A 72089-nucleotide genomic window follows, 5' to 3' on the forward strand; every position below is an offset into this window, starting at 1 on the left:
GTCAAATACTAAATCCTTTTGCAACAAGTTGGAAAGAGGGTTGGCTATCTTGCTGAAGTCCTTGATAAACCTCTTGTAAAATTCTGCATGTCCAAGAAAAGATCGAACCTCTTTCACAGAAGAGGGGTAAGGCAATTGTGAAATAATATCAATTTTAGCAGGATCTACAGATATACCATTCTTGGAAATAACGTGACCTAAAACTATACCTTGTTCCACCATAAAATGACATTTTTCAAAATTTAGAACAAGGTTAGTTTCTTCACATCTCTCCAAGACTCTAGCAAGATTAGATAAGCAGTGGTCAAAAGATGAACCATATACACTAAAATCATCCATAAAAACCTCAATACAATGCTCCAACAAATCTGTAAAAATACTCATCATACATCGTTGAAATGTTCCAGGAGCATTGTAAAGGCCAAATGGCATTTTCCTATAAGCATATGTACCGAATGGACAAGTAAAGGTAGTCTTATGTTGATCCTCTAGGGCAATACAAATCTGAAAATACCTAGAGAATCCATCAAGAAAACAGTAATGAGACTTACCTGCCAATCGATCTAACATCTGGTCCATGAATGGTAAAGGAAAGTGGTCCTTCCTGGTGGCCTGGTTTAGTCTTTTATAATCAATACAGACCCTCCAGCTATTCTGAATACGAGTAGGAATCAACTCGTTCTTCTCATTCTTGACCACGGTGATCCCAGATTTCTTGGTGACCACATGTATAGGACTCACCCAAGTGTTGTCAGAAATGGGATATATAATACCTGCTTGTAGCAACTTGGTGACCTCTTTCTTCACAACCTCCATCAGCTGAGGATTCAGTCTCCTCTGAGGTTTCCTTACTGGCTTAGCATCCTCCTCCAAGAGTATTTTGTGCATGCAGAAAGAAAGACTAATACCAGGAATATCTGTAAAAGTCCAGCCTATTGCTCGCTTGTGATCTTTGATAACCTGCAATAGCTTTTGTTCCTACTCGTCAGTAAGCAAGGCAGATATAATAACAGGGAGTTTCCCATCCCTCTCAAGATAAACATATTTCAAATGAGATGGTAAAGGTTTTAACTCCAAAATGGGTGGTTGTTCCACAAATGGCAACATTTTACTGCCTAAGGTAATTTCAGCCACCTCAGCATCACACTTGGATGCCACAGAGGTATCAAATAGTGACACCGCGTCCTCAATATCACCTGTTTTACAATTTTCTCTTTCGTCTAAAATTGAGCCCGAAATATTCGAAAGAGAGAAATCCAAAGAAGAAGAAAAACCAGATAAAACGTCTAAAAGTCCAAAAGCATAATTGTTCACTACATTACTCAATAAATCAATACAAAACAAAGAATGGTCTTCAATTGGGTGTTTCATGGCTTCTAGCACGTTGAACTGCACCTTCTCATCTCCTATCTCCATAGTCAAGGATCCTGCATGCACATCTATCTTGGTACGTGCTGTCATCATGAATGGTCTTCCCAAGATAATTGTGGTTGAACTCATTCCTTCATCATCCTTCATGTCCAAGATGTAGAAATCTGCAGGGAAAATTAACTTGTCCACACGGACAAGCACATCTTCTAGCACACCTGCAGGGTTAACTGTGCTACGGTTGGCCAATTGAATGACCACACCAGTAGACTTAAGAGGTCCAAGATGAAGTGAAGTAAAAACTGATAAAGGCATTACATTAATGGAAGCTCCTAAATCTAACATAGCATTATCAAACTTAGTACTTCCTATAATGCAGGGAATAGAAAACATACCTGGATCCTTACACTTTTGTGGCATTCTGACTGCAGGCTTCTTAATTAAGCTAGAAACATTTCTTCCCATGTTCACTACCTCTTTGTCCATAATACGCCTTTTATGTGTACATAATTCTTTGAGAAACTTGGCGTATTTAGGAATTTGTCTTACAGCATCCAACAAAGGGATGTTTATCTCCACTTTCTTGAAAGTATTCAAGATTTCTTTTTCTAACTCCTCCATCTTTTTAGTTTTTGGTTTCAAATGGTTTGGATAGGGAGGAGGAGGAGAATAAGGAGAAGGATTTTCAAAGGAAGTATTAGGGGATACCAACTTGGAGTTATCACTGGGTGCAGGCATTTCAAATGTTGCTTGTGTTGCTTCATCTGATCTTCCTCTTTCATCATTAGGTACAACTTCATTGTCCTTATCTTCATCTTCTTGGGCATCCCCAAGACCTTGTATTTGCTTACCCGATCTTAAAGTAATAGCACTTACATTTTGCGAGTTGATTACAGTTTGTGCAGGCAAATTGCTCGAGCCTTGTTGAGATTTCATCTGATTTAACTCATTTGCCATTTGTCCAATCTGGTTCTGCAAGTTTTGATTAGTTGCTTCCATCGTCTATTTCAACTCATTGATTTGTCCCTTCATCATGTCAGCCATCATTTTCATCATTGCTTCCATGCTTGAATCACCAGAGGTTGCAGCTGGTTGTGGTTGTTGCCTCTGTTGAGGTGGAACATAGACTTGTTGGTGTTGAGGTTGTTGATTTCCCCATTTCTGGCTGGGATATTCCTTCCAATATGGGTTGTACTTGTTGGAGGACAAATCATGGTTGTATTGCTGCCGAGGTGGTCTATTATTGCCATAGATGTTTGCAGCATATGCTTGAGGTTGTTCATTGTCTAACGTCCCTGTCTCTTTTAACATAGAATAAGCCTCTGTAGGATGATTAGTAGAAGCACAAATTCCACATAAAGTAGAAGGGATAGGCTTTTTCTGTAAGTCTGTCAAGGTCCTTACCATGGTCACTAAGTCATCCAACTTCCCTTCTATTTTCTTGTGATCTGCAACATATGAAGCTTCTACTCCATGGGTTCCTTTCAATAGTTATAGAATTACTCCTGGTGGAAAATTGTTGATGGTTCGACGCAATATTTTCAATAAATTGTCTTGGATTTGTTGGCGTTTTGTCCACCAATGACCCTCCACTTGCAGCATCTATCATTTGTCTGTCCATGATACTCAATCCCTCATAAAAGTATTGAATGAGGAGATGCTCGTTTATTTGGTGATGAGGATAGGAAGCACATACCTTTTTGAATCTTTCCCAATACTCGTGAAGATTTTCTCTTTCTTGTTGCCTTATCCCATAAATATTTTTACGAATAGCAGCAACTCTAGATGCTGGAAAAAACTTTTCCAGAAATAATCTTTTCAGAGTCTCCCAAGTATTGATGGATCCTAGAGGAAGGCAGTATAACCAATTCTTAGCGGCATCTTGCAATGAGAATGGAAAAGCCTTAAGCTTGATATGTTCCTCTGTCACTGTTGTAGGTCTCATGGATGAACAAACAACATGAAATTCCTTCAAATGATGGTACGGGTCTTCTCTTGCTAATCCATGAAATTTGGGTAGAAGATGGATTAACCCAGACTTAAGCTCACATTCTCCATCTGGATATTGGATGCACATGTTTTGTGTAATTGCTGCATCCGGTGAAGCCAACTCTCTTATTATTCTTTCTTCCATTCTATGTTCTTGAATTTCTGGTTCAAGTGATGGATCAGAAGATATGTTAATCACCGGAGGTGATTCTAGCGGTACACTTTCAGTGGTAGGTTCAGATGATGACGGTGCTCCTTCAGTAGAACACCTGAGTTCAAGTCTCCTGCGTGATTTACGCAAGTTTCTTTCAAGTTCTGAATCAAGTTGATAAAATTGACCCAGATTGGCCCGAGTCATACACTATGCAGACAACTTAAATACCAAGTCTTTCCTAGACAGAGTTTTCCAAACTAGTCTCAAAAAATTTCTTAAAAGAAATTCTTAATCAAAACAAAAATAGAACTTTGCTTGGAATATATTAAAAGAAAACTAAAGACTACAAAATAACAAACTCTATTAAACGTATATGCGTAAAATAAATAAGTAAATAAGTAAATAAATAAAAATAAATAAATAAATAAAATAAAATAAATAAATAAAAACAGAATCAAAATAAAAGAAATACTAACCGTATTCCCCGGCAGCGGCGCCAAATTTGATATCGCTGTCGTTAGGCGATCAAATTACCACAACTTTAGCAACTTCAGCATTGCCAGTTAGTAGTGAACAAAATAGTTAGGGTTAAGATAACCCTGAGTCGTCTCACAACGAATATGGAATTAATCTCAAATATTTGATTCTTAAAAATGCAATTAAAACTAGAAACTATAAAAATAGGGGGGTTTTGATATGCAAAGAAAATGACACGGAAGATTGTAAACACAGTAATAGTAAATAGGTCAATTCCACTGCTTTTTCTAAATAAGATTCTTCATTGTTTATCTAGAGATTATTGTTAAATTAATTATTGTTGTTGATTTACAAATCAATCAATGTAAAGACTCAATTCATTTGTTGGCATCCTCACTTTTAATCAAAGTACAATCTCAATTAAAAGTGAGAATTGTTAGATTGTCCATAATAAATTCAATCAAAGTACAGTCTCAATTAATTTTACTATGCCTAATCATGTCTATTCCTTTGTTTCTTCACCAAATAGAAAACTTAATTAATCAAAGTAAAGTCTTGACTAATTTTAGTTAAAGTAATTACCACTAATCAAAGTAAAGTCTTAATTATTGGCAAAAACTTATTTAATCAAATGAAAGTTTCTAAATAAAATCAAAGTAAAGTCTCAATTTAATTTAAAAACCTTTTAACTCATATGATTAGCATGCATGTAGATTTAAAATCATTATTTTCTATTCGATTAAGAAGCAAAGGACATAGATAAACAAAAACCACAACAATAATCAAAATAACAAACACATAAATTCATCTAACCTCAGAATCCAGTTAAGAAATTATAGTGGAATCAACCCTAAAAGCTTAGCCCTCCATGGCTTTGATGGAATACATGATGATATGAAGGAAAGAAAATAAAAGAAAGAATGAGAGATGTGGTGGAGACGGTATCTGCCAAAACCAGAGAGTTCTAAGTGTCAAAGTTGTCCGTTCTACCGCTTCTGCTCCCTTAAGTCTCTTTATATATGCTTCTACTGGACTTTGGGCTTTATCTATCAGTTGCTAAAATCTTATATTTTTATTTAATTAATTAGCAACTTAATACCTGTTCAATTTCCAATTATGCCCCTCTTATTTAACCATTTTTGCAGTTTTGACCAGAGTTGACTACTGACTTTGACCAGTTGACCAGAGTTGACCAGTTGATTGTCCAGTAGCAGCCTGACACGTGGCGTAGAGTGCACTTTCTCTCTCCAGACTAAGGTTTGCTGCGTTTAGGGTTTCATAGAGGCCTGTGGCTGCTGCAATGGCGCGGCTGACGGCGTGGTGGTGCGAAGGCGTTGTTCCGGCGATTGGCGTGGTGGCTCATGGTGGTCCGACAGGTCTGGATGGTGGTCGCTGGTGCGGACGGCGCTTCGCGTTATGGCTCGCAGGTGCGAATCTGCTGGTGCGTGTTGCTGCCAACGAGCTAATGAAGATTGAAGATGGTGGTTGTCATGGTGAGGCAGATGGTGGCGCCGCTGGATGCGCATTGCAGGTGCAGTGGTGGTGCGGAAGTTGCTGCCATGGTTGTGCGCGAGGAAGAAGAACTCGCGGTGGCCGTGAATCTAAAGGTGTTCGCTCCATCAGCATTTTCTAGCGTGGTGGCTTGCGCAGAATGGTTCGAAGTTGCATGGATGTTGCTACGAAGATGGTGGTCGGCTGCGTTGCTGCATTTGGATGGAGTTGTGGTGGTTGCCATGGCTGCTGCAGAGATGGTGCGAACGTGGTGTTGATGGTGGCTGCCGATTTCCGCAAGGTGCAGGCGCGCGTCGCGATTTGATGGAGGAAGATGGTGGCGCCGCCGCTGCTGCAGATTGGTGGTGGCTGGCGAGGAGATGGCGGCGACAGCTGCCATGGTGATGGAAGGAGAGGAGAAAATTAGGGTTAGGGTTTCATTTTGGGAGATGGTGACGTGGCAAGATTTGATTGGTCAATTTGGAGAGTGAAGGATTATGACACGTGTCAGGTTATGGTTGGCCTGATTTGAAAGGTGGGGATTGCCACATGGCATAATCTAATTGAGTGGAGTTTAGTGGTAGGAGGGGTGCAACTTAGTGAAAACTGGGGGTGCAGAACAAGGTTTTTGGTGGTCCACTTTTGAAGGAGTGTGCAAATAAAATCTAGGGGTGCATTTAGCTGCTGATTTATTCTTTTCCAGAATTTCTTGATTTTGGACTTATTTTGTAACTTTGAATATTTCAAAATCACACTATTAATAACCAAAAATAAAATCCAGCTGATTAACAAACGTTAGAATATCCAATAATATTTAATGCAACTAAAATCAATTTTTACGCCACTTTTACCAAACTTACTCAATAAATCCAATAATCACAAATCCTAATTAAATCAATCTTTAAGTGCAAAAAATTCAATTAAATCTCGAAATTTAAATATTAAATGAGGGCAAAAATTTGAACTCATCAGCCCAAGAGTGACATGTTTGTAATTTTGAGTGGCAAAATGGCATTTTTGTAAATACTGTTGCAAGGGGTGATGGAACCACGAGAATTAGGTCTCTATTAATAATTGCAAACTGTTCATAATTGTACGATATAAATCTGCCAAACCCCTCCCTCCTCTCTGTTATTGTATTGTGTTTGAATCTAGAAATTGAAGCTTTGAACAAGAACATTGGTCGTTGAGAGACGACTAGGTTCAACTGTCATATACTGCATTTTAAGTGTTTTAATTTGGTGGGGTACGATGTCTATCATCATTTCCACGTCATCTGAGTGAATGGGCCAACATTAGAGGCCCAAGAGTGGTACTTTTGTAATTCTGAGTGGTAGAATGGCATTTTTGTTAATACTATGGCATGGGGTGATGGGTCCACGAGAATTAGGTGATGAAGGATAATCTTGTCCCCTTTTAAGATTATTGAATATGGTGTGAGTTGATTAAGAAAGCTAAGTGAAATTCCCACTGGACATTAAGATAGCAAGCTATCTAGAAGTGAAGATTCCTTTCACAAAGCTCAAGAGAAGAAGATGATGGATTGATTCAAAACAAAAAGGAAATGGAAAGCACATAAACCATAGAAAACCAAGAACAATTAAAGGAATACGAAAACATAAAATGGAAAGGAATAAAATGGTAAAAATGTGAGAAGCACGCCACTACAAGGCTAGGCTAGAAGCCATGGCAACCTTGAAGATGAGTGGATGTGTGCCGCCACTTGCTATGCAAGATAAGGCTTAAAAGTATTCACTCCCAAGGGAGGAAACTCTCACAAATGGTTGAGACACAAGAGTGTTTTTACTTCAAAATGTTCAACCCTTGTACAAATGATAGAGCACCCCTTAAATAGAAGAGTTTCGGGGCCTCTAAGAAAATAAAAGATACTTAAGGATGTCTCTACAAAAACCTAACCCTAGCTTCTAGAAACTAGGTCAAATAAGGTTACAAAATGAGAGACAAAAGAGCTAACTATGGTGTGTGCAAGGCTAATTTCGTTCTAGCACTAAAGGAGACCAAGAAGGTGTCTCATATGTCTCCAAAAGAGGTCAAATTGTGCTAAAAACAAAGGAGACCAAAGGTACATAGGTACACTTGCTTTATGCCTTTTACTTTATGTTTTATGTCTTTGTTTTACTCTCTCCTCCACATCATTTATGCTCCTTAATCACCATGTGCCACCTAGCATTGTTTTCTTACTCCTAATTAACCTACAAAGCAAATAAACATAGATTAGCATGTTGGCTTAAGTCAACTCAACTATGGTCAACAAGTCAAACCTAGTCAAAGGTCAACAAGTCAACTAAAGTTGATTCAACTAAGTCAACTTAGAGAATCAAAAATAACAAACACAAATGAAAGGGATGAAAGATTAGTGAACTTCCTTTCTAAACATGCTTAGTCTTCTTAAGCATGTGCCTCCATCCTTGGTTGGGGTCAATCCTTCATCATTAGGTCTCTTTTCCATCCACCAGCCGCACACTTCTTCTTCTCCATTCTCTCCAACCTCCATTTTCGTTCTCCAAGCTTTGGTGTGTGTCCATGGAGGTGTTCCCCTCGTTTTTGATGTTTTTGCATTAGTTTTTGCCTTTTCTATGCACATTTAAAAGAATTCATTGTAGGAATTACGTTTTCAATGCATTTGGTAGATTGGGCAGCTCATTTTGTGGATTTTTTTGACTTGGAACAACACCCATTGATGGGGTTTTCGGTTTTTATATGATAACAACGATTTTGGTTCATTTAAAGCTTTCAAAACCTGTTTTGTTCTTGAGTTTTCGTTTAAGAATTCGTAAGTTAGGGTTTATGATGTTCTGTTTAATTGAATTCAGATTTAAAGTGTTTAATTGCCCCATTTCCATGTCTAGCTAAATTCGTGTATTGACTCCTTGAAGGAGATGCATTTGAACTTTGAGGTTCTATTTTGAATTCGTGTTTTGTCTCTCTTCATCTTGAATTTGTGGTGAATGGTTACTTTTAATCTGCTAATGCTTACCTTTAGATTGGGTTGGCTGTTCATATTGATTTCGTTCATGCTTAATGAATTGGATTAACTGTCACAGATGAATGGATGTATGCATTGCTTAATTGTATATTGAAACACGTTTTTCACCTTCACTTAGTGGGTCTGGACGAGTGGATTAGGTGAGACCAAAACCTTAACTACTCATGAGGCATGAACTTGCCAAGATGGAGAGGAACATGCTAAGGTGATCTAAGACTTGCATGCTTAAGTTAAGGATAATATAGAAAGGAGGGTTGGACAATACCAAAGGTTTGCCAATAAAGGAAGGAAAGAAGTCACCTTCAAGGAGGGTCATTGGGTATGACTTCACTTGAGAAAGAAGAGGTTCATACTCAAAGGAAGTCCAAGCTCCACCCTAGGGGGATTGCCCAAGTATTGAGGAAAATAAATAACAATGCATGAGTTAGATTTCCCCCTAGCTATAACATCATGAGTCACATTCTCTCTAGGAAGGGGAAGATTATGAGTTCATGAGTCATCATGAAAGCTTAGAAGACCTTCCTAGAAGGATCATAACAAGCATTTACTAGATAGGAGGCCTCTAACCATCTTCTTTGTCTTTATTTTTCATTTCTTTATGCTGACTTTTCCTGTATTATCTTAAGTTGAGTTGACTTGTTGACCTTTGACTCTGGTTATTTGTTTTGTAAATCAAGCTATTGTCAACTTGGAGGATAATAACACTACTTGAAATGGAGAAGATAAATGGACTTAAAGCCAAATTGGAGACATTTTGGAGAGTGGAAAAGCTTGGAGTTGATCTTCATTCTAAAAGGTCAAAGGCACCACATATGAAGGCTTGGAAGCTAGCATTGCCTCATTTTCAAGACACCATCTTTTTTACCAAGCGTCTAGAAACTTAGTTTGTGATTTTGCTTATACATCCTTAAGCTTTGTTTTTTTTACTAAGAGACCCCTCATCATCAAATATAAAAGGAGTTCTTCTATACTGATGTGAAGGTTGAATATTTTAAGTAAAATTACCATATACTTGACCATTTGTGAGAATGCTCTTTGAAGGTGCGCATTCTCTAGTCTTACCTTGAGTCTAGAGCTCATGTGGCATGGCATCCCCAATTATCTTAGGTTGGTGAGCTTTAGAGTCCCCCTCAAGTGGCGTGCTTCCCTTTGTTTCCTCTTCCCCTTTCATGTCTTCCATCATTTCGTTATATTTCTTCTCTTTGACTATTTACTTGTCCATTTCTATTCGACTATTGTGCTTCATTTTGTATTTCTTCTTTTAGTTTCCATAAATTAAACTTCTCTTCTTTTTTATAGTATTCGAAATGAACCTTTACATCTAGATAACGTTGATTATCTTGATGTCTAATGGAAATTTTCCTTGAACTTGCTTAATTACCATCATATAAGCTTAAAATGAAGATGGATTTTTATCACACAAGCCTTCTTATTAGGACAAAGTAGTAATTTCAAGATTTATGGAGTGCATAAGGAAAGGAAAGGGTGTGAAAAGAAATTTCCAAAAAAAATAAACTTCGATTCCAAAAACGAAAATATCGATGAGTCCACACCCTACCACCTTGATAACCAAAACCATAACCCATGCCTTCATTAAAATTTTATGTCAAGAAGTTAAAATATGCAATTCATCAAATCAAAAGATCCCAGATTGGAGTCATTTCCATCTTAGTACTTCTCAGAAACGTTAAATCCCATAAAAATGAAATAAAGTATGGAAGAATGGCCTTTAATTGAGATAAAAGTTGCAAGCTTGAAAGACACGTAATCAAAGTTAGGGTTGTCTAATCTTAAAACAATGTTGTTCAGAACAATGTTAGATTGATTATATGATGCAACCAGAACTCCCTTCAAAGAAACCCTCATCAGAATTGGTTCAAAGTAGTAACAAAAGATCGAGTTCCAAAGCACTACTTAGATTCTATATACAAGGCAGCCACACAATCATATCACAGTGCATCTCATAAAGTAGTCTGATTCTGCCCCTATGAAAATAGTTCAACGTGATTCCATGTTCCCATGCTTCTTATATCTTTCACAGTACTATAACAGTTACTATCCCCTAGCCTTTTCCAAGTCTGGAAGATCTGCAAATGATAATTATTCATGTCAGGAGGGGTAGAGCACAATAAATATGGAAAATAATTACAAATAATTAAATATTCAATAAATAAATTGTCAATTTTGAGGAAATATAGACATTCATTTTACGGACTGATAGAGAGATATAGAGCTCGTGCCATGCATGGCACACTAACAGTAACCACAAGAGAAGAGAATGAGATAAAATGAATTATGGAGGGTTAGCCTAATTAAGATGTCATAGTTCATAATAATGCATAACATTTTAATAAAACAAAATGTTGTATGCACTTCAACTTCTGCAGAAATCTTGTCATCTACTTTCCCTTTAAGTTGAAGTATACATGTTGATTTATCTCTCCTACAAGTGTTTATTGAGAAGCTTTTCTAAAATCTAAAGGATCTCATTGTCACTAAGCAATTGAAAGAATCACTGTAATTTAATTAGAGGTACAACGGGATCACTCACACAACATTCCATCATCATCACTGCTTCCCTCATCTTGACCAACAAACTGCAAAAGAACAAGATGCCATTGATTGAGATTAGGTACTGAGTTACTAAATTTTGTAACCCATGTGGCAAGTGAAAAGAACTATTTTACCCGAGAATCATCATCAGACACCAAATCAGCTGCAAAAGTCCCAACAAAAGCTTTAATCAGATTAGAGCAATACTCACAAAAAGTAATAAATTCTATCATAATCCTCAAGCAACTTAAAAAAAATCAGGATGCTACAAATGGAATTAAGAATAATGACAATGGTGAGAAATGTGAATTGAGAATTGAGAATAAAAAATGATTTTATAGAACTAGGTAAATCAGCAAAGAAGAACAAGTGAATGAGATAGGCAACAGTTAATCAGGATGCCTGAAAGCAGTAGTGCCAATCACAACAGCTTACTGGTTCCCCCCAAACATGGTGGTTGGGGAAAGGGGAAGACCAGACGAAGATACTGGAAAAGTATAATATGTAAAATACTGATGAAACAGAAGAGGGAGGTATAGGTAAGTTGTCATCATCATACTTGTGGCCAAGGGAGTAGAATGATGTATAATACTGATCTTATACTCAAACATCTATCAATATACCAAGTTGAATAGAATTAATACAAACTCATCTAACAGTGCTATCATAATTAGATTCGAAACAAAAATAAAATGCTAATATTCTAACCACCCTCCCCTGCTGTTCAAGCAGAATTTCATTAAGCTCTCAACTAGTTACAAATAATGCAATAACATGAAAACAACATACAAATACTGTTAAACTATATAAAAAAAAAAAGAGAGAGAGACATTAAGCTCAAACCATGTATTTCTGAAACACAAAAGTACTTCATTTATATTGAGAAAATGAAATCAATAAAATAAATAAAGGAGATTTTACATCTAATAATAAAGATATGATTCGGGAATAAAAACAACAACATTCGTAATAATACATATATAATTTAGATATTCTTAGTTAAAAAGGATCTAAGCCTTATTTCTATAATTATAATACTTCTCTTGCACTTGAAATAATAATAGAGAGATGACGTGAATATGAGAGAGTGTGTAAACCCCTCTCAAGACTTTCATATTTATAATATCTTCAGATACATCAAATACAATGAACATAAGAAAATTCTAGAAGACATTTCCAGGAACTAAGATCAACAAAGTACAAAACACATAATAATAAACCATATTGAAGGTCATTTATTCTAAAACTCCCACTCAAGCTAGGGCATACAAATTATATGTACCAAACTTGGAGCAAATAAATTCAATCCGGGGACTTCTCAATGATTTGGTTAATACATCTACAAGTTGATCATTTGATCCAACAAACTCTGTACAAATATCTTTGGACAACAATTTTTCTCTAATGGAACACTGGATTGGAAGCAATGTCGAGAGCAGCTTGATTATCAAAATACATCTTCATCAGCTGAATATTACAAAAGTATAATTCTTGTAAGAATTGTTTTACCCATATAAGTTCATAAGCAAAAGATGCCATTATTCTATACTCAGCTTCAACACATGATCGAGTGACAACACTTTGCTTCTTACTTTTCCAAGAGACAATATTTCCTCCAAGAAAAACACAATATCATGTAATAGAACATCTATCCATAGTAGAACAAACCCAATCAACATCACAGTATCCAATAATTTGAGTATTCCTTTATCATCAAAAAGTAAACCTTATCCTAGAGCAATTTTGAGATATCTTAGAATACGAATGATGACATTCCATTCCAATGATCAATACATGGTTTTTGCATAAATTGACTCACAATACCAACTACATAGCACAAGTCTGGTTTAGTAATAGTGAGATAAATAAGTTTTCCAACTAGTCTTCTATATCTTTCTAGTACGTACAAATCATATGTACCAATGTGGTATGAACTTCTTCCACAACAATTACAATAGCCCAAGTCTTTCGAGAGGACCCACTCTCCTAAACACCTTTTTTTCCCATTAACAATCTTCCTACCTTCCCCAACACAACCCCTCCCTGACTATATATAATAGTCTTCTAAAAACCCTTTACAACCACCGGAGGTTATAACTACCTCCTAATGTCTATTCTTCCTAGTATACACCTTACCACTGAATCTATCAATTTGGGATTAATCTCCCTTGTGTAGAAAATACACATAGGGCATTGTATTTATAGTAAAGGAAGTATGGGCTAAGCCTAAAATACACATAAAGAATAATAACAAATAAACTAAAAGATAAAAATAGAGATAAGATATTTAATTATATATTTAACACTCCCCCTCAAGTTGGTACATACAAATCGTATGTACTAAGCTTGTTACAAATATAATTAATTCTCGATCCCCGTCAAGACTTAGTGAAAATATCTGCTAACTGTTAGAATTTGTTTTATTATTTGTATTAATTCTGTCATGATTTGTGTTTTATTATTTCCTTATTTAGCAGATTATAATTGCAGTGTATGATGGTATCCCTGAATCATAGGGATTTGATTGTCTAGGTGCTATTATTATACTTCCTAAAATAGGTTTCTAGCCTTATATATAGGAATTGTATTCTCATAATAATACATTGAACAATTCTACCCTAAATTATGAGACTAACTAATTATTTGAGTTAACGAACTCAGTTTTGATGTCTCTATATACAATCTTTTCTCAAATGAAATGATAGTTAATCTCAATGTGTTTAGTCCTCTTATGAAAAACAAGATTAGAACTAATATGAAAAGCAACTTGATTGTCACATATAAGTGTAATTTGAGTAACATCTCCAAATTGTAACTCTCTAAGTAATTGCTTAAGCTAGATAAGCTCACAAGTAGCTTAGGTCATAGCTCTATATTCTGCTTCTGCTTTAGAGCTTGCCACAAAACTTTGTTTCTTGCTTTTCCAAGAGATCAAGTTACCACCAATAGAGACACAATATCCAGATGTAGATCTTCTATCAAAAGGAGACCTTATCCAATCAGCATCTGAATAACAAAAAACTCTTGTATGGTTATTAGAACCATGTAACAATCCTTTTCCAGGAGATCCTTTAATGTACTTTAGTATACAAATGACTGCATTCCAATTACCTTGATATGGGAAATTAAGAAATTGACTTATCACGATGACAACAAAAGAAATGTCAGGACGAGTAACTATAAGATAATTCAATTTCACATCTAATATTCTATATTGTTACATATCTGACATAAGCTCTCCCTGATTTGGTAGAAGTTTAGTATTAGGATCTATGGATGTGTCAACAAATTTTGAATTCATCCTAATTTCCTCAAAAAATATCTAATGCATACTTTCTTTAAGAAATAACAATACCATAGTTGTTGGATTGTGCCACTTGAATACCCAAGAAAGATCTGAGTTTTCCAAGATTTTTGAATTGAAAATGATCACAAAGATGTTATTTAATCTAGGAGATGTCATGGTTGTCACTCAAAACAATATCATCAACACATACTATCAAGTAGACACATCCAACATTTGAGTGATGATAAAAGACTGAATGACATGCCTTACACCAAGTCATATCAAATTGTTGAACAACATTGCTAAATTTTTCAAACTAGGCGCTAAAAGACTAGTTTAGGCCATAAAAGGATTTGTGAAGACGACGTACCAACCTAGACTCCCCCCTAAGAAACAAATTCAGGAGGTTGCTCCATATAAATCTCTTCTTGCAAATCTCCATTGAGAAACACGTTTTTAACATCCAGTTGATAAAGAGGCCACTTTTGAATAGAAACCATGGCTATAAACAAACAAACAAACATAACTCATCTTTGCCACATGAGAAAAAGTATCACCATAATTCAACCCAAATATTTGTGTATAACCTTTGGCAACAAGACATGCTTTGAGACAATCAATAGTACCATGAGGACAAACTTTAATAGCAAAGACCCAACTGCAACCAACAACAGATCTACCAGACAGTAATGGGACAAACCCCCAAGTTCCACTATTATGAAGGGCACTTAGTTCATCTAGCATGGCCAAACACCAACCAAGATGGGCTAAGGCATCACAAGCAGACTTTGGAATAGTCACAAAAGAAATAAACGAAAGTAAAAAGACTCATTGAAGGTGACATCTGCAGAAACAAAATAGCGGTTAAGAGAATGAGAAAAATACTAGTATCCTTTTTGTGATATGGTAAACCCTAAAAAAACACATGTGTGAGCGAGGGGACATCTTATCAAGACCATGTAGACCAAAAACTTTTAGAAGGGATGAAGAGGGTCATGAGGAAATAAAATGGAATCAGGTATTTTATTATATAAAATCGAAGAAGGCAATTGATTAATGAGATAACAAACAGTAAGAACTACATCACCACAAAATATTGAGGAACCTCATCATGGATTAAAAGAGTGCGAGTTGTTTCAATAAGATGTCTAATTTTGCGCTCAACCACTCCATTTTGTTGAGATATATACGCACAGGAAGTTTGATGTAGAATGTCATGAGAAACCATAAATTGTTTAAAAGAATGAGAAAAATATTCACGGTCGTTATCATTATGCAAAATTCTAATAGAAACACCAAACTAAATTTTAATTTCATGAAAAAAAGATTGGAATATATGAAATTATTCATAATGATTTTTCATTAAAAATAACTAAGTACACCTTGAATAATCATCAATAAAAGTAACAAAGTATTGAAAACCTAAAGTAGACGTAACGCGACTAGGTCCTCAAATGTCAGCATGAACTAAGGCAAAAGGAGACAAAGCACCGTGTGTGACACTACGAGGAAAGGAACTAGGATTATGCATTGCCTAATTGACACAAATCATACACTAAATTTAACAACTTGGATATGGCAAGAACAGGCTACTACAATTTGGCAAGACCATGATGACTTAACTGAGCATTAAGAAGAGATGGAGAGTCCATAATTGTACCAACATGTGAAGAAGGGCGGAGATGATAAAGACCATGAAACTCACAGTTCCAATCACCTATCTCGAACTACGGTCCTGTAAACAAACAAAAGTTTGGGTAAAGGAAATAACACAATCAAAAGAACGGGTTAGACGACTAATGGATAATAAGTTAAAAGGAGGCCAAGGACATAAAGAACATTATCAATGGATAAAAAAGGAAAAAGATTAACAATCCCAACACCAAGAGCTAAAACACTAGACCCATTAGCCATTGTAACAGAAGGTAACATGACCAGTGACTCCTAAGTCAAGCACCCAAGGACCAATAGATGAAGATTAAGTAGACCAGCAAAAAATGTACCTTGGCATGCAATAGAAGCATTGAAACTAGAGGGCTTATGATCCTTACACCATTTTAGAAACTCATTGATGATAGCAGATTTGTCAACAGGAGCATATGAAGGAGAATCCAAAGTAGATGGCTATGAGAGAATATCAGTTTGAGCAATAGCATTAGATCGAGGAGGACGACTAAGTAATGCATAACACTTGTCAATTTTGTGGCCAAACATGCCACAATGGTCACAGTTGTGACGCAATTTTTCTGGCTTGCGAGAGTAGTTACGATCATCATGATGAGATGCCAAAGCAGAGGAATCATCGGAAAAAATAGGTGTATCAATGGAAGGTTTACACGCACACACAAAAGGGTGGAACAAGTAGAAATGAAATTGGGTATAACAAGAGAACCTTAAATCTGATCACGGACATGGGAGTATTTATCAACAAGTCCATGTAAAGTCAAAACCATGAAGAAGTTTGATCGTTGCTCAATTTCTTCTGCAAGAGTAGAGGCAGGAGGTAATACTTCATTAAATTCATGAAAAAGAACATTCATCTTACCCAAATAATCAACCATAGGGTCCTGAGTACGAGGAGCAACGTCAAAAAGGTCGTGACAAATACCATAGAGACGTTGAGTATCATTGGTGTACAATAATTTGGCATGTTTCCAAACTTCATAACATGTATCATAGGCATGCAACATTTGTTTGATAGAAGATTGCATGGTATTCTTGAGAACCATGCATAAGTGAGCATCAATCATCTTCCAATGGGGAAAATCACCGGAAGCAATATCAGTCCCTTTGAGAGTAAGATGATCAACATACCCCTGACTCTCAAGCCAAAGTTTAAGTTTGTTGCTCAAGTCACATAATTCTTGCTACCTAACTTATCAATGGGCAAGTGCACATTTTCCTGGGTACAAAAGACCAATGGGTCAAACATAGCGGAGGTAAAGGTAGAAGAAACAGTAGAAGTGGAAGAAGCAGTGGAAGACGCCATGAAGGGAGAGGAAACCTTAAAAATCCACAGTGCTCCAATGAAGGAACCAAGCATAAATCCTAAAAGACAAGACTGAGGTGAGTCCAATGAAGGGAATCGCTGCTAGAGAGAAGCCCTGAACGTGTGGGAACTCCATTGAAGACGTCATTGACAGCACGATGGTCGCCTGGCCAAGACGATCAAAACCGTGAGGTTGATGGTTGGAACTCCAACAATGGTGACGACAATGAGAGTTGCGGCGGTGGAGCAGTGACAGAGGCAACGAAATTTTTTTCTATACGAACCTGGGCTCTAGATACCTTATTAAATATACTGAAGATAGGTTTGAGATTAATCTCCCTTGTGTAAAAAATACACATAGGGCACTATATTTATAATAAAAGAAGTATGGGCTAAGCCCAAAATACATGTAAAAAATAATATATAAAGTGAAGATAAAGATAGAGATAAGATATCTAATGATAAATCTAACACCATATAAGTCTACAAGCAAGAGATGTCATTGCTCTATACTCAGCTTCAACACATGATCGATCGACAACATTTTGCTTCTTACTTTTCTAAAAGACAATTATTTCCTCCAGGCAAAACACAATATCTTGTAGTATAGCGTCTACCCTTAGTAGAACCAACCCAATCAGCATCACAATATTCAATAATTTGGGTATTCCCTTTATCTTAGAATATGAATGACAGCATTCCAGTGATCAATACATGGTTTTTGCATAAATTGACTCCACCAACTACATAGGACAAGTCGGGTCTTGTAATAGTGAGATAAATAATTGTTCCAACTAGTCTTTTATATCTTTCTGGATTAGAGAAAGTTTCTACCTGTTCTGCCATTAAATTTAGATTGGGTTAAATGTTTTTGGTCTATTAACTTTTGGTGAAAATTAAAATTAGTCTCTCCTCGAAACTTTGTAACAACAAACGACACATTTTACGAAGTCTTGGAACAGGTCAAATTATTGTACACCAATGACACTCAATGTCTATATGGTGTTTGTCACAACCTACTTAATGTTGTTGCTCCTCGTACTCAGGACCCTGTGGCAGATTATTTGGGTAAGGTGAATGTTCTTTTCCATGAATTTAATGAAGTATTACCTGCTGCCTTTAATCCTGCTAAAGAAATCGAGCAACAGTCAAGGTTCTTCATTGTTGTGATTTTACACGAACTTGCTGAAAAATATTCTCATGTCCGTAATCAGATTTTGGATTCTCCTATTATACCCAATTTTACCTCTACTTGTTCCACTCTTTTGTGTGTGCCTTGTCAACCTTCCACTGATCCACATGTCACTGCCAATAATTCCTCTGCTTTGGTCTCAACATGATGATTGCCACCACTCACGCAAGCCAGAAAAAGGGCATCACAAGTGTAATCACTATGGCAAGTTCGGCCACAAAATTGATTGTTGTTATGTCTTACATGGTTGTCCTCCTCTATCTGATGTTGTTGCTCACATTGATCCTCCGTTACAACCATCTACTACGAATCCTCCTTCATTTGTTTCTGCCACCGACAAATCTGCTATCATCAATGAATTTCGCAAATGGAGTGAGGATCGTAAGCTTTCTAGTTCCATGACTTTTGTTGCTCACACAGGTACAACTTTTGCTGGTCTGAATCAATCTTCACCTATTGGTCCTTGGGTGTTCGACTCAGGAGCCACCTATCACATTACTAGTAAAAATTCTTTGTTTTCCTCTTTGTCCTCTCCGGATAATTTACCCTCTGTTACAATGACTAATGGATCTCGTGTTTTAGCTCATGGTGTTGGGATTGTCAATCTTTTTTTCTTTTTGATCCATAGGTCTCCTTTTAACTTATCATCCGTAAGTCGTCTAAGATGTTATCTTGATTGAGTTCTTTCCTTTACCCAAACTTTTGTTTGTTTATAGGACCAAAGTTCGAAATAGGTGATGGACACCAGATTGAGTCCCATGGTTTTTACAATCTTCGCCCTTCTTCTCATGTTGGCATAATTATGGAGTCTCCACCTCTTCTTCTTCATGCTCAGTTAGGTCATCCTAGTCTTACTAAGTTGCAGCAGCTTGTTCCTAGCTTATCCAAGTTGTCCATGTTGGTGTGTGAGTCGTGTCAATTAGGCAAGCATAATCGTAGTTTCGCACACGGTGCTTCGTCCCCTTTTTGCTTTAGTTCACTCTAACATTTGAGGACCTAGTCGTGTTACGTCTAATCCAGTGTTATTGAATTTCGGCCATGGCGGCACCATGGCGGAAACCGGTAGCGGTTTCCCGGCCTGCCGCCACAATAAGGCGGAGGCGAATCGGATTTCTTGTGGCGGTCCATGGCGGCCGCTTTAGACATGGCGGGTGGCGGTGGCGGAACGGTCATGGCGTAAAAATCGGGTTGAAAAAAGGAAAAAGCAATGAACTTGAACAGAAAGAGAAGAAATGGCAGATGGAAGTGCAACAGTGGCGGCGCGGGAGAATGTGGAAGAAAGGAGGGCGTGGGAGAAAGTGAGAGAAAGAAGGATACTGAACCCTAATTGCATTGAGGTTTTGAGGCTTTAAAAAAATGGGCCAGACCCACTAAAACTTTATTTATTAATCTTACCTACTCTTTCACTCTTCTTTTCTTTTTTTACCCTAAATTTTTTACCTTGAGTTACTGCAGCAGTAAAATTCTCTTAACTTAAAACACATTCTTTTACCCAAACTTACTACAGAAGTAAATCTTCTTTTAACCTTTTCCTTCTCAACATTACTTTCTAACATCTAAGTATTAACTCTTGTAACTATCAGCCACCATTGCCAGCCGCTGCTGTCCCCATTGCCCGCCGCTGCCACCACCAAACACCGCCAACAGCTGCCGCCACTGGCCACCGCCAATTCTTTTTCTTTTCTAAATATTTTTTTCTACTTCTCTATTTTCACTATAATTATTTTGCAAAAAAAAAACATACCAATTTTTCAACAAAAATAATTGCCAATGATCATAATACTTCAATATCATTATTTTTGTATTAAAATTATATGTGAGGTATTATATTTTCTTTACCGTATTATTTCCGCCATAACCCGTTATAACTTTCGTTATAACTTTATAAAGGTTTTTGGGGTCACCGATATAATCCGTTATCCGATATCAATAACACTGGTCTAATCTAGGTTTTCAATACTTTGTTACATTTATTAATAATTATTAACGGTGTACTTGGTTATTTTTAATGAATAATCGTTCTGAATTATTTCATATCTTCCAATCTTTTTTTAATGAAATTCAAACTCAATTTGGTGTTCCTATTAAAATTTATGCAAAGTCATGATGGTCGTAAATAGCTTTCTAATTCTTTTAAACAATTTATGGCTTCGCGTGGCATTCTGCATCAAACTTCTTGTCCAAATACACGTCAATAAATGGGGTGGCTGAACACAAAAATAGACATCTTATTGACACCGCTTGCACACTTTTAATTCATGGCGAGGTTCCTCAATCTTTTTGGGGTGACGTTGTTCTTATTGTTATCTTATTAATCGCATGCATTCTTCGGTTTTAAATTATAAAATACATCATTCCATTTTATTTCCTCATGAACCTCTTCATCCCTTACCTTTCAAGGTTTTCTGGTCTACATGTTTTGTGCACAATTTTAGTTCTAGTCTAGATAAATTTTCTCCTCGATCAGACAAATGTGTCTTTTTAGGGTTTATAATATCACAAAAAGGATATAAGTGTTTTTCTCCTTCTCTTAACCGCTATTTTGTTTCTACAAATGTCACCTTCAATAAGTCTTCCATTTACTTTAAAAGTTCTTCTCATTCCACTGAGTCTCCATCTAATATAGTCAATATTCCTATGATTTGTGATCTTCTAGGTGTGCCTTGTACACCGTTAGTTTCTGCTCCACCATCACTTCAAGTTTATAGTCGTCGCCATCGTCCTCAACAACCATCAAGTGACTCACCTCAAGTGCCAACGAATGTGTCTCCTCCGGATCCAACAATTGAGTCTCCCCTTCCACCAAGTGACCTTCCAATTGCCCTCAGAAAAGGTATTTGTTCTACATGTAATCCCTCTCCTCATTATATTGTTTTAAATTACCATAGATTGTCTTCACCTTTTTATACTTATCTTTTGTCTATTTCTTCTGTGACCATTCCAAAATTTGTTCGTGGTGTCTTAACCCATCCTGGTTGGCATGAGGCCATGCTTGATGAACTGAGTGTTCTTTATAATAGTGAAACTTGGGAGCTTGTCCCATTACTATCTAAGAAATTTGTTGTTGGTTGCAGGTGGATTTTTGCTATTAAAGTTGGACCTAATGGTACTATTGATTGTCTCAAAGCACGTCCGGTGGCCAAAAGTTATACCCAAATCTTTAAGTTGGACTATGGTGATAATTTTTCTCCTGTGGCGAAGATGGCTTGTGTTCGTTTATTTATTGCAATGGAGGCTCTTCAACAATGACCTCTTTATCAACTAGACGTTAAAGACACATTCCTCAATGGCGATTTGCAAGAAGAGATTTATATGGAGCAACCTCATGGATTTGTTGCTTAGGGGGAGTCTTCTAAGTTGGTATGTCGTCTTCGCAAATCGTTATATGTCCTAAAACAGTTGCCAAGGGCCCGGTTTGCAAAATTTAGCAATGTTGTTCAACAATTTAGTATGACTCGATGTGAGGCAGATCATTCAGTCTTTTATCGTCATTCAGGTGTTGGATGTGTCTACTTGATAGTGTATGTTGATGACACATCGTTCTTACCGACAGTGATAACCATGGCATCTCTCAGATGAAACGACATCTTTATGATCATTTTCAGAACAAAGATCTTGGAAAACTCAGATATTTCTTAAGTATTGAGGTGGCACAGTCCAACAAATACGATATTGTTATTTCTCAAAGGAAGTATACATTGGATATTTTGGAAGAAACTAGGTTGATGAATTCCAAATCTATTGACACACTCATAGATCCCAATATTAAACTTCTACCGAATCAGGGGGAGCCTATGTCAGATCCCCAACAGTATAGAAGATTAGTTGGGATATTGAATTATCTTACAATTACTCGTCCTGACATTTCCTTTGCAGTCAGTGAGGTAAGCCAATTTCTTAATTCTCCGTGTGAAGATCATTGGAATGCAGTTATTTGTATATTAAAGTACATTAACGAATCTCCTAGAAAAAAGTTGTTATATGGTTTTTAATAACCATACAAAAGTTGTTTGTTATTCAAATGTTGATTGGGCAGGATCTCCTACTGATAGAAGGTCTACATCCGGATAGTGTGTCTCAATTGGAGGTAACTTGATCTCTTGGAAAAGCAAGAAACAAAGTGTTGTGGCAAGATCTAGTGCAGAAATAGAATATGGAGTCAAGACTTTAGCCACTTGTGAGCTTGTTTGGCTTAAGCAATTGCTTAAGGGGTTATAGTTTGGAGACGTTAATTAAATGACACTTATACGTGACAATCAAGTTGCCCTTCATATCAGTTCTAATCTTGTCTTTCATGAGAGGACTAAACACATTGAGATTGACTGTCATTTCATTCAAGAAAAGATTGTGTCTGGAGCAGTGTTATTGATATCGGATAACGGATTATATCGGTGATCCCAAAAACCTTTATAAAGTTATAACGGACGTTATAACGGGTTATGGCGGAAATAATGCGGTAAAGAAAATATAATACCCCACATATAATTTTAATACAAAAATAATGATATTGAAGTATTATGATCATTGACAATTATTTTTGTTGAAAAATTAGTATGTTTTTTTTTTGCAAAATAATTATAGTGAAAATAGAGAAGTAGAAAAAAATATTGAAAAAAGAAAAAGAATTGGCAGTGGCCAGTGGCAGCAGCTGTTGGCGGTGTTTGGTGGTGGCAGCGGCCGGCAATGGGGACAACAGCGGCTGACAATGGTGGCTGACAGTTACAAGAGTTAATACTTAGATGTTAGAAAGTAATGTTGAGAAGGAAAAGGTTAAAAGAAGATTTACTTCTGTAGTAAGTTTGGGTAAAAGAATGTGTTTTAAGTTAAGAAAATTTTACTGTTGCAGTAACTCAGGGTAAAAAATTTAGGATAAAAAAGAAAAGAAGAGTGAAAAAGTAGGTAAGATTAATTAAATAAAGCTTTAATGGGCCTGGCCCATTTTTTTAAAGCCTCAATGCAATTAGGGATCAGTGTATCCTTCTTTCTCTCACTTTCCACGCCCTCCTTTCTTCCACATTCTCCCGCGCCGCCGCTGCTGCACTTCCATCTACCATTTCTTCTCTTTCTGTTCAAGTTCCTTGCTTTTTCCTTTTAAAAACCCGATTTTTACGCCATGACCGTTCCGCCACCGCCACCCGCCATGTCTAAAGCGGCCGCCATGGACCGCCACGGGAAATCCGATTCGCCTCCGCCTTATTGTGGCGGCAGGCCGGGAAACCGCTACCGGTTTCCGCCATGGCGCTGCCATGGCCGAAATTCAATAACACTGGTCTGGAGACATCAAGACTGAGCTTTTTAACTTAAGTTATCAATTAGCAAATGTTTTCACTAAGTCTTTACAGGGACCAAGAATTTGTTATATTTGTAACAAGCTTGATACATACGATTTGTATGCACCTGCTTGAGGGGGAGTGTTAAGATATCATTAATATCTTATCTCTATCTTATTTTTAGCTTCTATTATTATTGTTTTCCGTATGTCATAGATATTGTTTAGATATTGTTTGATATTATTAAGATATTGTTAATCACAATATCAAACAATATCTTCTATTTACTCTATTTATTTTCAGTTACTCTTTTTAATTGTACCTCTCTCTATTATAAATAGATTACCCTATGTGTGATTTATACACAAGGGAGATTAATCTCAAACATTGTTTGTCGCCGTCACCGCCGGAGTGTTAGTTCCAACCGGCGACCACACGGTTCTGATTGCCCTGGCCAAGCGACCTCTTTGGTATTTTACAGTTTTTTTCTCTCTTCCCTTCCTCCATGGCGTCTTCCGCTGCCTCTTCCAGTTCTAAAATCTCTTCTGGTCTGTTTGACCCGTCCATCTACACTAACTATGTTAATGTACACTTATTCATTGACAAGTTAATTGGCCCTAATTATGCCACATGGTCATTAGACGTCCGATTATAGCTTCAGAGTTAGAAGTATCTTGATCATCTTACTCCGAAAGCACCTACTCTCACTCTTGTTTAGGAAGACCGTTGGGAAACCATTGATGCTCAATTATGTGTGGATCTCAAGGGTACTCTTGATCCTTTGTTAAAGCAACTTTTTCGTTCCTACGAAACATGTGCTCAAATATGGGAGCATGCCAAGTTATTATACACCAATGATACTCAACGTCTCTATGGTGTTTGTTCTAAATTTGCAGATCTTATTTCCTCTAAACATCAAGACTCTATGACTGATTATATGGACAAAATTCATGCTCTTTTTCATGAGTTCAATGAGTTATTACCCCCTTCCCCCGACCCTGCCACAGAAATCGAGCAACGCTAAAAGTTTTTAATGCTCGGAGCATTATACAAGCTTGCTGATAAATATTCACATATTCGTGATCAAATTTTGGGTTCCCCAGTTGTCCCCACCTTGACTTCAACCTGCTCTACTCTTTTGCGTGTACCAAAACAACCCAACACTGATACACCTGCTTCTGTTGATGATTCTTCTGCGTTGGCATCTCACTCGCCCTCGCAAACAGGGAAAGGGCGTCCTAAGTGTGAGCATTGTGGCAAGCTCGGTCACAAGATTGACAAGTGTTATGCATTACATAAGTGTGAACATTATGGCAAGCCAGGTCACAAGATTGATAGGTGTTATGCATTGCATGGTCGTCCTCCTCGCTCTGCTGCAACTACTCAGACCAACCTTTCCCCACCTTCGTCTATTGGGGATCCTCCTTCTGTTTCATCCGATACACCTACTATGTTCAACAAATTTCTCAAATGGTATAAGGATCAACAGTCTTCTAGTTCCACTGCATTTGTCACTCACACAGGTACATCTTTTGTTGGTCTGACTCGATCTTCTTCTCCTGGTCCTTGGGTTTTTTATTCAAGAGCCATTGATCATATTACTGGTAACAAATCTTTGTTTTCTTCTTTATCCTCTCATAATCCTTTACCTTCTGTTACATTGGCTGATGGTTCAAGAGTCTCATCTCATGGTGTTGGCACTGTTAAACTTTTCCCTTCTTTAACCATTGATAATGTTCTTTATGTCCCTGGGTCTCCTTTTAACATGTTGTCCATCAGTCGTCTAACTCATTCTCTTGAGTATATTGTTTCTTTTACCAACAATTTTGTGTGTTTACAGGACCGGAGTTCGAAACAAGTGATTGGCACAAGATGTGAGTCTCATGGTCTTTCTCATCTCCGTCCCTCTACACACGTTAGTGCAGTTATGGAGTCTCCCTCTCTTCTTCATGCTCAGTTAGGTCATCCAAGCCTTGCAAAGTTATAGCAGCTTGTCTGCCTTGTCCAAGTTATCTCGCTTGGTGTGAGTCGTGTCAATTAGGCAAGCATTGTCGTACTTCCTTTCCTCGTAGTGTCACACGTGATGCTTCGTCCCCTTTTGCCTTGGTTCACTCTGACATTTGGAGTCCTAGTCGCATTAAGTCTACTTTAGGTTTTCAATACTTTGTTACTTTCATTGATAATTATTTCATATGTACTTGGTTATTTTTAATGAAACATCGTCCAAAATTATTTTATATCTTTCAATCTTTTTTTAATGAAATTAAAACTCAGTTCGTTGTTTCTATTAGAATTTTGCACAGTGATAATGGTCGTGAATATCTTTCTCATTCTTTTAAACAATTTATGACTTCTCACGATATTCTGCATCAAACTTCTTGTGCTTATACCCCTCAACAAAATGGTGTAGCTGAACGTAAAAATAGACATCTTATTGAAACAACTCGCACTCTTTTAATTCGTGGAGAGGTTCCTGAACATTTTTGACGTGATGTTAATCTTACTGTCTGTTATCTCATTAATCGCATGCCTTCTTTGATTTTAAAAAATAACATACCTCATTCCATTTTATTCCCTCATGAACATCTTCATCCCTTGCCTCTAAGAGTTTTCGAGTCTACATGTTTTGTTCATAATTTCAGTCCTGGTCTTGACAAGTTTTCTTCTAGATCACATAAGTGTATTTTCTTAGGGTTTACAAGATCACAAAAAGGATACAAATGTTTTTTTCCTTTCCTTAACCATTATTTTGTATCTGTAGATGTCACCTTTGATGAGTTCTCTCTTTATTTTAAGAGTCAAACTTCACCTCTGACACCATCCAATCCTGACAACTCTCCCAGTACCTTTAATGTTCCTATTGTTTGTGACTCCCTTATTGTCTTCTTCACCATCGATTCCTGCTCCACAGTCAGCTTCTCCTCCACCACCTATTCAGGTTTATAGTCGCCGAAATCGATCACAACCACCACCATGTGACTCCACTCAAGTGCCAACTACTTTGTCTCCTCCAGCTCTGACACCTGAGTCTGACCTTCCCATTGCCCTCCGAAAAGGTATGCGTTCTACCCATAATCCCTCTCCCCATTATATTGCTTTGAGTTATCATCGATTGTCATTACCTTTTTATACATGTCTTTTCTCTCCTTTTGTGACCATTCCAAAAACTGTCTGTGAAGCTTTAGCCCATCCTGGTTGGCGTCAGGCCATGACAGATGAACTAAGTGCTCTTCAAAACAATGGAACTTGGGAACTGGTCTCGTTACCGTCTCGGAAATTTGTTGTTGGTTGTCGGTGGGTGTTTGCTATCAAAGTTGGACCTGATGGTACTATTGATCGCCTCAAAGCTCGTCTTTTGGCCAAAGGTTATACTTAAATTTTTGGGTTGGATTATGGAGATACATTTTCCCCCGGCAAAGATGGCTTTTGTTCGTTTATTTATCGTCATGACTGCTCTTCAACAATGGTCTCTTTATCAACTGGATGTTCAAAATGCTTTGCAAGAAGAAATCTATATGGAGCAACCTCCTGGGTTTGTTGCTCAGGGGGGTTTTCTGGGATGGTATGTCGTCTTCACAAATCCCTATAAGGCCTAAAACAATCTCCTACGGCCTCGTTTGGAAAGTTTAGCAATGTTGTTCAGCAATTTGGTATGACTCGATGTGAAGCAGATCATTCTGTCTTTTATCAACTCTCGAGTGCTGGATGTGTTTACTTGATAGTATATGTTGATGACATCATTCTTACTTTGAGTAACAACCATGGCATCTTTCAGTTGAAACATCTCTATCACCATTTTCACACCAAAGATCTTGGCAAACTCAGATATTTCTTGAGTATTGAGGTAGCACAGTCCAATGATGGTATTGTTATATCTTAGAGAAAGTATGTCATGGATATTCTAGAGGAAATAGGGTTGGTGAGTTCAAAGTTTGTTGATATACCCATGGATCCCAATACTAAACTTCTACCAAATTAGAGGGAGCCTATATCTGATCCTGAATAGTATAGAAGATTGGTTGGGAAATTGAATTATCTTACCGTTACTCGTCCTGACATTTCCTTTGCAGTCAGTGCGGTAAGCCAATTTCTTAATTCCCCATGTGAAGATCATTGGAATGCAGTCATTCGTATTTTGAAGTATATTAAAAGATCCCCTGGAAAAGGATTGTTATATGGTTCTAATAACCGTACAAGAGTTGTTTGCTACTCAGATGTTGATTGGGCAGAATCTCCTTTTGATAGAAGATCTACATCTGGGTATTGTATCTCCATTGGTGGTAACTTGATCTCGTGGAAAAGTAAGAAATAGAGTGTTGTAGCAAGATCCAGTGCAGAAGTAGAATATAGAACTATGGCCTCAGCTGCCTGTGAACTTGTTTGGCTCAAGCAATTCCTTAGAGAGTTACAATTTGGAGATGTTATTTAACTGACACTTGTGTGTGACAATAAGGCTGCTCTTCATATTAGCTCTAATCATGTCTTTCATGATAGGACCAAACACATTGAGATTGATTCATTTCATTTGGGAAAAGATCATGTCTGGAGACATCAAAATTGAGTTTGTTAACTCATCAGTTAGCAGATATTTTTACTAAATCTTTACAGGGACCTAGAATTGATTATATTTGTAACAGGCTTGGCACATACGATTTGTATGCTCCAGCTTGAGGGGGAGTGTTAGATATTATTTAGATATTGTATGATATTATTAAGATATTGTTAGATATTGTTAATCACAATATCAAACAATATCTTCTATTTACTTTATATATTTTTAGTTACTCTTTTTAATTGTTTCTCTCTCTATCATATATAGATTACCCTATGTGTGGTTTATACATAAGGGAGATTAATCTCAAATCCTATTTTATTTATTCTTAACAGTATATATTTTGAGCTCAGCCCACATTTTCTTTATTATAAATACAACCCCTATGTGTATTTTCTACACAAGGAAGATTAACTCAAACCTAGTTTCACTATATTTAATAGTTATGATTTATAGAAGCTTACAAGTTGACTCTTCATCTTCATCACACCATCTATTCCAATCAACCTTCAAGTACGGAGCAGGTTTCTCTTCAGACTTCAATAGCCTCTTCCACCAACCTTTTTCTCCTTTCTGAATTGAGCATAGTATGTTTCTTAAGCTAGATTTAGTTTTACAACCCTACACACCATAATGAAAAATTTAAGTATATGACCACCAAAACTTTTCTTTTAAAATGTTTGACATGGAAAAGAACAAAATAAGAGGCAAAAACAAAAAGTATTGAGTAAGATTCTCTTGAGAAATTTATTTCACCACCAGATCTCTAACTTTTAGCATAATATTTGAGTAGTTTCATATTCATTCAACTTCAATAGAATCTTAAAAGAAAACGCTATTAATGTAAACATAAAAGCATTGCATGCTTCATATATGCATATGAAAAAAAATTCCACAAGCTGTTACATATATCATAACAATTTTTCTTGAGAGTGATAAAGACTCAACAAAAGAAAAGACAATGGGGATCAGAGCTACAGGCACTAAACTCTTAAGAAACAGCAGGTAAAAGAAACAAGAATAGCAACAATGTGATGTAGGAGATGATTGGGAACGAGGTGGCAATGATTGGTTTTAGTTGGAACCATCGACCAAATTTTGGATGATATTTGAGTATAGTGAAATCATAACAGTGAATCAATGACAAAGAACGGACACTTCTCAAAAGAATAAGTTGCCCACACTTCAGATGCAAATAATTCTTCCTATGTATCAAGGTTAAATGCTTAAGTTATTAGGTGGAGAAACGGCAATAGTTTAACATCTCTGATCCTGTACATAACTATGTTAACTGAAAAGTGTACTACAACATGAGCTGCATGCATTAATGCTGCAGAAATATTCAAATTTCAGACACACATACACAAAAATACATAAGGAATAGTATTCAGGATTTACAAGCTTTCCATAATGCCTTAACCACAAATGACCATTGTCCACCAAATTACCATAGAGATTTTGTACAGCTCAATGTGGGATTAGACAATAGGGAAACCCCAAACCCAAAGGTTGGAACAGTTTTAACATAACATGATTAAAAGGAATCATTTCATCAAATATTTTTTCCAGCACAGCATCAATTTCAAACGATAATATGTCCAACAATCCCAAAAGCTAAGAAGGGCACAACTACTTTCGGCCCAAGAGGTTAAATTAATATCAAAAGCTGAACGGTATTTGATGGAGAAAAAGAAAAGGAGATATCAAATTCAAAAGAAAGTACAAAAGAATTGTAATTAGAAAACATATAGCCAGCCCCAAATCCCAAATCCTTCAAAAATCATCATACTCGTCACTACAATCACCGTTATCCTTACATAGCCACAAAACACGACTTCACACAAAGTATGGACAGAATCAAATAACAGTGTGGCATTTTTCTAATGTGAAGAATTTAATAAAACAACCATAATCTCCCTCACCTCAGGTTCAATAGATCCATAAAGTTCTAAGCTAAAGCTGTAGGATTCATCTTGAGTGCCCGAAGCAGAGAAACTAAACAAACCCTGAGGCTCACACTTCACAGAAACATCCTTGGCATCAGGCAGAGCAACAGTAAGGTAAATCTTATCAGAACGTTGAGCCCACAAAACTTCAGGATGGCGACTAATCTCACAAAAAGAAAAAAAGACACAACTTTTCAACAACATTACAAATAAATGGGTAAATTGCTCAGAATATTAACCTGTTACAAGTTACAACCAAATGGATCAACTGTATTACAATGTTTTTGCCGCAAAAGATGTGAAACAGAAGCGGCAAAGGCAATATAGAAATGGGGTACTGGTAAAATTAAGTTATCTTACAAGTGATGAAGTTTTCTCATTTCGTGTCGCAGCAGATATCAGAAAAAGCTTTAGAAAATTACTAGTAAGTCAAACAATGAAATGAGAACAGAAAAAGAAGCAAAGAAAAAACCTCATTTGTTGAGTGAGAAAGACGAATGCGAAAGGAAGAGTCTCCAGAAGAGAAAGAAATGTTGGTATGATTACGATAATATAATGACTTCAAGACAACCAGAAACTTCGTTGTTGATTCTTTGATCTCACCTTCCTTGTCAAAGGATTCTCAACCTACAACCTACAAATATTCCTTACCAGCGTCATTTTTTCACTCATTTCCAGTAGATATTTGCCTTTTATGGACTAGGTTAATTATTTGGATGTTGTCGACTTTGGTGGGTTTTAATTTGGTCCCGTTCCAAAATAAGTTTTAATTGCGTCTTTCGAAAAAAAAGTATTTTAATTAATTGTTTTTTTAGCTTATTATCCGACTGTCATATGTTAACTATATGATTTTTTTTAAATTTAATTTTTTTTAATTTTGTAATACTTTTTTAAAATTTGTTACAATGTGTCAGGTCCTTAGTCTCATGTGACTATATAATATGACATGTCAATATAACTATCAAATGTCATTATCTTGTTTTTAAATTAGTCTTCATATATGTCTATTTGATTCAATCTAGTCCATACTTATGTCTTTTTCATTCAAATTGGTCCTAATTTTATTTTTTGTAAATAGAGCAATTTTATTTTTCTTCAATTTGAGACAATTTATTATTTGTAGAAATGTTATACTATTATTTTTTATTAAAAACAACTTTCTAACATATTACATCATTATATGTTGTTAACTCATGTTTCGTTAATCATCCAAATTTTTTTTTCAAAATAGAATAATATTGTTCCTCTCCAATTTAAGACCGAATTTATTATTTGTATAAATGTTATACTAATAATATTTATTAAAAATGACTTTTTAACATATTACATAGTTGTATATTATTAACCTATATTTTGTTAATAATTTATTTTATTACTAAATTTTAATATAAATATCAATACTTAATTTTTTTAAAATATTTATACTTAAATTAGTTTTAATCTTATAATAAAACATAGATTAAAAAATATATTTCAATTATTAAAAAAAATTGGGACAAAATTGAATCAAATAAACATAAATAGGGACTAAATTGAATTAAAGGCACATAAATAAGGACTAAATTGAAATCAAGACAATCATACCACATGTCACATCAGGGACCTGAAATTTTTTTAAAAAAAGAAAAATTTAAAAATTAAGAGAAAATAAAAAAAAAAAAAAATCACATATTGACACATGACACATAGTTCACGATGTTAGTAATTTTTTTCTCAAAAGGGGCCTAATTGAGACACTTTTACAAAAGTTGGGATGCAATTGAAACATTTTGGAAAACGGAGAGTAAATTGACACACTGTAACATCCCGTCAGGATATTACAGATTTATAAATAATAAAATAAATAAATAAATAACAACGCATTTAATAATACCTCATTTTCCCAAAACGCGGGAAAATTTAAACTTTACTAAATGAGCATAAAAAGTTCATAATCCATCTGTTCCAAAATTTAAGAACAATATTACAAAATCACCCATCATGGGTTTACAACTGTTTCAAAAGAAATAAAGAAACATAAAATTTCCCAAGTCGAACCCCTCTTCGCAACTAAGCTCCACCTAAGCCACCTGCATCAACAACATCTGCTCCCGTGTACCGCGTACACGATCATCGCCAAACACACGTAGATAGGGTGAGCTTAACAGATAAATCATGTATATATTACAAATATGTACATGTTCACATACACACATATTACCATACATAACTTGAAGTTTTCTACATTATTCTATCCTTTAATTCCTAGTATCTGACCCCCAATCAGCTCATTCGTGTTCTACATCGTCTAAGGATTACTTCAAGGTGACTTGCTGCCATACCCATCGGCCACAATCGATAGAGCACGTGCGGGAAAACATGTTACGGACCATACACCGCAACGCCAAGTAGAGTTCCCATATACGAACATAGTCTATATCGTCCCAAGACTACCAAACTCGTCAGCCAACAACTGAGGAGGGCAATCTATCTGGACCCATTCGTACTGGCCACAACCAACACACTCACACCGGCAACACTCGCCAACCTGAGCCACAACTCAAGGGTTCCTCGTGCTCATCCACCATCCCGAGCCATAACTCAATAAATGCTATTACGAGCCACAACTCAAGGAATACCATGTGCTTAACCCTTATCCCGAGCCACAACTCAAGGGATACTCTAAGCCACAACTCAAGGAACACCAGCAACCCCATCTTTAAAGCACCACTAGACGCCTTGTAGATCACAAATACACAATCAAAGTTTCAAAGCTGCAGCAGTGCAAATCGCTTGGCGGGGGACACGTGCCGCCAGGCGCTGCCAGCTTCCAGACCGCCTGACGGGTGTCTCGTACCGCCAGGCGCACAACGCCTTTAAATTTCTCTCGCAACAGCGACCGCCTGGCGGAACTGCCTCTGCCGCCAGGCGCACCAAGCCCCGAGACCCCTCTGTGATCCCGCTACTGCTTGGCGATCCAAATCCCACCGCCAGGCGCCATGACAGTACAGCACACACTAGTTTTATTGTTCAAGTTTAACATAGTTTCTTACCACATTTCCATTTGATCAATCCCCGATTTATTACTTAAATGGTTACTAACAATGGTGAGGTCAAATCCCCACTCCCTAGCTTGATAACAGAACTCATTCAGTAATGATATTAAACTCCTTCCTTCTTAACCTATTAGTACTCTTAGATTCTTTACCACTAAGTTGTTATCAAACCTCTTCCACTGTTTGGACTCTCATTCACCATAATTGATCAATTGCTAAACCCCCTCGTACCCAACTTAACTAGTATGCACAATCTCTATTGTGCCATAAGATAGAAAGACCTCCAATATTCGACATCACCGCCACCTAAGGAATTTCTCACCCTTGTGGTTCATACACAACTCCCTCGTCAACCACCCCAACCATCACAATTCCCATATGTTGATTCTAACCCAAAGGAAACAGTACCCAACCTCAGCGCACAACACTTCAGCTTGCAGCATCTCTGTCACTATGCTGGCGCCTGGCGGCCAGCCCCCGTGCCGCCAGGCGGTGCTTACCATCTGGGTATTTTCCAGATTTTTCCCGCACTCAAAACCCCACCATTTTTCCATCTTTGTGAATTCCCACTACAATGCCATCCGGTTCTAGCACAATCACAACGACTCCATATTTTAATTACACTGATCCTTATTTCTATATGCAATTCACGATAATTCAATTCAACGAGCAATCAAAGTTACCAGTTCTAGCACAATCACAATGACTCCATATTTTAATTACACTGATCCTTATTTCTATATGCAATTCACGATAATTCAGTTCAACGAGCAATCAAAGTTACCACACCTTCAACCCTAAGCTTACACACATTGTTCCATTCATTTAAGCCATTAATTAGATGACCATACCTACTGTTGGTTAACAATATCACTCTGTACAATTCACCACTGACTTATGCCCCGATTAGATTTAGCCCAGAACTCCAAGAACCCAAAAACAGGTCAAATTACCCCGCGCCGCCTAGCGGCTCAACCAGTCCCGCCAGGTGCTTCATCAGCAAACCTAGAAAATAGCCAAGACGCTTTGCATTGCCTGGTGGCCGGGAGTGTGCCGCCAGGCAACTCCTCTTCCAAGAACCCAGAACACACGCAATTGTATGAGTTGCCTGGCGGTGGTTCTATCACCCGCCAGGTGGTTTCTGGAAAATTCCAGAAACGCATAATTATAAAGGATTTAACAGTGCAAAAACAACCAATATACCATACAGTTACACATTATTAATCATATGCATAAAAAATTACAGAGTCCAGCTCCCCTAACCTGATCTCCTTTGCTATACTTGAAATCCTCAAGCTCTCTCCTTTGATCACCAATGGCCACCCTTGAATATCCTCAACCCCGCCTCCAAACTCACTCACGCCAGACCCCTCTCACTCACTTTTGTCTCTGTTTTCTAGGTCTAAGTTCAGCCTTGCAAAACCTTGCCTAAACTCTCACTTTTGCCTTTTAAACTAGTGCTTTAGGTTAACCCAAGAATTAAAAACGAAAATTCAACTTATTAACTCTTAATAGCCATTCATATCTCATCATGAATGATGATTGCAGCCCCCCCTTGGCCGTGCTGATTCCAGTAGGTTTCTGTTAACCTTTCCAATTCCCTCCAAAGTTAACATTAGCAAAATAAAAAAAAATAAGTTTCATTTAGAATTACCAAGGTTTGAACCCATAACCACTTAGTCACCATTCAAGTGCATAACCAATTCAACTAATCATGTTTCATGCTAACAATCATAATTCAGACATCATAACATACCAGAACTTGTTTTCATAGATTTAAATAATAAAATAATAACACAAAAGTTAGCATACATAGGACTCGAACCAAAGTCCTCTCACACAATCAAAGTGCTCTCAACCACATGAGCTAGCACCTTTCCACATCATACCAACCATAATTTAATGTCATAATTATTTCCCCTCCCGCATTTTATTAATTAATTATTTAATTAATTAATTAAATTCTACGGGTGTTACACACACCCCTACCAAAGTAGTGACAATCCAACTCTAAATGTCATTTTAACTTGCTTTTTTCAGACTTAATCACAAATTTATAATTTCAGGCCTAAAATCAAATAAACATGACAAGATCCTGAAGAATAACAACTATGGAAGGAGGGAGATCTTGAAGTGAAGAACTTGGAATACAAGTGAGTGAAGAGTGACACAAGGAGATAGGAAGGTTGTTCTTCATGAAGCACATGGAATAAAGACTTTTGAGTAAAAAGTACTTCATGAGAAATGACCTTAGGATTTTAACTTTATGAATCCCCTACCTCACTCTTTGGACTTAAAGTAGATTTCTTGGAACTCTATTCCTCTCTCGTAGCTCACATTTGAGCTTGATCTTGATCACTAGCAACTTAAGTAGGAGTGAGAGGGTGAAGAACAAACTTTTTAGCCTTATGTAGAAGGGTGATCTCACTGGTATGGCCATTGTGGGTGGTTTTGCGATCAAATTGTCATGACCTTCCCAAGAGAATATGACAAGCTTCCATTGGAATAACATCACATAAAACCCTATCTTTGTATTTTCCAATGGAAAACTTAATATCCACTTGATGCTTAACTTTAATATCTCCATCTTCATTAAGCCAATAAAGTTTATAAGGTTTGGGATGAGGTATCAAGGCTAAGTTCAACTTCTCAACCAACCTTGTACTACAGTAATTGCAACACGATCCACTATCAATGATAAGAGAACATGTGTTTTTCCAAACATCACATATAGTGTGGAAAATGTTTTCTCTTTGATCATTGAGAGGAGCACTAGGTTGATTAATAAGAAGCCTCATAATCATGACAAAACGACCTTCATTAGGATAAGCATCTTCTTTGGAAGATGCTTATGAATGGCTACCCTCAAAATCACTAGAAGAAGAAGACTCACCTTGACTACTATAGAGGTCATTGCCCTTTAACATAATAGATTTTTTGTAGGGCATTGGGCAGTCACATGACCTCGGCCTAAGCACTTAAAGCACTTAATTTCACTACCTCTTTTGTTAGAGGTTTCACCTTTGTCACTTACCTTTGCTGGATTCTTAGGAGTAGACTCCTTTGCTTTTGAAAAATCCTTTTTGAAATCCTTTTGTGGCTCACTTTTGGGATAAGAGGGAGAAGAATCCTTGCAAGAAGGTCTTCTTAAAAGTTATTGCTCAACCCTAATGCACATTTGCATAAGATCATTCAAATTATTGTAGGGGAACAACTCAACTTTATCTCATATTACATAATTGAGACCACTCAAGAATCTAGCAATGGTAAGATCCCAATTTTCTTCAATCCTAGCTCTCAAAATGTATAACTCCAATTTTTGTCTATATTCTTCTATTGCCATAGACCTTTGTTGGAGCCTTTAGAGTTTTTCCATGATGGGCATGAAGGGCTTCTTTAAGATCAAACCAATAGTTAATTGCAGGAAGCCTTTTTCTCCTTCTTTGGAGGACTAAGGAAGTATACCAATTTAAAGCATGTCCTTGAAAGCTAAGGGTAGCTAAGGAGACATGCCTTTCTTCCTCTGCAACATGGCTCTAAAAAAGTTGTTCAACTGTTGCAACGTAATCAAGATATGTCTTTGCATTATCCCTACCATGAAAGTGAGGCAATTTTATCCTAACTTCTTTAGGGTGTGGAGGAATGTGCCTTTGTCTTCTCACATAAGGCGATTGTTGTAAGACCCGTGAAATTAATTAATTAAATAATTAATTAATTAGTAAATGTGAGTAAAAAGAGCCTTTATGACATTAATTGTTGGTTGGTGTGACGTGGAAAAGTACTAGCTCATATGGTTGAGAGTACTTTGATTGTGTGAGAGGATTTGAGTTCGAGTCTTATGTATGCCAATTATGTGTTGTATGGTTTATTTATTATTTTGTTTTGGTAATGGAATTGTGAATGGTGAGTGATAGTATAATCATAGGATTATAATGGTTATCACCAAATGTGGTTTGGCATAGTGGTTATGCTTTGTTCTTATGAGTGGGAGGTCATGGGTTCAAACCTTGATGGGCATAGAGTAAGCTTTATGAATGTGGAAAGGTAGAGACAACCTAGCAGAATGGGGCGCCAAGAGGGTTGGGAAAACCATAATAAAGCCCAATTTCGTTTTATTTTTAAAACCCATTTTTAAGACACCTATAAAAGGCAAAGTTTAGGTAAAAAGAAGGGTTTCTACAATTGTTCTGTGGCAGCTTGAGAGGAGAACGAAATTGGAGAGTGAGAGGTTGAGTTAGGTGTGCAAGGGCTGAAGCAAGACGGAAATCGGGAATCAAGGGGTCCTGTCTTCACAATTTTTGATCACACATTCCATGTTAGGGGAGTTGTCCTTATGCGATTAAGTTGCTTCACATGTGTTATGGTTTTTGGGTCTGTGCTGTTCAATCTATTACTGGTTGGCACGAAATTCGTGTATGATGTTGGAAATTGGATGCGTAATTGATTGATGTTGTGCCAATAATTTTGTAAAGCATGATATTGTTGGTAATGAGGGTTTTGGTAATGAATGGAGGCGAATAATTAGGTTTTGTATTTTGGGTGGATTGAATGAGTATAAAACATGCTTCTGGAGTTGTTGTGCCATTTGATTGTATCGATCGTGTTTTGGTAGTGTTTTGGTATTGGTTTTGGTCAATTTAGAGCGTGTTCAGAGGCAAAACCCTGTAAGTCTCGCCCAAGCGAGTCCATCTTGCCTAAGCAAGAATTGCAGAGCTACGTTTCTGGTTTAGAGGTTGAGCGAGTGATACCCTCGCTTAGGCGAGAGTGGCTCGCCTAAGCGAGATGACGACAAGATTTGGTATGTTGAGCGCGATTTTCCGCCCAGGCGAGGGAGTTTGGAGGTTTGAGCGAACTAGGGTCTCGCTCAGGCGAGAAGGTCTCGCCTAAGCGAGATATCGGGATCAGTTGTGATGTTTTTGTTGAAACCTCATTTAGGCGAGGACTGTGTGTTATTTTGGGCAAAGGTGTGATGAAGGATTATCTTGTTCTCTTTTAAGATTATTGAATATGGTGTGAGTTGATTAAGAAAGCTAAGTGAAATCCCCACTGGACATTAAGATAACAAGCTATCTAGATGTTAAGGTTCCTTTCACAAAGCTCAAGAGAAGAAGATGATGGATTGATTCAAAACAAAAAGGAAATGGAAAGCACATAAACTATAGAAAACCAAGAACAATTAAAGCAAGAAGAAAACATAAAATGGAAAGGAAAGAAATGGTAAAAATGTGAGAAGCACGCTACTACAAGGCTAGGCTAGAAGCCATGGCAACCTTGAAGATGAGTGGATGTGTGCCGCCACTTGCTATGCAAGATAAGGCTTAAAAGTATTCACTCCCAAGGGAGGAAACTCTCACAAATGGTTGAGACACTAGAGTTTTTTTACTTCAAAATGTTCAACCCTTTTACATGTCTAAGAGCACCCCTTATATAGAAGAGTTTGAGGGCCTCTAAGCAAATAAAAGATACCTAAGGATGTCTCTACAAAAACCTAACCCTAGCTTCTAGAAACTAGGTCAAATAAGGTTACAAAAATGAGAGACAAAAGAGCCAACTATGGTGTGTGCAAGGCTAATTTCGTTCTAGCACAAAAGGAGACAAAGAATGTGTCTCATATGTCTCCAAAAAGTGGCCAAAGTGTGCTAAAAACAAAGGAGACCAAAGGTACATAGGTACACTTGCTTCATGCCTTTTACTTTATGTTTTATGCCTTTGCTTTACTCTCTCCTCCACATCATTTATGCTCCCCAATCACCATGCACCACCTAGCATTGCTTTCTTACTCCTAATTAACCTACAAAATAAATAAACATAGATTAGCTATTGGCTTAAGTCAAGTCAACTATAGTCAACAAGTCAAACCTAGTCAAAGGTCAACAAGTCAACTAAAGTTGATTCAACTAAGTCAACTTAGGGAATCAAAAATAACAAACACAAATGAAAGGGATGAAGGATTAGTGAACTTCCTTTCTAAACATGCTTAGTCTTCTTAAGCATGTGCCTTCATCCTTGGTTGGGGTTAATCCTTCATCATCCTCCCTTTCTTGGAGAGAATTTGACCACAAATTCTTTAAGCCTTTGTAGATGGAGCTTGACTTGATTTGGGGGAGGTTTTGCGCCTCCCTTTTATGAGCTCTTGTTCCATCTTTTCTAAGGGTACTACCCCTAACTTTGGTTAGGCCATCCCTCTGTTCTAGACCACTTTTCTTCTCATGCTTGCGCATTGGGTCTTCCTTTTGAGTCTTGCAAGAGAAGAAAGAATGGTGATGTCCATCTTGCTTTGAAAATCTTTTTTTAGAGGCAAGTAACACTTTGGAGGTAACTTGCTCTTTTTCTTTTTCATCTTTTTTCTTATCTTTCACTTTATTTTGGTCTTCATTTGCTTCATTGGGTGAGAGAGGTAGGAGTGTGAACTTCTTGCCTTGGAAGGAGAAAGTATAGGTGTTAGCATGGCCATCATAAAAGACTTTTCTATCAAATTGCCATGGCCTACCTAACAAAATATGAGTTTCTTCCATAGGCATAACATCACATAACACCTCATCTTTAAAATTTCCAATTGAAAAGTTAATGAGGACTTGTTGAGTTACTTTAATGTCTTCTTCCTTAAGCCATGATAGCTTGTAGGGCTTGGCATGAGGGATAGTTTTCAAGCCAAGCTTGTCCACAACCCTTGTGCTAGCCACATTTATACCACTTCCATTATCTATGAGGAGGGGACATAGTTTGTCATTGATATGACACCTTGAATGAAAAATGTTTTGTCTTTGAGAAGGGTCAAGTTCCTTGGAAACTTGTCTTAGTTGGTGCCTTATCATTAACAATCCACCTTCAAGGGGTTTAATCCTTTCACTTGAAGAAGAAGTGTGGGAAGAAGTACTTTTGGGGGAAGGGGGAGAAGAATGTTCACTCTTTACTTCTCTTTTAAGGTTTAAGGCCATGGTTCTTTTGGTAGGACAATTTGAAGCTATGTGCCCATATCCCAAATACTTAAAACATTTTATAGAACTTATCCTTATACCTTGAGAAGAATTAGGAGTTTCATTAGAAGGCCTAGATGAATTAGTCCTAGGAGGTGGGTCTTGGGAACTCTTGAGTGGTAATTTATCATGTTTTCTTTCTTTATCTTTCCAAGTACTAGAATAATAGTCATTGTATGAACCACTCCTCTTGGCCTCTTTTTTCTTTTGCAATTGAGTTTCAACTTTGATGGCCAAATGTAAAACTTTGTCAAGAGAGGAGTACTCATATAACTCTACTAAATCTTGTATATCCCTCCTTAACCTACTCACAAATCTAGCTAACTTTTCCTCTTCACTTTCAAATTGGAGTCTTACTTTTAGAAGCATGGACTCCATTAACTTATAATATTCATCCACACACATGGACCCTTGTTGAAGCCTTTGGAGCTTCAAAAGAGTCTCCCTCCTATAGTAGGAAGGAACAAATCTAGCGCGCATCAAATTTTTAAGGTCCCTCCAAGAAGTTGCGAGTGACTCTTGGTTAATATTGTCCATACATAATTGATGCCACCAAGTCATGACATAATCCTCAAACTCTAAGACTACCAAATCTACTTGCTTTTGATGAATAACTACATGAATGGTAAAAAAATTGTCCATTTTTTGTTCCTACTCAATGTAGATGTTTGGGTCATTTTCTCCTTTGAACTTAGGAATCTTTGGAGTTTGCTTCTCTTGTGAGGGTTTGCGCCTAGAATGCCCTTTTTTCCTAGCCTCTCTTTCTTGCTCCTTAGCTTCAAGCCTTTGAATGTGCTCTTGGATTCTTAGGTCACTATGCTCCTTTTCTTTTCTCAATTGTTCAAAGGACTCCTTCCTAGACAACTCCAAATCCCGAAGCAATCTCATCAATGTATTGTTTTTGTTTGGAGTAGGTCCATTTGATGAACTTCCCATGATTCCTACAACAAAAACACTCAAATCCGAGACAAAATAAATGGATTAGAGGTTAGACAACATGAAAATCGAGACCAAATCCAACCCAAAATGTAACCCAAGTGTTTAGATCACTCTCCCAAAGTAACAAGGCAAGGCTAGCACTCAAAATCCACCAAAGGAGTGAAGCAAATACTTTTAAAAACTTGTGCAAAACCTTTCAAATGCAAGATAAGTGATTCAGCCACAACACCCCAAGAGTTTCAAGAAAAGAAAACCTTAGTAAGACAAAACAAAGAACACCTAGTGACAAGCAAGAAAAGCACAAGAACAAGAAAAGCTAAACTCTAAAGAAGAAAAGTTTGAGACAAAACTTTTAACAAGAATAAAACAAGAAAATCACATTTTAAAGACTCTATGAAAAGTACTTGACAAGCATCTTCAAGTCTTAAATCATGCATACACCAAGAAAGATCATAACCAAGTTAATGTATGGAACAAATTAGCCAATATCACCCAATTCTCAAGTATGAAAACTAGTAGCATAACACCAAGTGAAAAACACACTTTTAGTTCACCAAGGAGCAAGGTTGCTCTCGATTTTTAGGCAAAAATTGGTGCAAAACTTTCTTCTTTCGCAACTAGTTTCATAAAATGGTGAGAAAGAGTTTTAGGTGGCTTGGACACTTAGTTCCTCAAGTTTTAGGCCAAAATCAATTTCATGGAGCATACATCAAGCAAGACATAAAGTGAAAGCAAGATTCAAATACTTGGAAAAACAAGAATAAGAAAACTTCAAGTTAACATATGACATATGACTCAAGCAAAAGTTAGGCACATTTAAAGACTCAAACATGTAGCTATCATGCATTTAAACTTTTGGAAATGAAGGTCAATGATTAAGCACACAAAGACATGTTATCTAACAACATTTAGGAGTAAGAAGAGTAACAAAAACAATAGCCAAAACTGCCCAACATAACCTGAAAAACGTTGATTTGCGGTGATCTCGACAGCTCTGGCCTTTGCTCACTATTTCAATCATAACTCTCTCCAGAGAACTCCAAATGCATTGGTTCTTTTTTTAAAAAAAACTAGACTAACAGAGCTTTCTTTGGACATCAAGAACGTAATTTTTCGACCACGGAGCAGGTGCAGTTTAATCTTTTAAAATCGTGAACAGTTTTTGCCAGCATTATTTTTATGTGGACCATTCAAGATAGCTACACAAGACAAGGTTAGAACATGAAAACACCATATTCAAGGACAAACAAAGCTCTAGATACCAAATGATGAAGGATTATCTTGTTCTCTTTTAAGATTATTGAATATGGTGTGAGTTGATTAAGAAAGCTAAGTGAAATCCCCACTGGACATTAAGATAGCAAGCTATCTAGATGTGAAGGTTCCTTTCACAAAGCTCAAGAGAAGAAGATGATGGATTGATTCAAAACAAAAAGGAAATGGAAAGCACATAAACCATAAAAAACCAAGAATAATTAAAGCAAGAAGAAAACATAAAATGGAAAGGAAAGAAATGGTAAAAATGTGAGAAGCACGCCACTACAAGGCTAGGCTAGAAGCCATGGCAACCTTGAAGATGAGTGGATGTGTGCCGCCATTTGCTATGCAAGATAAGGCTTAAAAGTATTCACTCCCAAGGGAGGAAACTCTCACAAATGGTTGAGACACAAGAGTGTTTTTACTTCAAAATGTTCAACCCTTTTACATGTCTAAGAGCACCCCTTATATAGAAGAGTTTAGGGGCCTCTAAGCAAATAAAAGATACCTAAGGATGTCTCTACAAAAACCTAACCCTTGCTTCTAGAAACTAGGTCAAATAAGGTTACAAAAATGAGAGACAAAAGAGCCAACTATGGTGTGTGCAAGGCTAATTTCGTTCTAGCACAAAAGGAGACAAAGAATGTGTCTCATATGTCTCCAAAAAGTGGCTAAAGTGTGCTAAAAACAAAGGAGACCAAAGGTACATAGGTACACTTGCTTCATGTCTTTTACTTTATGCTTTATGTCTTTGCTTTACTCTCTCCTCCACATCATTTATGCTCCCCAATCACCATGCACCACCTAGCATTGCTTTCTTACTCCTAATTAACCTACAAAGCAAATAAACATAGATTAGTTGTTGGCTTAAGTCAAGTCAACTATAGTCAACAAGTCAAACTTAGTCAAAGGTCAACAAGTCAACTAAAGTTGATTCAACTAAGTCAACTTAGGGAATCAAAAATAACAAACACAAATGAAAGGGATGAAGGATTAGTGAACTTCCTTTCTAAACATGCTTAGTCTTCTTAAGCATGTGCCTTCATCCTTGGTTGGGGTTAATCCTTCATCAAGGTGTGACTCGCCCAGGCGAGAGGATCTCGCTTAAGCGAGATAACGTGGTGTGGTCACTGTTTTAAGCTTGCTCAAGCGAGGTGGATTAGCCTAGGCGAGGCTGAGGGCTTAGCTAGGGCGAGAAGTCCCTAGCTTAAGCGAGTTTATGCGAGTTACTATGTTTCTACATGCTTGTGAGTGTGTTTTGGCTGTTTATATGAAAGTTAGGTTGTATATTCATGTGGTGTGGTGTTTGGGCTTGAAGGACTAAGTCCAATAGGGGTTTGGGATGTGCTTGGTGGTTGGACACATGATGGGCAAGGAACTGGTTGAGTTCCCGTCGGCTACTAATGGACGAGGAGTCCTTAGTATACTGATTGCATGTGTCGGGCGCACGATGGGCAAGGAACTGTTATGTTCCCGTCGGCTACTATTGGGCGAGGAGTCCATAGTATGGTGATTGCGTGCATGCCAAGGTCCAAGTTATGAGACTTGGATGTTTTTACTATAGGCGAGGAGTCTGTAGGGCAGGACTATGAGCGGGATAGGCTCATAGGGTTGGACAACGAATGAGTTAGTTTCGTGGAAGCACAGTGAAGTCCCAAGATCTAGTTCATGCATATGACTCATGAAGGACTATGAGATCATGGTTGGGTGTTTTGAAAAGTATGAGAATTGTAGTTATATTATTTTTGGGTTGGGGAACACATGGTTATTTCTTATATATATGTTTATATTTTTATTGTGCATAGCTCACCCTTTCTGTGTGTGTGGCGATGATCGGATAACTTGTTATCCGGGAGCAGATGATGTGACAGGTGGGCCAGGAGATGCTTAGACTCGGAGCGAGGGCTAGCAGGGGATGTTTTGTATATACATATGTTTTATGTGTTATCAATTTAACTTTGAGAATATCATGTAAACTTGGCGGGAGCCATTGATTGTATTTCAATTTTATGAAATTATGGACTCCTGATTTTATGGCTTATTATATATTAAAGTTTTAAATTTCCCGTGTTCTGGGAAATAGTTTATAATAAATGCGACAATTATTGTATTTCAAATTTTTATTTATTTAATATCAGTAATATTCCTTAGGGATGTTACAATTGGTATTAGAGCAAAAGTTTTGAAAATATTTTTAAAAATATTTTGGGGCTAGTGGAGAGTGAGCTTAGCGATGTGTTTGTTTCTGGCATGTTGTGTGTTAAATGTGGAAGAGTGTGTGGTTTTGTTTGATTAAGCGACTGATTTTTAATAGTCGTAATGTGGCGTATCCAGGCTATGGCTGCTAACAGGAGGAGGAGGAGTAGTCGTGCTGAAACTCCAGTTACCAACAAGCTTTCATCCGAATCAAGCTAGGATCAAATTCAGTACAGGACAATGTGTGAAAGAAGTATTATGTGATACTACTCCCACGAACACTTGTCATCTTGTTTTGAGATGGCCATGGCTTCATTTTAAAACGCTCAATCTTGATGAACGTTTCCTTTATTTGATGCATGAGGGACATCAAATGAAGTTAAAATTTATGACACCAAGACAAGCCAGTAAGGATCAACATAGGCTGAAGGAGAAAATAGAAAAAGAAAGAATAGAAAAAGAAGAAATATAAATTGTAGAAGGAAGGGAAATTGGAGAAAAAGAAAAGGAAGTAAAGACAAAGATGATGAAAAAGGTAGTAGAGAAATAAGGTGTTTCATCGAAGGCCACCCATGTTGAGTTGCATTCGTTTACGAAAGCGACAACAATGTTGTAAGCCAAGGATTGGTGGAGAAACTCCAGTTACCAACAAGCTTTTATCCGAATCAACCAAGGATCAAATTCAGTATAGGACAATCTGTGAAAGAAGTATTATGTGATACTACTCCCACGAACTCTTGTCATCTTGTTTTGAGATGGGCATGGCTTCATTTTAAAATGCTCAATCTTGATGAACGTTCCCTTTATTTGAGGCATGAGCCACATGAAATGAAGTTGAAATTTATGACACCAAGACAAGCCAGTAAGGATCAACATAGGCTGAAGGAGAAAATAGAAAAAGAAAGAATAGAAAAAGAAGAATTATAAACTGTAGAAGGAAGGGAAATTGGAGAAAAAGAAAAGGAAGTAAAGATAACGATGATGGAAAAGGTAGTAGAGAAATAAGGTGTTTCATCGAAGGCCACCCATGTTCAGTTGCATTCGTTTACGAAAGCGACAACAATGTTGTAAGCCAAAGATTGGTGGAGAAACTCCACTTACCAACAAGCTTTCATCCGAATCAAGCAAGGATCAAATTCAGTACAAGAGAATGTGTGAAAGAAGTATTATGTGATACTACTCCCACGAACTCTTGTCATCTTGTTTTGAGATGGGCATGGCTTCATTTTAAAACGCTCAATCTTGATAAACGTTCCCTTTATTTGAGGCATGAGGCACATGAAATGAAGTTGAAATTTATGACACCAAGACAAGCCAGTAAGGATCAACATAGGCTGAAGGAGACAATAGAAAAAGAAAGAATAGAAAAAGAACAAATATAAACTGTAGAAGAAGGTGAAATTGAAGAAAGAGAAAAGGAAGTAAAGATAAAGATGATGGAAAAGCAAGTAGAGAAACAAGGTGTTTAATCGAAGGCCACCCATGTTGAGTTGCATTCGTTTACGAAAGCGACAATAATGTTGTAAGCCAAAGATTGGTGGAGAAACTCCAGTTACCAACAACCTTTCATTCGAATCAAGCAAGGATCAAATTCAGTACGGGACAATTTGTGAAAGAAGTATTATGTGATATTGCTCCCACGAACTCTTGTCATCTTGTTTTGAGATGGGCTTGGCTTCATTTTAAGACCCTCAATCTGGATGAACGTTCCCTTTATTTTGAGGCATGAGGGACATGAAATGAAGTTGAAATTTATGACACCAAGGCAAGCCAGTAAGGATCAACATAGGCTGAAGGAGAAAATAGAAAAAGAAAGAATAGAAAAAGAAGAAATATAAACTTTAGAAGGAAGAGAAACTGAAGAAAAAAAAAGGAAGTAAAGATAAAGATGATGGAAAAGGAAGTAGAGAAATAAGGTGTTTCATCGGAGGCCACCCATGTTCAGTTGCATTTGTTTATGAAAGCGACAACAATGTTGTAAGCCAAGGATTGGTGGAGAAACTCCAGTTACCAACAAGCTTTCATCTGAATCAAGCAAGGATCAAATTTAGTACAAGACAATGCGTGAAAGAAGTATTATGTGATACTACTCCCACGAACTGTTGTCATCTTCTTTTGAGATGGGCATGGCTTCATTTTAAAACGCTCAATCTTGATGAACGTTCCCTTTATTTGAGGCATGAGGGACATGAAATGAAGTTGAAATTTATCACACCAAGAGAAGCCAGTTAGGATCAACATAGGCTGAAGGAGAAAATAGAAAAAGAAGAAATATAAATTATAGAAGGAAGGGAAATTGGAGAAAAAGAAAAGGAAGTAAAGATAAAGATGATGGAAAAGGTAGTAGAGAAATAAGGTGTTTCATCGAAGGCCACCTATGTTCAGTTGCATTCGTTTGCAAAAGCGACAACAATGTTGTAAGCCAAAGATTTGTGGAGAAACTCCAGTTACCAACAAGCTTTCATCCGAATCAAGCAAGGATCAAATTCAGTACAAGACAATGTGTGAAAGAAGTATTATGTGATACTACTTCCACGAACTCTTGTCATCTTGTTTTGAGATTGGCATGGGTTCATTTTAAAATGCTCAATCTTGATGAACGTTCCCTTTATTTGAGGCATAAGGGACATGAAATGAAGTTGAAATTTATGAAACCAAGACAAGCCAAGAGGCACATGAAATGAAATTGAAATTTGTGACAGTAAGACAAGCCAGTAAGGATCAATATAGGCTGAGGGAGAAAATAGAAAAAGAAAGAATAGAAAAAGAACAAATATAAACTGTAGAAGGAAGTGAAATTGAAGAAAAAGAAAAGGAAGTAAAGATAAGGATGATGGAAAATGAAGTAGAGAAATAAGGTGTTTCATCGAAGGAGACCCATGTTCAGTTGCATTCGTTTACGAAAGCGACAACAATGTTGTAAGCCAAAGATTGGTGGAGAAGCTCCAGTTACCAACAAGCTTTCATGCGAATCAAGCAAGGATCAAATTCAGTACAGGACAATGTGTGAAAGAAGTATTATGTGATACAACTCCCACGAAATCTTGTCATCTTGTTTTGAGATTGGCATGGCTTCATTTTAAAATGCTCAATCTTGATGAACGTTCCCTTTATTTGAGGCATGAGGGACATGAAATGAAGTTGAAATTTATCAAACCAAGATAAGCCAATAAGGATCAACATAGGCTGAAGGAGAAAATAGAAAAAGAAAGAATAGAAAAAGAAGAAATATAAACTGTAGAAGGAAGGGAAATTGGAGAAAAAGAAAAGGAAGTAAAGATAAAGATGATGGAAAAGGAAGTAGAGAAACAAGGTGTTTCATCGAAGGCCACCCATGTTCAGTTGCATTCGCTTACGAAAGCGAGAACAATGTTGTAAGCCAAAGATTGGTGGAGAAACTCCAGTTACCAACAAGCTTTCATTTGAATCAAGCAAGGATGAAATTCAGTACGGGATAATGTGTGAAAGAAGTATTATGTGATATTGCTCCCACGAAGTCTTGTCATCTTCTTTTGGGATGGGCATGGCTTCATTTTAAAACGCTTAATCTTGATAAACGTTCCCTTTACTTGAGGCATAAGGGACATGAAATGAAGTTGAAATTTATGACACCAAGACAAGCCAGTAAGGATCAACATAGGCTGAAGGAGAAAATAGAAAAAGAAAGAATAGAAAAAGAAGAAATATAAATTGTAGAAGGAAGGGAAATTGGCGAAAAAGAAAAGGAAGTAAAGATAAAGATGATGGAAAAGGAAGTAGAGAAATAAGGTGTTTCATCGAAGGCCACCCATGTTCAGTTGCATTCGTTTACGAAAGCGACAACAATGTTGTAAGCCAAAGATTGGTGGAGAAACTCCGGTTACCAACAAGCTTGAATCCGAATCAAGCAAGGATCAAATTCAGTACTGGACAATGTGTGAAAGAAGTATTATGTGATACTACTCCCACGAACTTTTGTCATCTCATTTTGAGATGGGCATGACTTCATTTTAAAACCCTGAATCTTGATGAACGTTCCCTTTATTTGAGACATGAGGAACAGGAAATGAAGTTGAAATTTATGACACCAAGACAAGCCAGTAAGGATCAACATAGGCTGAAGGAGAAAATAGAAAAAGAAGAAATATAAACTGTAGAAGGAAGGGAAATTGGAGAAAAAGAAAAAGAAGCAAAGATAAAGATGATGGAAAAGGAAGTAGAGAAATAAGGTGTTTCATTGAAGTTCACCCATGTTTAGTTGCATTCGTTTACGAAAGTGACAGCAATGTTGTAAGCCAAAGATTGGTGGAGAAACTCCAGTTACCAATAAGCTTTCATTCGAATCAATTAAGGATCAAATTCAGTAGGAGAAAATGTGTGAAAGAAGTATTATTTGATATTGCTCCCACGAACTCTTGTCATCTTCTTTTGAGATGGGCATGACTTCATTTTAATCTTGATAAACGTTCCCTTTATTTTAGGCATGAGGGACATGAAATGAAGTTGAAATTTATGACACCAAGACAAGCCAGTAGGGATCAACATAGGCTGAAGGAGAAAATAGAAAAAGAAAGAATAGAAAAAGAACAAATATAAATTGTAGAAGAAAGGGAAATTGAAGAAAAAGAAAAGGAAGTAAAGATAAAGATGATGGAGAAGGACGTAGAGAAACAAGGTGTTTAATCGAAGGCCACCCATGTTCAGTTGCATTCGTTACGAAAGCGACAACTGATGAAGGATTGACCCCAACCAAGGATGGAGGCACATGCTTAGGAAGACTAAGCATGTTTAGAAAGGAAGTTCACTAATCCTTCATCCCTTTCATTTGTTTTTGTTATTTTTTATTCCCTAATTTGACTTAGTTGAATCAAATTTTGTTGACTTGTTGACCTTTGACTAGGTTTAACTTGTTGACTATAGTTGACTTGACTTAAGCTAACATGCTAATCTATGTTTATTTTCTTTGTAGGTTAATTAGGAGTAAGAAAGCAATGCTAGGTGGCGCATGGTGATTGGGGAGCATAAATGATGTGGAGGAGAGAGTAAAGCAAAGGCATAAAGCATAAAGTAAAAGGCATGAAACAAGTGTACCTATGTACCTTTGGTCTCCTTTGTTTTTAGCACACTTTGGCCACTTTTTGGAGACATATGAGACACATTCTTTGTGTCCTTTTGTGCTAGAACGAAATTAGCCTTGCACACACCATGGTTGGCTCTTTTGTCTCTCATATTTGTAACCTTATTTGACCTAGTTTTTAGAAGCTAGGGTTAGGTTTTTGTAGAGACATCCTTAAGTATCTTTTATTTGCTTAGAGGCCCCTAAACTCTTCTATATAAGGGGTGCTCCTAGACATGTAAAAGGGTTGAACATTTTGAAGTAAAAACACTCTTGTGTCTCAACCATTTGTGAGAGTTTCCTCCGTTGGGAGTGAATACTTTTAAGCCTTATCTTGCATAGCAAGTGGCGGCACACATCCACTCATCTTCAAGGTTGCCATGGCTTATATCCTAGCCTTGTAGTGGCGTGCTTCTCACATTTTTACCATTTCTTTCCTTTCCATTTTATGTTTTCTTCTTCCTTTAATTGTTCTCGGTTTTCTATGGTTTATGTGCTTTCCATTTCCTTTTTGTTTTGAATCAATCCATCATCTTCTTTTGAGCTTTGTGAAAGGAACCTTCACATCTAGATAGCTTGCTATCTTAATGTCCAATGGGGATTTCACTTAGGTTTCTTAATCAACTCACACCATATTCAATAATCTTAAAAGAAAACAAGATAATCCTTCATCAACAACAATGTTGTAAGCCAAAGATTGGTGGAGAAACTCCACTTACCAATAAGCTGTTGGCAAAAGCAATACAAGTCTAAATGTTGAAGCAAGATTTTGATGATGATAAAAGAAGCTTGAAAGCCATCTGGAAGACAATATGAAGACCATATGTTGTTATGTTTAAAGCTATCTTGTAAAATGTAATTAGATTAAGTTAGAAGCAGTATTGTACAAGACAATTCTAGTATTTCTCGAAATATCAAAATGATAATCGATTATCACTTAGAATAATCGATTATCCTGAGCTGAACCATTTTTTTCAAGAATGCACTGGATAATCGATTATCACTTCTGATAATTGATTATCTGTTCAAAAATTTGTTTTCCATAAGCCACACTGGAATAATGGATTATCACTAGTGATAATCGATTATCCTGGTCTGTTGGGCGCGACTGTTTAGCTTTTTGACCTAATTTCTGGAACCCCTATTTAAGGAACCTCAGAGTTACTTCTCACTTACCTTTTTTAGAAGCTAGAGTACTAGTATTGTGACTACAAGAGAGTTCTCTGAGTGTTCTCAATAGAAGCTTTGAAAAACCTAGTGTGGGTAGAGCGATAACTTTTCCTGAGAGGTGTTCTAGGAGATTAGGTGCTGCTGTTGTTGCTAGGAAAGCTAAGGTCAAGGTTCTTTGTGTGATTTAGAGAAAGGTGTTCATTTCTTGTGTGATTCAAGAGAGGTGTTTTCTTTCCTTACACTCTTAATATCTGATTGTAAATCTGTTACTTGTTAGTGATTTAGTTAATCTCGTTTTTAAGAGATTAAGAACTGGACGTAGGGTCTTTTGATCCGAACCAGTATAAGTACTTGTGTTCAATCTTCTTCTTTATCTCTTTATTTAATCTATTATTGTGTTTAAAAGAAATTATTTATTGATCTAATTGATAAAATTTGGAAAAATTTTAAAGTACTAATTTTATTATTTAAAAACCAATTCACCCCCCTCTTGGTTTTGTCCGCACGCTCAAACATTCCGCTGCGCGATACCAACACAAGCTTCCTTGGAGGTGCCCCTTGCGGTTTTTCACGTTTTTAGCTCATTTTTATCGTTTTTATGCACATTTGACAACACCCATTGAGGGTTTTACGTTTTGAATTCGTTTTCTTGCTTGGGAATTTCGTTTTGTGGGTTTTATAGACTTGGAACAGCACCCATTAATGGGGTTTTCAGATTTATATATCACAACACCATTTTTTGCATTCCATTGAAGCTTGAAATCTCTCTTTGCTCTTGATTTGTGTTTTCAGAATTCAAAAGGTAGGGATTTTGATTTTCTTTTTGTGATTCCAAAATTGTGGTGTCTAATTGCTCATTTCCATGTCTAGCTAAATTCGTGTATTGCCTCCTTGATGAAAAATGCAATGAAGCTTTGAGGTTGTGCTTGCTTGTGAAATCTGCCATGTCTCTTTGTTCTCATTCGGGAATGCATTGTGATGAATCTATTTGTGCTTAATTTACAGAGTAATTGCATGTGTTTGGGTTAAGTTATGTTCATGCTTAATTTATGTAACTTGGCTGTCACGAATTTAAGGATATGTGCATTGCTTAATTGCATAATTAAGCTAGATTGTAATTTTCGCTTAGTGGATTATTATCTAGTGGATTGAGAGAAGGCAGAGGTGTTAATTTGGTGGCCTATGATAAGTGAAATTGTGTTTGAATCAAGGATGTCAATACGGTTTTAATCACTCTTTGCATTCAATTTAATCTGTTGATTAACATTTTGAATTTGTCTGCCAAACCCCCCTGTGTTATTATTGTGTTCATCTGGAAATTGAAGCTTTGAATGAAAATATTGGTCGTTGGGAGACGACTTGGTTCACTTACACATACTACATTTAATATGTTTTAATTTGGTGGGGTACGGCCTCTATCACAAAGTATCCACCCTTACACTTCCAAAATATGCAAAAACAACACAAAAGACTCTTGAGTCACACAAGAATCACACCAGCACAACAAGAACCCTCTTGCAGACCTGGAAAACCACCAGGCACACACACAAAGATTGAGAAAGATCAAACCTTAGTGGTAGCACAACCTTGCCTACCACAAACCACTTTCTCCAAGCTTCAAACCAAGCCAAAAGCTCCAAGAATTGATCCAAGATTAATCTTCAACAGCTGCAACATCTATGATCACGAAGGAGAGACTTTCCACACGTTTTCAGAACCAAATCGTGCTCTAAAATGATCAACAGACCTCTCTTTCGAAAATCACAGCTTTTATAGTCAAACTGTTACAAAATTCAACAGGTTAATTTTCAAATCAATCGGTTGATTTCACTTGACTTAAGTGAAATCAGTCGATTAAAAACTAAATCAACTGATTGAATTTGTTGCAGTTTAAGACTATTGCAGCCAACCTTTTAACTTTTTAAAAAGCCATTCAACAGATTAAAATATACATTTTAACCTGTTGAAAAACCATTCAACAGATTAAAAACATAACAAAGACCAAACTACATCTAATTAATGCTTTAAGGTCTACAACATAAATTACAAACCACAAGTACACTTTCTTAATGATGTAACTACATGGAGAGCACACGTTGATGAAGGATTATCTTGTTCCTTTTTAAGATTATTGAATATGGTATGAGTTGATTAAGAAATCTAATTTTGTGTTTGAATCAAGGATGTCAATACGTTTTTAATCACTGTCGCATTTAATTTAATCTATTGATTAGCATACGAAATCTGCCAACCCCCCCTTGTGTTATAGTGTTGTGTTCATCTGGAAATTGAAGCTTTGGACGAAAATATTGGTCGTTGGGAGACGACTTGGTTCAACTTTCACATACTGCATTTAACTGTTTTAATTTGGTGGGGTACGACCTCTATCATGCATTCATCGAAAATCAAGCTTTTGCAAATTGTACACGACCTCCATCAATCTCCCTCGGATGAAGATTCTTTCTAATTCCCATATCTTTTAAATCATAACGGGCATTAACATGATCTTTTGTCTTTCCCTGAATGTCTAAAAGTTCCAAAATTGTGACGTAATTTATTTTGGGACCAATAGGACAATTAAAAAGAGATTGACCTCTTCTTCCATGGACCACCTTTCTTTCTTTTTTTATTCTTTCCAAAATCATTGCTAAAATCCTTTAAGATCTCAGGGATTTCAATCCCTCCTAAAATAGTCGGTGCAAGTTCCCATCTTCCCATTAAAGAAATTTTGATTAACTATCCATGCATGAGTTGCTGGTAAAAAGACACGATGATTCATATAACACATCTTATGACTATGTGTCAAGTATGATGAATAAGTATCATAATTGAAACACGAACATGACAACCTTCCTTTAGTGCTGCAACCTGACAACATGGCATACGTAGGATAGTCACTGATAGTCCATAAAAGAGCTGCATGCATTTGAAATTGTTTATCTGTTGAGGCATCATATGTTTCTACACCCATTTCCCATAATTCCTTTAGTTCCTCCATTAGTGGTTGCAAATAGACATCAATGTCATTCCCAGGTGATTAAGGTCCAGGAATTAATAGTGACAACATTGTGTATTCAGGTTTCATGCATAACCATGGTGAAAGGTTGTACACCACCGTCATGACTGGCCATGTACTATGTGATATACTCATAGTCCTAAGGGTTGAAGCCATCACTCGTTAGATCAAGTCTAACATTGCAAGGCTCAATAGAAAAGTTAGGATAATGTCTATCAAAATTTGTCCAAGCTTCAATATCGGCAGGGTGTCTCATTTTTCCATCTTTTGTGCGCTCTTTTTCATGCCATCTCATAGACTCTATAGTGTTTGAGCATATAAATAGCCTTTGAAGTGTAGGAATCAACGTAAAGTGCCTCAAAATTTTTGCAGGCACTTTCTACTTATTTTTTTGTTGCTCTAACTTACCATTTACTTCACTAAATTCCTTCCATCTTGAAGTTTTACACTTCTCACAAAAATTGTCTATCTCATGCTCCTTCCAATATAACATGCAATCATGTGGACATGCATGAATCTTCTTATAATCAAGGCCAAAATCTTTAATCATTGCCTTTGCTTTATTGAAATATTCAGGAATGTTTAGAATTGGCATGACTTCTTTCAATAATTTTAAAAGGTTAGAAAATGAGGCATTGCTCCAGCCATTAAGACATTTCAACAAATAGAGTTGAATTACGAAAGAAAGAGTGGAAAAACTTTGGCATCCGTGGTATAACTCTTGTTTTGCCTCATTAATCAAGCTGTAGAAATTTTTTGCGTCCTCATTAGGACCGTCGCTACCTCCACTTCCTTCTACCACATTTCTGAACGTGTCATGCAATAAGCCATCAATATTATCTTCCTTGTCTTCATCACTTACAATAGGCAACGATTGTATTTTCTCCCCATGGTTTACCCAAATGTTGTATCCTTTTAGAAATCCTATAGCTATTAAATGATCATATACCACATCTCTTCATGCCTAATAAAGATTTCTACACTTGGAACCAGGGCATAAAATCTCATCCCCTTGAGCTTTTCCGCTAGAATATGCAAAATCTAAAAAGAACTCAACACCATTTATATACTCTTTACTAAATCTAGCAGATTTAGTCCACACTTTGTCCATCATCTTTAATCTAAAAGATGATCACTGACAAAATATACTCCAACCCTTTTGCTCTAGCTCTTTCGTCCTTCTGCCTATTTTTTAACAAAAAAATACTTTAATAATTTGATAGTTTTCCTACTTGTAAAATCAGAATAACAACACAACAAAACATTGAAATAATAATTTGGTCTATCTTAACTACATGTTTCACCATATTTCAATCTAAAAATGCGATTTTAGTAGGAATGACTTACAAACGTAAAGACCCACAACTACAAATTTAGGCACTTTAAACAACAACTCATTTGCTCCAAATTATAGATTTCCACTGATATCAGTTTCCACTGGATAAAAAAACGCAATCAAAAGGGGAATCAAGCAACAAAAAATACCCTAACCGACAATGAAAAGTAGTGAAATTAAGGTGTATGATATGACAAGATGGACACAAATCAAGGTGAAATAATTTTCCATTATTATATTACAAGACACAAGAAAGGTGGCCATGATTTGTGATTATGGTGTTGAATAATATAGTGAGCAACTTCAAATTTACTAAAAGAATATTAAACAACTTGGGTGGGAATGGTTCATTCAATGGACATGCAATAGCAGTATGGGAATCTTGTTAAGCAACTCATTATAGTGCTTCTAATACTTTCCAGCCAAATGTTTTAAAAAGAAGATTTAATGACACTTTCACTACCAAGGAATAACTTTCCAAACTACAAGTTAGCTACAGTACATACAAGTCAAAACTAGTCTATTATGAGGATCATTCTAGTTATCAAGGGGAAATTAAATATATCATTTTTCCTGTCACCTTGACATATTTTAAAAACTCTAGCCACCTTCAGATTCTTCGCAAGTCTCCTTAACCTTTGCTCCCTATGTAATTGAAAATTATTAGCCTCAAAATACAATCAGTACACTTAACAAGACAAAAACTTCATTAACATAAGGTTCCTTTCTTATCATCACAAATTAATACATTCAATCCTTTACCTTCACTAACGGGATTCAAAATTTCATACATACAAATTAACTTGTGAATCAGCATGGTAAACTTCTTGTCTTATCAAAAAATTACAGCATGGTGCAAGAATACCAACAACTTAGTAGTTTTTAAGTTATATTATATCAGAAAATATATAAGAACGATCCAGTCAATTCTCTCTAAGCTACATGGTTTATGTTACCACAAGCAACAAAACACTAAACTGAGCTATTAAGAAATTTAACATCTAATCATAGAATTGGACATACGAGTCAAGTGCATCTATTACCCTACATCATAACATCTTTCTTTGAGTCATTAGCTTGCATAAAGCAAAAGCTGACTAATAATAAAATCTACAGTGATATCATCCACCTGATCAGGCAAAGTAATTCAAAAACACACCATTAGATATTGTCTCACTTATAAATTACGATACAACCATAACTTAATAAAGAAATATGGCCAACTTATTAATCTATTTATGGGTTTTTACACTTGACCAGCATAATGTTTCTTTTATGAAATGCAATAGAATTTAAATTTAGAAGCATTTAATGCCTTTTTGTTCTCTCTTCACCTTTATATAAATGATTAACAATGGTTAATTATGAGTAATAAATTCCAAGCATTTGAGCTATATGGTTCGATCTAAGCATAAATTTCTATCAGCTTTCAGTGGTATAACTCAAACACCAAATAATGATATTCCCAATTGTGTGTGGGTAGAAAAAGATATGTTTATGATATACTAGAGTTATACTTTCAATCCCATATGAAGGAATTGGTTGAAACTAATTCCCTTTTATGGTAGGTTTAAGTATTGATTAAGCAAAATATAAAATGAAATAAGGTGTAAAGACATTCCAAGGTTTCGAGAAGATCGCTTAATTTTGAGGTTGATTTTCAACTTCAGTTTTACATGGCTTTGACATATTCAAACACTGAATAAAGGTTAGAAGTTCAAAAGTTCAACACCAATGCAAAAATAGACATATGATTTGGTAGCCTTTTAATAAAAAGGCAGATGCAGATTTCCAACTACAAATGGAAATAAAGAGTCAAATACAAAAGGTCACATCAAGATGGTATTGAGAATATAAATGAACACTTTATACATACAACTCTGTAAAAGGTAGGTGATGTGGTGAAGTTTTGAATAAAATAGATAGAAAGACAAATTTTATTGATATCAATACAATATAATTTCCTAATTGATATCAATACAATAAAATTGTATGAAAGTAAAGTAAGAAAAACTTTGTAGGCTTACGATTAGAAAATGAACATGTTGTGTTTGAGGTTATGTGAAACAAAAGCTCTAAATAAAATAATTATCAGGATCAAAGGCAGTTGTGTATGGAATGTCTTCAATGATATCAGTATTAAGAGTAAACCCAAGTAAGATCACATCTCCAATATACTTGATTCCAAGGTTACCAGAAAAAGAAAAGGCAAAGATAGAGTTTGGAGAGTAGCATTTAAAGCACCTTCACAGTTGTGGTTGCTTCATGTTGTCAATGCCTTTCAAGTTAGTAATCAACATGGGAATTTGGACATCTAAATACAAGTTGTTGCTTGCTTTTACCAATCGTTCAATTTCAGCAAGTCATTTGGTATGTTCTTAATTCCTTAATTTTTCTAAAATAATACAAGATTATTAAAATATATTATTTAGAACCTTAAAATAATACAATAATATTAAAATATAAAACAATGTAGACTCGTGATTCTCTTAACCACACATTAAAAGAAATGGTTTTCACATCTATATGCTTCTTACTTATAAGAAAACATCTCTTAATCAAACACTACGTAAATAATCAATAGATTAGTAAAGTTAGTTGCATATTCAATAGCAATTGTTTTAAATAGCAAAATTTTGAACTTTTGGATAACTGTGAACTTTAAGTTTGTTCCTAGCATTATGTAGTGCCTTTGTTTTTTTTTTTTGGTATATTTGGATGATTGTAAAATTCTTTATACTTTAAGCCTCATGCTCTTTGGATATTATAAAGTATGCGATGTTTTATTTAATTAGATTTATCTATTAAATGGGATGTTACATTTATGGTATCAGAGCCTTCGTTCATTAGAGTTTGTGGACTTTTGTGCTTGCTTAGCTTTCACTATGTCTTCCTAGTGTTGTTAGCTAAGTTTCTCTTCTAATCAAGTTTGACTGATGGTTTCTCTTATGTGTTTAGTGAGATGGCACCCCCTCGTGTAACTCCTAAACCCCCTCGGGGCGATGCGGTAGATATTGCAAGGGCGATTGAGGCCATAGTGGCAGCCCTAGCCCAGCAAGGCAATACTATGATGCAACAGCATGAAGCTTCCATGTAGCGACAAGCGACATCATTAGAGTAACAACAATTGGTCATGCAACAGATGTGTTGGTATCGCGCAGCGAAATGTTTAAGCGTTTGGACAAAAACCAAGAGGGGGTGAATTTGTTTTAAGTAATAAAATTAATACTTTAAAAATTTTCCAAAATTTATCGATTAAATCAAATATTAATTTCTTTAAATACAATAACAGATGAAATAAAGAGATAGAGAAGAAGATTGAACACAAGTATTTATGATGGTTCGAATCAAAAGACCCTACGTCCAATTGTTAATCTCAAAAAAACGAGATTAACTAAATCACTAACAAATAACAGATTTACAATCAGATAGTAAAAGAGTAAGGAAAGAAAACACCTTTCTTGAATACACAAGATATGAACACCTTTCTCTGAATCACACAGAGAACCTTGACCTTAGCAGCAACACTAAATCTCCTAGAATACCTCTCAGGAAAAGTTATCGCTCTACCTACACTAGGTTTTTCAAAGCTTCTTTTGAGAACACTCAGAGAACTCTCTTGCAGTCACAACACTAGCACTCTAGCTTCTAAAAAAGGTAAGTGAGAAGTAACTCTATGGTTCCTTAAATAGGGGTTCCAAAAATTAGGTCAAAAAGCTGAACAATCGCGCCTAACTGACCAGGATAATCGATTATCACTAGTGATAATCGATTATTCTAGTGTGGTTTATGAAAAACAATTTTATGAACGGATAATCGATTATCAGAGGTGATAATCGATTATTCCAGTGCATTCTTGAAAAAAATGGTTCAGCTAAGGATAATCGATTATGTCACTTTGATTTTTCGAGAAATACCAAAATTTCCTTATACAATATTGATTCTAACTATTCTAATTACACTTTACAAGATAGCTTTAAACACAACAACACATGTTCTTCATATTGACTTCCAGATGGCTTTTCAGGCTTCTTTTATCATTATCAAAATCTTGCTTCAACGTTTAGACTTGTATTGCTTTTGCCAACAATCTCCCCCTTTTTTATGATGATCAAAATAATATGTTTAAAGTATCTGCAATCAAAATATCTTACAAGTAGATTTGTTAGTAGCACTGTTTCGTTTAAACTTTTAAACTTTTTCTCCCCCTGTTTTGATCATATGAAAAAAAGTTTTAACATAGAAGCTCCCCCTCAATTAGACAATGGTAAAGAATAACAAAAGATAGACTTTTATTAAGAATTAAGAAAAACTGGAAAACATATTACAAGTGCAATAAAAAAATAACTATGATGTAGACCTTTAAAAGTCTTGACTCATGTCATCACCTTCATCATATTTATCAAACTTATGTTCTAAGTTAGAAATCCTAGAATCTAGTCCTCTAATTAAGCCAATGACTTCTTCATGTCTGTGAGTGGAGAGAAGAAAGAATTCTTCAAGTCTCTGGTTGAGGTTTAAAATGTGATCCTCTAAAGAAGAGGATGAGCCACCAACACCACTGGATGATCCAATATTTGTGTCAACAGGAGGAATAGGAGCAATTGGAGGATTCTCTTCTTCTTCATTGTCCGAGGAAGGCATATCATCCTTGTGAATGTAGGTATTCCCAAAAGGAATAAATTTCATCTCCTTCGAGGAGTTTTCTGCAATTTTGTTTGCCTTAGTGGTTTTGTGAGATTGTTCATCAGAGACATTTACCCCTGTGTACTTACAAATACAAGAGATGAGCAAGGAATACGGGAGTGGATACTGAGGCAATCTCTTGGCTTTGAGCATGGTGTCAAGAATGATGCTTGGCCAATGAATAGGAATGTGGTTCAGCATAGCATAAATGATCATAAGATCTGCTTCACTGCACTGTGCATGATTTGTACCACGTGGACATAAAATCCAAACAATGAGATAGTGAAGTAGAAGCTCATCGACTTTGAGAGGTCCGGCTAGCAATTGGCGGCCTATTTCTTGATCCTGGCGTCGCATAAAGGATCTATAAGCGAATATTCGGTTGAACCCTTCAATGCCAGCAGTGAGGATTGGAGATGTGCCATCATAAATGGGAAATTGTGCAAAATTTTCCCAAATATCATCATCCAGAATAATTTCAACACCTTTCACCTTTGTAAAACCCACTCTATCTTTGAATTTATAATTGAAGTAGAAGGCTTGTACCAAATCGGGGTAGTATGTGCCTTGCATTTCTGTGAAGAATTTTATCCCTTGTTCAGCAAGAAAAGTAGGGATTGTGAAATGGCGATTGATAAACCATTGAGACTGGATGAATTTTGGAGTGATAAGGGGCTTGTCTTTCCACAATGTGATGAATTTAGATCTTCTTTCTTCATCTGAAATCCATCCTTCAATGGAAGCAGTCCTACTGGGTTGAGAGGCACGAGATGCAGTCCTTCTGCGGGTAGGAATTTTTCTACATGATGGTTCAGCCATTTTTGAGATAAAGGAGGGGGAAGCTTTGAGAGTTTTGGAGAATTTTTGAGAAAATGAGAGGTTCTTGAGTGTTGATAGGGAGAAAAGAGTGTTCTGGCGACCAAAATGGCTAGTATTTATAGAGAAGTGTCCCTAACGGTCATATACACGCGTTTTAATGCAAATCTAGCCGTTACAACGACTAGTTTTTAAAATTTTTTTGGTCTAACAACGTGTAATAATCGATTATCAAAAGGTGATAATCGATTATTGGTTCATGAACTGGGCAAAATATGAATGCTGATGAGCTGATAATCGATTATCCTAAGTGATAATCGATTATTCCAGTGAGTTTTTGATTTTGGCTCAGAATTAAGGATAATCGATTATGGCCGCAAATAATCGATTATTACAAAATGTTTTTGAATTTTAAGGCTGAGAATTTAAGGATAATCGATTATTGCCCAAAATAATCGATTATTCCAGAATGTTTTGGGATTTTTAAGAGTGGCTGATAATCGATTATTGACACTTATAATCGATTATTGACGCTATTTTTCGGATTTTTAAGGATTTTGAGTTTTTGGCAATTTAAGAGATCTCTAATATGCCTAAGTCTCTTCTTAGTTCATAAAATCTATCTTTAGCTAAAGGTTTGGTAAAGATATCAACTAATTGATGCTTTGTATCTACGTATTCTATCTCACAATTCCCTTTATTAATGTGATCTCTTAGGAAATGATGCCTTATTTCAATGTGCTTTGTCCTAGAGTGCATTATGGGATTTTTGGTTAAGTTAATAGCATTGTTATTATCACATTTCAGAGGTATGTGATTTAGAAAGATATTATAGTCTTCTAGTTGTTGTTTTATCCAAAGAATTTGAGCACAACAGTTTCCAGCTGCTATGTATTCAGCCTTTGTGGTTGACAAAGCTACACAAGCTTGTTTCTTAGAGTGCCAAGAGACTAATGAACATCCTAAGAGGTGACAAGTACCACTGGTACTTTTTCTATCTATTTTACAACGACCATAATCAGCATCTGAATAGCCTATCAAATTAGGAGATGCTTCTGAAGGATACCAAAGTCCAAAACATGCAGTTCCTTTTAAATATTTTAAAATTCTTTTCACGGCAGTAAGATGTGATTATTTTGGATTGGCTTGAAAACGAGCACACACACATACAGATTGCATAATGTCAGGCCTACTTGCAGTAAGATACAACAAAGAACCTATCATGCCTCTAAACATAGTTTGATTTACCTCTATTCCTGATTCATCTTTGTCTAAGTAGCAAGAAGTTCCCATAGAAGTACTTGCTTCCTTAGCAGTATCCATTCCAAATTTCTTAAGTACTTCTTTACAGTACTTAGATTGAGAAATGAAAGTTCCATTTTCCAATTGCTTGATTTGTAGACCCAAAAAAGAATGTCAATTCTCCCATCATTGACATTTCAAATTCTCCCTGGCAACTGGAGCATATGTCTCATCATAGTTTATACCCTCTTCTTTTTTGTATCCCTTTGCTACAAGTTGGACTTTGTTTTTAGTGATGTTTCCATCTTCATCCAGCTTGTTTCTGAACACCCATTTTGTTCCTATGACTTGGTGTGAATCATCCCTAGGAATGAGTTCCCAAACTTCATTCCTTTCAAATTGATTCAGCTCTTCTTGCATTGCTATACACCATTGATCATCTTGAAGAGCTTCATCTAAACTTTTGGGTTCTATCTGAGAAACAAAGGCAACAGTCATACAGAAATTTGACATATTTCTAGTAACTACTCCCTTTGATATATATCCAATGACATTTTCCAAAGGAAATCCTCTAGGTGATTTCCAACTTTTGGCAAGATCTTCAGGTTCAGTCAATGGGTTCTCATTTAGGTACATCTCATCAAGAGCTTCTTTAAAATATTCTTTATCACATGCATTTGTTTTACTTGACTCAAGAGGGTTCTCCTCAAGGTCCACAATTTCATCAAAAAAACATGCACAGATTCTTCCATATTCAAGGTTCTTCTAATGAAAATTCTGTAGGCTTTACTAGTTAATGAATATCCTAAGAAAATAGCTTCATCGGCTTTAGAATCAAATTTACCCAAATTTTCTTTTCCGTTATTTAGAACAAAGCATTTGCATTCGAATATTTTTAAATGTGCTACATTAGGCTTTCTTCCTTTAAACAATTCATAGGGGGTAATTTTTAAAATTGGTCTAATGAGCATTCTATTTAATACATAACAAGCTGTGCTCACAGCATCAGCCCAAAAATATTTAGGCACATCATATTCGTTCAACATTGTGCGAGCTAATTCTTCTAAAGATCTATTTTTCCTTTCTACAACTCCATTTTGTTGAGGAGTTCTAGGTGCAAAAAAATTATGCATAATTCCGTTTTCTTCACAAAAGTTTTCAAACAATTCATTTTGAATGAAATGAAGATTTTACTTGTTTTCCTTTTTGACATGCATCACATAGTTTATCTTTTTCAAACTTTATTTTTGGCAATCCAATTACTAATTCCTTAGAAATTAATTTGTTTGTTGCATGTTAATATGAGCAGCTCGTTTATGCCACAACCAAAGATTTTCTTCTTTAACAACCAAACAAGTTATATCACTAGATAATGCAGTATCAAGATCAATCAAGTAAGTTTTATAGTGTCTCATACCTTTTAAGGCTACTTCTTTGGAGTCCTTTTGATGAATAGTGCAGTAGTCACTCTCAAATATTACTTTGAGTCCTTTATCGCATAATTGGCTTATACTGAGAAGATTGTGCTTTAGTCCTTCCACATACAGTACATCCTTGATCTCCAAAGTATTTCCTCCACCTACATCACCCGTTCCAAGTATTTTTCCCTTGTTGTTATCCCCATAAGTGACAAATCCTTGTTCTTTTCTTTTAAAGTTCTTAAACTTCTTTTTGTCTCCAGTCATGTGTCTAGAACAGCCACTGTCAAGATACCACATTGATCTTCTGGATTTAGAAGTCATCTTATTGTCATAATCATCTTGATTAGCCATCAAACATAGATTTGCTTCTTCATTTTCAGAATCGCTAGAATTTGATAAGCTTGAGGCATTATCTTCCCATGCTATGTATGCCTTCTTTTTAAAGAATTTTTTGCCCTTCTTTTCTTCACTTTTCTTTGAATATGGGCAATCAGCCTTGACGTGTCCTGATTCTCCATATCCGTAGCATTTTGAAATTTGAGGATGATCCTTGATTATCCTTCTTGTTGTTCTTGAATTTATTTGTACCTTTGGCCTTCATGAATTTTGTAAAATTCTTAATCATAAGACTAAGATTTTCATCGTCATCCGAATCTTCTTCTTCCTTTTGCTTTTTGCCTTTAACTACTTCAGTTTTAAAGGCAATGTTCTTCTTTCTTCCAATATGTTCTTCTTCATTTAGTTTGCCCAGTTCAAGCTCATGTTTTCTCAGCTTTCCAAATAGAGTTGCCATTGTCATTGTCGCAAGATTTTGTGACTCTGTGATGGCTGTCACTTTCGGCTACCAAGTCCTGTTCAAGGATTTAAGAATTTTTATATTTAATTCATCAGTGTCAAAAGTTTTACCTAAACTTGTGAGGTGGTTGACGATATGTGTGAATCGTTTTTGCACATCATAGATAGTTTCTCCTTGTTGCATCCGAAACATTTCATATTCTTGGATCAAGGAGTTCTTGCGTGCCCTTTTCACATCGTCTGTTCCTTCATGGGTTACACGCAATATTTCCCACATATCTTTTGCATTGGTGCAAACTGAGATCTTGTAAAACTCATCTAGGGTTAAGGCAGATGAAATTATATTTCTAGCTTTTACATCACATTGGGCTCGTCTATTTTCGTCTACTGTCCATTGCGAGAATGGCTTTGGTTCCTGCACATCATTTACAACATTAACAGGAACAAATGGACCGTTTACCACAGCATCCCAAATACCTCTATCAACAGATTCCAGAAAAATTTGCATCCTAACTTTCTAGAAAGGATAGTTTTCACCACTAAATAGGGAATGTCTATTGATAGATGCACCCTCAACAAAGGTTTGATTTTGTCCAACATTTTTGAAAAATTTGAATAACTATCAAAGCAAGCTCTAATACCAATTGTTGGTATCGTGCAGCGGAATGTTTATGCGTTTGGACAAAAACCAAGAGGGGGGTGAATTGGTTTTAAGTAATAAAATTAATACTTTAAAATTTTTCCAATAACAGATGAAATAAAGAGATAGAGAAGAAGATTGAACACAAGTATTTATATTGGTTCGGATCAAAAGACCCTACGTCCAGTTGTTAATCTCTCAAAAACGAGATTAACTAAATCACTAACAAATAACAGATTTACAATCAGATAGTAAAAGAGTAAGGAAAGAAAACACCTCTCTTGAACACACAAGAGATGAACACCTTTCTCTGAATCACACAGAGAATCTTGACCTTAGCTTTCCTAGCAACAGCAACAACACTCAATCTCCTAGAACACCTTTCAAGAATAGTTATCGCTCTACCCACACTAGGTTTTTCAAAGCTTCTTTTGAGAACACTCAGAGAACTCTCTTGCAGTCACAACTCTAGCACTCTAGCTTCTCAAAAAGGTAAGTGAGAAGTAACTCTATGGTTCCTTAAATAGGGGTTCCAAAAATTAGGTCAAAAAGCTGAACAGTCGCACCCAACTGACCAGGATAATCGATTATCACTAGTGATAATCGATTATTCCAGTGTGGTTTATGAAAAACAATTTTATGAACGGATAATCGATTATTAGAGGTGATAATCGATTATTCCAGTGCATTCTTGAAAAAAATGGTTCAGCTCAGGATAATCGAGTATCCTAAGTGATAATCGATTATCACTTTGATTTTTCGAGAAATACCAGAATTTCCTTATACAATATTGATTATAACTATTCTAATTACACTTTACAAGATAGCTTTAAACACAACAACACATGTGCTTCATATTGACTTCCAGATGGCTTTTCAGGCTTCTTTTATCATCATCAAAATCTTGCTTCAACGTTTAGACTTGTATTGCTTTTGCCAACAAGATGGAGGCTACAAGGGTGGCTTCTAAGTCAAATTAGGGGTAAGCTAACCATAAACAATGATATATAAAAGAATTTCGTAAATAAAACACGACAAATAATACTCAATATCTCATTCAAGTAACACTTAAGCATTAAGATCACAATCAAACTTTATTTTGAACACACAACCCCCAACATCCAAACAACCATATCAAACCATTAGACTATCGCATTCATCTAAAATCCTTAAACATAATAATCATAATCAAGGTTTGGTTTTCCGCGGCCTTTTACCCCACAACAACATCTAGTTTCCTAGAAATAAATGGTTCGACGTGTCCCACTATCACAGCCAGATTGTCTCCCTTATTCCTCAAGGAATTTTGAGTAAAAACATTTATGCATCGTACACCGTGCACTATACTCGCAACGAGCCGAAATAAGGTGAAACATCTTTCCCCTCACCACTGTTTCACACAGGCGAGAGAGTACAACACTCAAACCAATTCTCTACCACTGCTTCACACAAGCGAAGAGGACCCCTTTCCACTCCTTCACACAGGCGAAAGAGTCTTCACTGGGTCTCTAGGTACGGAAAACCTCACACAACACTTAATTTCACCAATAGTCTTTAAGCAAGGCAAAACATTCCCCAACATGCAACACATGAGAATTAGATATTGCCAACAAAGTACTCATCACCACATCATGCATGGGAAATAAAGTTCCATAACATAAATCCATCAACTTATCAAATAATACATTCACACAATGAACCCTATTAATAATAACCAATATAAATAATAACAGCTAAAGTACCAAACCAACATTTTAATTCCATAACCATGCAACTAAAATATAACCAAGCAAAAGATATAACATTGATTTGGAAACTATGGCTATATAACTCACAAAGTTTAATTCCTTATAATACATGACCAACCAAAAGAATAAAATTGCAGTGTCAATGAATTTGTGATGTCTACGTAAAACACCATTTTACAAATTATGAAGAAACACCATCAACTTGAACGAAATGAAAAAAATGCACATGCAGACCATGGCAACATGAAAATTAGGAGAAATTTCCAACCTCGGACCCACTATACAATAACCATCGAAGCTAAAACAAACTTATAGTTTGGGTTTTTTAACTCGTGTTATAGGCCTCGATTGTCACTTAACCGAAGCATAAAATGGTGCGGTGACATTTTTGTAATTTTTTCCAGGTTTTATGCCTCGATTCTGAATATACCTGAGGCAGAAAACACCTTTCTGCTTTGGTTCTAAGAAAATTGGTGCCAAAAAGGGTTTTCTACCTCGGTTAAAAATTTTGAACCGAGGCCAAAAAGTTGGCCAGTATTTCAAAAATGTCACTAGAATGATGTTTGGCCTCAGGTGAAATTGAATCGGTGCCAAAAAGAGCTTTTAGCCTCGGTTAAAAATGGAACTGAGGCCATATGTTATGTAAGGGTTCAAAAATGCGAATCCTTTTTCTTCTTCTTCTTCTTCTTCCTCGCACTTGTGATTTCTCTCATCGTGCCTCGCGCCTACTGTTGTTGCGCTCCAACTATTCACGCCACCACAGGTCTGCTGCTCCGTCTACCTTGCACCACCACGTTGCACCGTTGGGTCTCCTTCCCTGCGAATGCTGCTACAATCCACGGTGTTGTTGTTCATGATGCAGATTTGAGGTGAACATTGGTGGTTCTGTCTTCGGTGACTGTTGCGAGATGATAGTGGACTCGTTGATGAGTAAATATGCGAGTGGCGAAGTTTCCTAGGAGGTGTGGTGTTTTTCGGTGAGTCGAAGATGGACAACAGCTTCCATGGTGGTCCGAAGGTGGCGGAAGAACCCAGGTGGTGGAAGAACCTAGGGTTGATTTTCTATCGCACCATATGGCTTCAATTCTCATAAGAACCGAGGTAGAATGTGGGGTTTCTGCTTCAGTTCACACCCGAGGCCAAAACCTGACCCCATTTGGCCTTGTCTTAATATGCCTTGGTTCTAAAACCGGGGTAGAATGACAAAAATAACCACTGCCAAATCCTCATCCTGCACTAGTGTTACCCTAAGCTAGGCCATGCAAACACATGAAAGTACTACACAAAGGAAGAAAGTAAATCCTTTTATGGGCTATGCACGATTGTCACATCAAGGAAAAGTTATCTTAAATGGTAATGAAAGAGGGACAACAAAGTGGAGTTTGATTGTCTACACCACCACAAAATATTTAGGTGCACCGGGTCCCTACATGTACTATGAATTAGAGAAATGTGGAAGAAAAACCAAAACCACACCCCAACGTCCCATCATTTTTTCTACATTTGCCTTGATACATTAAAAATACATGGCTCATTAACAAAACTTTCACTGCATCATACACATGCACACCTCCACGGTTCCCTATGCATGAAAAGGGTTTATCCATGAAAACCAAAAGTTTTAAAGCAAAGAGTAGTCTTCCTCCCAACCAAATGGTTCACTGCACCTATCAACTCATACTCCTGCTAAAGGACAACAAAAGCCAAACCAACCACTACAAGCTATTAGAAAAGAAAGGATGAGAAAGTGACCATGGCATACAAAACGCGCAGGCACTGTCACGGAAACCTATTAGGCATACTTTCAAAAGATTAAAACTAAAGAAAAAGGAGAACAAAATGTAGTTTTAAACATATATATGTTTACGGTGGACCTTGCTTACGTAGTGTGCACCAAAGGGAGACCAAGTCAAATACTAACCTATATGCCCTTACATGAATGTGCACCCAAAAAGGAAGAAAAGAATAACTTGTGAGCCCATGGCATTCCACCAACCAATTAACATGTGATTTTCAAATAAAGAACAAAATAAGAAATAAAGCATCAAAAGAAAATTACTACACCAACCCTTACTTCACGGTTTTACTAGCCATATGAATCTATATGTGAGTCATGGTTTCCATTAAATATATAATATGCCATAGGAAAACAAAATAAGGAAAACAAAGCTACCCGTAAAGCATAAGCTCTAGTCACGTGAAATTGGAAAGAAAACAAGCAAAAGAATAAGAAACAAAAATAAAAGTTGACTTCCCCTACCTCGTGTAGCAATCCTTCTAGAACTTACACTTCTCGTTGTCTCTTCCTTTGCTCTCCACGATTTCTCTCTAATCTCTCTCTTTTCTGTCGTTTTCTTTTTTTAAACTCTTTTAGAATTAACCTATAGGGTTTCCCCTCCTTAGCCCACACTCATCGTTTTACCCAAAACCCTAGCATCAAAATAACTATTATTTTCACTTTGGGTCACTAATCCTTAGGTGAATAAAAATTGAAAGTAACAAAACATTACGTTACTGTTTTCTTGGTTTTTATTTCAAATGGTAGCAAAGATTTTGAAAGGAAAAAAAATGGATGTACCTGCAAAGATTAAAAAGTGAATGGAATGGCTTTTAATAGCCATGCACGTGAATTTAATGTCACGAAGAGAGAAAACTTAAGACATTTTCGTGGGCCTCACAATTAAAGAAGAAAGAGAAAAAACCATATAAGAAATAAAACCAACAATATTATCCCGACCAGGTTCAAACCCACACACCACTACACCTCAAATACACTCTCCAACCACTAGGCTAATTACTTTCTCATATTACAACACGCACCACTTGATTATATACAGGTATCTGCAACATTAAATATAATACTAAAATTTAAAATAAATAAAACAATAACTTAGATCACTTAAATAATTATTATAAATACAACAATAACTTAAATCACTCAAATAATAATTATTTCATATTTCATAATTTAATAACCTAATTAAATTAAATAAATCAACAATATTAATCAAACCATTAATTTTTTTTTCATGTGTTTTCCTTTAGTCTATTTTTTCTCAGGTCTTACATTAAACACCTCGGGCGCTTCTTCACCATGACACTAGATGAGGAGTGGTGATTCAGAAAGTTTGAGAACGATCTCAGAGGAGACATCTTCCTAATGGTGGCTTCACTCTCCATCAAGGATTTTGCAGCCTTGGTGGAGAAGGCTAGAGTTATGGAAAGGATGAAGGTTGAGGTGGAAGCTCAACACCCTCAGCAGTAGAGAGCTGATGGACCATCTGGGTCCAAGCCTAGATTTGAAGAGAAGAAGAAACCATATGCTAGGCCTCACCCCTAGTCTCAAGGGCCTAGCGGGTTTTCTTCCTAGTTGAGCAAAATTCAGGGCTATTAGTGTGGAGGACCGCACATGAGGAGCGTTTGCCCTCAGTTAGCAGGTTTCAAAAAGAAGCAACAATTGTGGCAAGGATTGCGACTTTGGCAAGGATTGTCCCACTCTTGAGAGGACAATGGCATGAACCCCAAGTCCAACTCAGTAAAGGAGAGGAGGCAAAAGGCCTCAGGCAGCTGGTAGGGTATATGCTATGACTGGAGAAAAGGCGGTTGGTTCAGATAACCTTGTTATGTGATGATGGATTGACCCCAACCAATGATGGAGGCACATGTTTCAGAAGACTAAGCATGTTTAGAAAGGAAGTTCACTAATCCTTCATCCCTTCCATTTGTGTTTGTTATTTTTTATTCCCAAAGTTGACTTAGTTGAATCAACTTTAGTTGACTTGTTGACCTTTGACTAGGTTTGACTTGTTGACTATAGTTGACTTGACTTAAGCCAACATGCTAATCTATGTTTATTTGCTTTGTAGGTTAATTAGGAGTAAGAAAGCAATTCTAGGTGGCGCATGGTGATTGGTGAGCATAAATGATGTGGAGGAGAGAGTAAAGCAAAGGCATAAAGCATAAAGTAAAAGGCATGAAGCAAATGTACCTATGTACCTTTGGTCTCCCTTGTTTTTAGCACACTTTGGCCACTTTTTGGAGACATATGAGACACATTCTTTGTCTCCTTTTGTGCTAGAACGAAATTAGCCTTGCACACACCATAGTTAGCTCTTTTATCTCTCATTTTTTGTAACCTTATTTGACCTAGTTTCTAGAAGCTTGGGTTAGGTTTTTGTAGAGACATCCTTAGGTATCTTTTATTTTCTTAGAGGCCCCTAAACTCTTCTATATAAGGGGTGCTCCTAGACATGTAAAAGGGTTGAACATTTTGAAGTAAAAACACTCTTGTGTCTCAACCATTTGTGAGAGTTTCCTCCCTTGGGAGTGAATACTTTTAAGCCTTATCTTGCATAGCAAGTGGCGGCACACATCCACTCATCTTCAAGGTTGTCATGGCTTCTAGCCTAGCCTTGTAGTGGCGTGCTTCTCACATTTTTACCATTTCTTTCCTTTCCATTTTATGTTTTCTTCTTCCTTTAATTGTTCTTGGTTTTCTATGGTTTGTGTGCTTTCCATATCCTTTTTGTTTTGAAGCAATCCATCATCTTTTTCTATTGAGCTTTGTGAAAGGAACCTTCACATCTAGAGAGCATCTTATCTTAATGTCCAGTGGGGATTTCACTTAGCTTTCTTAATCAACTCACACCATATTCAATAATCTTAAAAAGGAACAAGATAATCCTTCATCATTATGGGTTGTTGTGTCATAGCTGGAAAGAAATGTTGTGTGGTGTATGATTCTGGAGCGACACACTCATTTGTGTCAGAATCTTATGTGAAAAAGTTGGGTTTGTTGGTGTGTAAGCTGCAGTTCGATCTTGTGGTATCTACTCTAGAATCGGGTTTTGTCAGGACATCGTCCTTGTGTGCTAAGTGTCCAATGGAGGTAGAGGGGTGGATATTCAAAGTAAATCTGATATGCCTACCTCTACAAGATTTGGAGGTGGTCTTGGGGATAGATTGGCTCTCTACCAATCGCGTTCTTATTGATTGTCGAGAGAAAAGGTTGTTGTTCTCTAACTCAGATGAGCTTGAGTTGTTGTCTTCTCAAGGGTTACGAAGGAGATCCAAGGTAGCACGTAGTGCTTTATCATCTTCACGTATCTAGAAGTTGAGAAAGAGGAAAGGATAACAGTTATACTAATGGTGCACGAGTTTGACAAGGTGTTTCTGGAGGAAGTACCAGGGTTGCCTCTAAGGAGGGAAGTTGAGTTCTCTATCGATTTGGTACCAAGGGTTGGTCCAGTATCGATGGCTCATTACCGTATGGCTTTGGCGGAGTTGGTAGAACTCAAGAAATAGATAGAGGAGATGTTTGGGAAACAATTTATATGACCTAGTACGTCGCTATGGGGAGCACTAGTGTTGTTAGTAAAGAAGAAGGATGGGAGCTCACCCTTGTGTGTGGACTACAGGCAGTTGAACAAGATGACTATCAAGAATA

At 36.6% G+C, this 72089-nt stretch overlaps 2 protein-coding genes and 1 pseudogene across 3 annotated transcripts; 1 reads left to right on the forward strand and 2 right to left on the reverse strand.

The window, feature by feature from the left end:
* Positions 1-10251: 10251 nt before the first annotated feature.
* Positions 10252-31008, reverse strand: LOC114182280 (HSP20-like chaperones superfamily protein). Of its 2 annotated transcripts, XM_028069114.2 has the most exons (6): positions 30747-31007; positions 30251-30434; positions 28793-28949; positions 11174-11202; positions 11038-11083; positions 10252-10573 (listed from the first exon to the last, which is right to left on the reverse strand). In XM_028069114.2, the coding sequence occupies exons 1-6, from the start codon at positions 30749-30751 to the stop codon at positions 10542-10544; spliced, it is 453 nt and encodes a 150-aa protein (XP_027924915.1). In that variant the 5' UTR covers positions 30752-31007; the 3' UTR covers positions 10252-10541. The 2 variants fall into 2 exon arrangements, with proteins under 2 accessions (XP_027924915.1, XP_027924916.1); XM_028069115.2 differs by lacking the exon at positions 28793-28949 and having other exon boundaries at positions 30747-31008.
* Positions 31009-53520: 22512 nt separating this feature from the next.
* Positions 53521-55070, reverse strand: LOC146886931 (uncharacterized; annotated as a pseudogene).
* A 16266-nt stretch (positions 55071-71336) lies between these two features.
* LOC114180568 (uncharacterized) lies at positions 71337-71753 on the forward strand. Its single transcript, XM_028066876.2, has one exon. It carries the CDS (start codon positions 71337-71339, stop codon positions 71751-71753), a length of 417 nt encoding a protein of 138 aa, XP_027922677.2.
* Positions 71754-72089: the final 336 nt, after the last annotated feature.

The sequence above is a fragment of the Vigna unguiculata genome, chromosome 4 (assembly GCF_037176805.1).
Source record: "Vigna unguiculata cultivar grain cowpea cultivar isolate G323 ecotype 2 chromosome 4, ASM3717680v1, whole genome shotgun sequence".
Classification (NCBI taxonomy): domain Eukaryota; kingdom Viridiplantae; phylum Streptophyta; class Magnoliopsida; order Fabales; family Fabaceae; genus Vigna; species Vigna unguiculata.

Coding starts and splice junctions, on each gene's coding strand:
- LOC114182280 (XM_028069114.2), bottom strand. Junction 11,203..28,792: donor TGAAGATGAAGAGTCAACTT/GTAAGCTTCTAT, acceptor GGACTTTTGCAG/CTGATTTGGTGTCTGATGAT. Junction 11,084..11,173: donor TGTCTGATGATGATTCTCGG/GTAAAATAGTTC, acceptor GTTCTTTTGCAG/TTTGTTGGTCAAGATGAGGG.
- LOC114180568 (XM_028066876.2), top strand. CDS start 71,337: ATGGGTTGTTGTGTCATAGCTGGAAAGAAATGTTGTGTGGTGTATGAT.